Source organism: Vicugna pacos, chromosome 35, assembly GCF_048564905.1.
Source record: "Vicugna pacos chromosome 35, VicPac4, whole genome shotgun sequence".
NCBI lineage: Eukaryota > Metazoa > Chordata > Mammalia > Artiodactyla > Camelidae > Vicugna > Vicugna pacos.
The window spans coordinates 10,172,864-10,242,952 of record NC_133021.1 but is presented as its reverse complement, the minus strand read 5'-3'; the positions used below and the strand labels follow the sequence as shown (position 1 = coordinate 10,242,952).

The window sequence follows — 70,089 nt, the reverse complement described above, 5'->3', positions numbered from 1 at the left end:
GGGGAGCAAGAAAATTTAGATTTTTTTTCTTTCTTTTTTTTCTTCATTATTCTTAGGATGTGTTGGAGCCTACGTGATTATCAGTCTAAAGGAAATAGATATAGTAATGGGTTGATATAGTTGAAAAATAAGGTAACCACAAATCAAAAGCATACAACAGAGTCACAAAAAAACCAAAAAGAAACAAACTTGAAATGACTTAAAGACTTAAACATTAGACAAGACACTATAAACTTCTCACAAGAAAACATAGGCAAAACATTATTTGACATACATCTCAGCAATGTTTTCCTAGGGCAATCTAAGCAACCCAGACAACAGAAATAAAAGCCAAAATAAACAAATGAGACCTAATTAAACTTATAAACTTTTGCACAGCAATAGAAACCATAAGCAAAACAAAAAGACAATCTATGGAATGGGAGAAAATATTTCCAAAAGATGAGACTGACCATGGCTTAATTTCTAGACTATATAAATAGTTCATACAACTTAATAAGAAAAAAATAAGCAACCAAATCCAAAAATGGGCAGAACAACTAAACAAGCAGTTCTCCAATGAAGACACACAAATGGCCAATAGGCATATAAAAAAATGCTCAATATTGCTCCATTATCAGAGAAATGCAGCTCAAACCTACAATAAGTTATCATCTCACACCAGTCAGAATGGCCATCATTCAAAAGTCCACAAACCATAAATGCTGGAGAGGCTGTGGAGAAAAGGAAACCCTCCTACACTGTTGGTGAGAATGTAGTTTGGTGCAGCCACTGTGGAAAACAGTATGGAGATTCCTCAAAAGACAAAAACAAAACAAAACAAAACAAAACAAAACAAAACAAAACAAAACAAAACAAAACTTATCACCTGATCCAGCAATCCCACTCCTGGGCATATATCCAGAGGGAACCTTAATTCCAATAGATACCTGCACCCCAATGTTCACAGCAGCACTGTTTACAATGGCCAAGACAGACAGATGACTGGATACAGATGTGGTATTTAGATATAACAGAATATTACCCAGTCATAACAAAGAAGGATATAATGCCATTTACAGCAACATGGATGGACCTGGAGATGATCACACTAAGTGAAATAAGTCAGACAAAGACAAGTATCATATGATATCATTTATATGTGGAATTTTTAAAAATGATACAAATGAACTTATTTATAAAACAAAAACAGACTCACAGACTTTTAAAACAAAATTAGGAGTTTGGGATTAAAAGATACAAATTACTATATGTAAAACAGACAAACAAGGATTCACTGCAGAACACAGGGAACAATAGTCAGTATCTTGCAACCTATAATGGAAAAGAACCTGAAAAAGAATAGACTATGTATATGTACAACTGAATCACTATGCTGTATATCTGAAACTAACAAAACAGCTATATATCTGAAACTAACAAAACATTGTAAATCAACCACATTTCAATTAAAAAAAACAATAAGCTCTAAATAACTTTATTCAAAGAAAATCTTCAACCCTTCCCTCTTACAAAACTTAAAATGGGAAGATTGAGCAGGACCATATTATACTGGATGGGCAGTTACATATCTTCTCCAGCACGTGGCCCATGCTACACACACATCGCATTTTCCTACAGGTAAGAACAGCCCTGGCTGCACAGGGAGTGAGTCCCACTGGGGCAAGGCCTCTGTGGCAGTGGCCTCCTTGTCACTGCTCCATCTTACCAGGAGGCCAGGGTTTTCAGAGGTGAGGGGACATAGAGCTCATACACTTCAAATCGATTTCTTGAGAAAAACTATGGAAAGACCAAATTCACCTGCAGTGTGGGAAACATGAGCAGGGCCCTTAAGCAGATTGAGAAGCCCAAAGTAATATGGTCCGATGTTCAGATCAGAACCAGTACAAAGACCACCTGGCTCCAGTTAAATGACCACCACCTCACCTGCAATGAACTGCTCATACTCAATGTCAGGGATGTTTCTGTTGAGACATGGGAGATCAAAGAAGTCGGGCCAGAGAATCCAGACCTGGTTGATGTCAGGGCTCTGCCAGTGGTAGAGGTGGCCCCAAGGGGATAGCACCAGTACCGACTCCTCCATCTTCAGCAGGGTCTTCAGGAGGAAGGCAATGTGGATGCAGACATTCCTATAGAGGCTGAAGCCCTCTGGAGGGTTGACATCACTCAGAAGGTACCCGGCAGGGAGCAAAGGAGAGCGGGTCTTCAGGGCCAGGCCTCCGCATAGGAATCCCAGCTTAGATATAACAGATAGAACAGGAATCCCTGCACAGCCCATGGCCTAGACTCCAGACACATTCAGCAGCTTCTGGTTTGTAAAGTGGAGGCACTGCCCACCCATCTCCATGTGGCCAATTACTTCAAGTCCAGGAGCAGTTGCGGAAGACATCTTGGCATCCATCTAACACCGCTAAGCACCTGATTAGCACCAGAGAACCCGTTCTCCAGGGGCTCTCAAACTTCTTGGTCTACAGAACCCTATACACTCTTAACAATTACTGAGAACTCCAAAAGGCTGCTATTTATGTGAGTTAAATCTATCAATAGGTCCTGTGTTAGAAGTTAAATAAGAACTTAGAAAAAGTGTATGAATTCACTTAAAAATATTAACAAGCTACTATATGTTACCATTAATACTCTTAAACAAAATATGTCTGTTTTTCAAAACAAAAATCATTAGTGAGAAAATAGCAGTGATTTTAATTTCTGCAAATCTCTTGGACTGGTGAGAGCTGAATTCTCCTACCTGCCTCTGCATTCCTTGTTTTGTGATAACACAGGCCAGGTTTTCCCTGGAAAACCCCACAGGAACTCGGGAGAGCAAGAGTGTGCAAAAGGCAGGTGACATACCAGCGTTTCTATGAAAATGGTCTTACACTTCAGGGGCCTTGGATACACTTTGATAACTGGTGCCCTATCCTAGGCGAGACTGTCCTTCACAAGAGCTCAGCAAGGGTCCTGGATTCTGTAATGAGTTACCACCACCACACCCCTCCCTTCTCTGTGTGTTTCTCACAACCTCCTTTACTGCAGATGAGGATATAATCCTCAAATGGGGACTCTAATCCCAGAAGACTGCTAACTCCAAGAGGGAGGGTCTCATCTACAATCCCTACACCCCGCACAGTCTATTTTGTTTCAAGCCCTAGATAACTGCTAAACGGCACTGACCCTTGTGTCTTATCCCTGAGGTTGACTGAAGGAATCAACATCTGGATGGAACTGAAATTTCCTTGTAGATAAACAAGGCTGATAAACCACCCCATTCCAACATCTGACTCTGGGGCTCTTCAAAACCCAGGTAAGGCTCTTCTCCATCTAAGAGGGCTCCTCTGCCTGCCCTTCCCGGGGGGTTCTGGGAGGCTGCGGCCACCCAGGGTGACCCAGACTCATGGCCCCAGTGCCAGGGCCTGAGGGGGAGGAAAGCCTGAGGCTGTGCCCCAGCTCTGTCCCCCCCACCCCAACCTGCTCCCTGGCACCATAGCCCCAACCCGGCCACCACCCCAACCCCTATCCCACCCCGGCTCATGTCCACCAGCACCACCGAAGGTGCCGACGTACATTTACCATCTGTGGGACGCCGTCCCAGACAGGATGTCAGCCGCCGACTGACCAGGCCAGAACTAGTCACCCGGCCGAGCAAGCCGCCATCCCCAGCAGCAAGCACTGCCATGGTCCCTGGCAGCTACACACTTCTGGAGCCCGATACCTGCCCCAGAAGTGCACGCTGACCCACGTGGAGCGCAGCGCCTGTAGCCATGTCTATGCCGCGGGGCCCTCCCTTAACGCTTGCGTCGTGCGTCCTCCCGGGGCTAGATGTGTGAGGGCAGAACTTGTGGAGCCAATGGGAGCCAGGGCGCAGCTAGGATGGGGGTGGGGGAGGCTTATTGGAGAGCTGGGGGGCCGGGGAGGGCAGGGCTGTGCAGAAGTCCTGACCTGCAGGTGGCACCGGCCGGAGGCTGGGGCGATGCTGCCACCAGTGGTCGGGGCAGCGGGGCGGTGGGGCAGTGGGGCAGCAGGGCAGTGGGGCAGCGGGGCAGGGGCACCTTCACCTGTCCATGTGCGGGGCTCAACCTGGGCTCCGCGGCCTCCACTTGCACTGGACGTGGACCCAGGCTACTGGTGGGCAAGGTAGAGGACTGAGCCCAGGCATGCATGGCTGGCCATGTATGGCACCTGAAGTGCAGATCTGCCAGGCCCACTGCCGGCCTTGATTCGCACTGCTGGGCAGTTTCAAAGAAGATGGGATCTCTCCCAAGAGGGGAGGTAGGGCTGGGGTGCCAGGTGCCAGGTTGGATGCCGTCTCACAGGAGAGCCACGGTGAGAGAGCTCAGAGTGGCCCCTGTGTTGGCGGGGCTAGGAATTTGGGGTATAGGGTGGGGATGGTGTTTGCCTTGCTCTGTGGTCTCCCCAAGAACCCTCACTCCAGAGCTCCCCCCACCCTTCACTGCACACCCTGTCTTCTGCAGCACCACTGCCCATGCCCTCAGAGTGTCCCATGACCTTTCCCCACACCAGGCACATCTCTGTTAGAGGTACTGAGATCCCGGTGGCTCCAGCCCGAGGGTGAGGGTCTGTATCTGACCAGTTAGGACACCTGGATCCTTTATATGAAACCTCAGACCATAATGCAGGCGTGCACAGAGGCACCTCAAACAGGATTCCCTGCATGGTCCGCCCCACCACGCACCCACAGCACAGCTGCCATACTGGGCCAAGCCTGCCAGAGGACCGCTGGCCCCTCTCCTCCTGTCCCTGATCAAGAGTGCACTGCCCACACTGCTGGGTATTTAGGGGACCTTAGAAGAGCAGCTGACATTTTCATGGGCAAATACTTGCTCTTTGGGGAAGATTTGAGTACAAAGGGATGTAGGGCATGCGTTTTCTGTTGCCCTGGAACTGGTGACTGGGCTACAAATGTAAGTCAAAGCAGTTTTTATAGAGAGTCGCCAAACATGTCACAACCAAAGATCACTGTTTCCCAACAAAGGCAACACCACCTGGCATGTGGGGGCCTGGCCTCTCTTTCTGGAGGTTGAGGATTGCACCCTCCAGCTGGGACAGAGCCCAAAACAGCTCTGAACACGCTGGGAGTTGCTTCTCACAAGACCTGTGGTCTCCACTGCAGGTCCAGCTCCAGAGCCCAGAGCCAGCATGGAGACTCTGCTCCCACTGTCCATTCTGGGAGGTCTAGGTGTCCTCCACAGCCCTTCCACCATTGTTTCTTTCGGAAACACCCCCTGGATGAAATGGGTCTGAGAACAGGAGAGCTGGATGCCAGCAGCCACTGCCTAGTGTGCGGCCCCAGGGAGGGGCATCTCCTTTCCATGGGCTCTGATCTCCCCTCTTCTCTCCCCATATCCTCACCTCTCTCCTCCTTCATTCCTTGATTGATCCCTGGATAATGGTCCTTACCAGGAATGACCTGGGAGAAGTTTTATGAGTCCTTAAGAAAAAAAAAAAGAAATCTATAGACATATTTCTGAAAGTAACTTCTGTCTTTCCCAGGAAAGTCCTCTTTCCAATGTTTAAGGCTAGTTGATGGGGTGCCAAGTTGCCTAAACACTCACATCTGACCAAGTGCTAACTCTCCATCCAGCTGCCCACAGCATCCACCTGTGGCAACTTAGCCATGAGAGGGCAATGAAGCTCTTTCCCCACACCAGCACTAGCGTAGCTATGGAGGCAGTGGAGGCAGAAAGGGCCACACTCTGAGGCTTGGGGGGTCTCCAGCCACAGCCAGAGGAACTGGGGGTTTTCAGAGCTGGCCCAGCAGGGAAACCAGGCAAGGCCGTCTGACCCAAGTCTTCCCTGCCCAGAGAGCCCCATGAACTGCTCTGGGCCCCACTCCCCAGTCGGGCTCCCTGCAAAAAGTTACCACGGGATCCACACCTGAGAAGGGAGGAGGAAGGCCCTTTGGCCTGGGGTCCCAGCAGATGTGTCCTGTGAGACCTGTGGCCACATATCTTCCTTGTCTCCCCAGGTATCTGAAGGGTCCATGCTGGGCATTCTGGTGGTCAGGGACACTGGAACAACTCTAAACTCTGAAGAAGGACAGAGAGACCCTTCTGGAAGCAAGGATTCCAGGGAGATGCCTTGCCAGAACTGGGGGACTGTGTCTAAGTAGAACCCTGGGAGGCAGTGTGGGGCTGTGGGGTCCTCTTCAGAGAAGGGAGCAGGTGTGATTCCCGGCAGGGGGTCCTGCTTTGTTCAGTCATGTCCTTGTATGAGACTCACTTACAAACACCTTCCAGTCCATCTAGGGGTGGTCCCAGGGGTGGGGGCAGAGGAGGAGTGTGAAGGGGCAGCCTTAGGGCCCCTGACCCACACAGGGAGACAAGGGTCAGTGGGAACATCTTGGGAGTCGGGTGCAGGAGAGGAGGACAGGCACTAAGAACATGCCAAGTCATGCAATAAAGCACCCCTTGACCACAAGACACAGGCAGCCTTCCACCAAAGCAGGGAGAAATTTAGACCCAGGCTCTGAGAACCTTGAGAGGGGCTGGAGGGTCCCAGGAGCCCTGAGGAGCAGCTCTCCTAGGGGCACAGATATCTCAATACACACATTTCTCATGGATGCAGAGTGAGTTACCAGGATCCTGAACTTAGTATGAAATCCCACCCCCTTGTTCATCACGGTTCCTGGCAATAAAGTTCTGTCATTTGTCCCTGGGCATGCACAGGGGAGCTGACTGCTGTGGGGGTCACTGCAGGACTGGAAGCTTCTGGTGTGGGCTCTGTGACCACAGAAACCCAGGGGGATTTCTTAACAGGAGCAGCTGGAGACCATGGCTGCCAGGACCACCCTCATGGGATGGCAAATGACCCCATGGTACCCAGGCCACCAAGTGACCAAGTTGGGAGGCTGCCTGGGGCTTCCTGGGGGTGTGTAGATTCCTGTGGTCAGCACTTGGGCCCAGGACAGCAAGATGGTCTTCCCAAAGAGGGGCTTGCCCTCCTGATGATGGCTCCTAACACCTGCAGGGAAACTGCTCCCAGGGCTCCTGGAGGTCCATAGTGAGATTGTCCTGCCAGCCATGTGGGGTCACCTCTCCCTGATGCTGAGGCAAACCTCTACTCCTTGAGACAACTGGCTCAGGTACCACCTGTGTGCCCTGGACATGCAGAGCCCCAGAGCTCTGGCACAGCCGGGGTGTGGTCATGTCAGGGCAGGGAAGGCCCAGGGAAGGGGCTCATTCAGGGGCCGGGGCCACTCTGCAGGGATGCTGGAACTGGCAGTGATGTGGTACTTCAGAACTCCTGTGGGCTGGGTTTCCAAGCTGTGGGATGGAAGGGCCTCTCCATCCTGGGGTGCAGTTGGGGGAACTAGATCCATCATGAATGTCAGCCCTGAAAATGGAAGCTCCTCCAGGGCCCCTCCAGCCCAGGTGACTCAGAAAGTCATTCAGCAATGTTTGGGGTCCCCAGTTTAGGCTTTGAATTAGAGCTGAGTGGCTCAGGAGGCCAGATCCCTGTCCATGGCTCCAGGAGTAGGCTTTCTGCTGGGGGACAGGATCCTCACAAACACCTGTGTCTTTGTGGGACACTCCCCTCTGACCAGCTGAGAGGCAGGGTGCAGTTGTGGGAAATCGTGTTTCCATGAGGAGAGGGCCACCAAGTGGTGGGGGCACAGGAGACAGTGAGAATGAGTCCTGCAGCCTTTCTGGAATCAAAAAACTGGCAAATGTGAAAAAGTGCATAATTTGTTTTATTGAACAGGCTGCTTATGTACGTTTGGAGGGCCAGGTTCAAGGACTCTGTATTCCTCCAGGAAAATAGCCTCAAGAGAAGAACAGACAGAGCAGGAGGAGATCTGGGGTTTCCCCCAGGAATGAGGCAGAACAGGGATTTCTGCAGATTTGCAAGGAGACCCTGACCACTAAGGACAGGATTACAACCCCATGTGACCCCAGTCGTGTTTGGCTTGGGCTCTGGGTCTGGTCTGCTCATGTATTCTTCCAGCTGAGTTCCAGAAACTCAGAGGGTGGACTTAGAGAGGCTGCATTTGGAACTCGGTGAGGAGGTGGAGGGTCCTTTATCCTGAGTCCCCTCAGCCTAATCACTCTAGCTGAGGCTCAACACCCCCCAGGCCTCCAGGGTGGCTGTGGAGGGACAGCAAGCCTGGCAGGTGACCCAGGGGTCCCACTGCTGTGCCCTTCCCTTGTCTTTGTTCCCTTTCACCCCGGAAAGTGTGATTGTCTAATGTCAAGGTTACAAGCCATCTCTCTTCTCTGTCAGGTGGGGTCCCCACCCCCGCTCAGCCTTCTCTTTGCATGGATGCTGAAGGACCAGGCTCACTTGAAGTTCTGAGCTTGAGCAGTAAGGTGGAAACAAAGAAACCAATGGAAACAAAGAAACAAGTCATTGTGGCAGAGCTCCCCACCACAGAGAAGCTGTTCTGAGTGGAAGGGAGGGTGTGGGCATGCCCATTTTTTTCCTGTCTCCCAGTGCTCTTAGCTTTCTTATTGTAGACCTGCATGATTACAACAAAATGATCTGCAAAACTGAAAATATTTACTCTCTGGCTTTTATGGAAAAGGCTGACAAGCCTCTGGTTCCCATACCGGTCAAGTGATTGGAATACCTTTCCAGTTTGGAAACATCTGAGCAGGCCCAGGTTTGCAAAATTCTTTAAGAGTAGTTACAGAGTTTTGCTTCTAAAAATTTTTACAGCTGTATACTTCTGAGCTGAGGTTGTGCTGTGTAATTCTGAGCAGGGATTTTCTCAAACTGTTTCTCATTTCTTATAGCGAACATCCCTAAATTCCAAGGGGAATGGGATGTTAAGGAAGCCATGGAGTTTAGGAAAAGCATACAGATCTCATTTCCTTTTAAGCATCGATGTACCTCTATCCTAGGCAGTATCGGTTCTGTGGTATTGATAGGGGAACTAAATAGCAACCAAATTTATAGAAAATAGTGGGTCTTTGGGTACACAAGTTCATCTTTTCCACATTTTTTGTAATGTTTGCAGTTTAAGATGACTATTCCTGAGAAAAAGGCAGCCTCTTAGAATGAAATAGCATTTTCCCTGAACCATATTTAATTTTTATTTCGTAGACAGCAGGAAGGGCAATCACACATCACACACTTGGGGACCTCAAAGATAAAGTGTAACTTTCTGAGTGTATCTCATGGGCTGGGCATTGTCCTATTTGTACTGTGTGTTCCTTATTTGAGACAGTGAGCTCATTTAATCTCAATAGACTTTTAAAAAATTACACTTTTTATTTTGAGATGTAATGTAGATTCCTATGTAGTTATAAGAGATAATATGGAGAGGGCCTATGGACTCTTTGCCCAATTTTCCTTAATGGTTCCATCTTGCAAAGTTGGGGTACAATTCATTACTGACACACTAACCCTTTGAGGTTTGTGTTGTTGCCCTCATTTCTATTCATGATTAAACTGGGACTTAGAGAAGCACACAGGCCTGCCCAGGTCACCCACATGGTTAGTGTAGAGTTGGGTAAAACATGGGCTTGGGATTTCCAGGCAGTACCATTACGATGGTCTGTGGCAGGGAGCAACATTCACTTTGCTTGTTTATTCATTCATTCAACAAACATGTATTGAGTAACCACTGTGTGTCAGATGCTTTCATAGGGTTATTTGATTCTTAAGCAGTACTGAGAATCAGATAATATTTTCTTTTTTTAATCTGAGAAAATTAGCTCTGAGAGGTTATAACCCCTCCAAAGGAAATATAGCTCATACAGGAGGGATAGTAAATTTGTACAGTCCCCCCTTTTTATGCAGGTTGTACCGTAGGGATTTTACATTTGCAAACTTCCGTAATCCAGATATATTCTTGTAAGGCAAGGATTTTTTTTTAATTGAAGTATAGTTAAGTTTACATTGTTGTGTCAGTTGCAAGGTGTTTTTTGAATTTTGGATTAAAAAATATTTTTTGAGGAGGGTAATTAAGTTTATTTATTTGTTTCATTTTTTTAAATGAGGTACTCGGGATTGAACCCAGGACCTCGTACATGCTAAGCACGTGCTCTACTACTGAACTGTACCCTCCTCCCCAAGGCAAGTTTTCTTATCCATTATTCTGCAGCTTAGGAGTTCAAACAAATTGGAGTTGAAATCCAGATCTTTTGATCACACTGTGGTTCTTTTCTTTATATTCTGCTGAAAGGGGGTGGGGAAAGCAGTTCCTTTGATCATTTCTTTCTTCAGCAGTTTTGAGCACTGACTTTGCATCAGGGTCTGGCTAGGTGTTTGGAAACAGAAAACAAGAAATGACCCTTTTCTGCAGGATCAGAAAGCCTAGACCAACAGCTGGGTAATGTGATCTGAGCTACGGTAGCCATGTGCAGACTCTGAGGACAAACTGTACCCCCAGCTTTGCTTCGGCTTCCCTTGCTTTCTGGCTGGTACACACCAGGTCAACGCAACCCAGAGGGGCCCGCAGTCCACAGCACAGTATGTACCTCTATCTCCTCTCCCCTCTCAGCAAAGCCTGCAACATGAGCATCCCTGACTAGGTGAAGTGTGCTGAGGACTACGAGACTCTCCCCATGGTGGTCCAACCTGTGGGGATCATCTCAGAGGAGAATTTCTTTTGCATCTATAAGCAAATCACCTTGGTGAGACAGATCAGCCCGTGCAGCTCCCAGTGGGCACTCTGTATCCACTACAGGCACCACTATGTGCCCGAGAATGGGTGGAGCAACTTCCAGACCCACTGCAAGGTCGTGGGCCTTTTCACCATTACCGACTGTCTCTCAGCCAAGGCCTTCGAGAAGCTCCATGTGCAGAGGAGCTGTATGGCACCACTCTTAATGACTCTCAGCTCTATGTCTTTGTGCTGCATGGGGAGGTAGCCGAGCAGCCGCGCACCAACGTGGCCTTCAATCTACGAGGACTGCAGGGTGGTGGAGAAGAGGATCAAGGACTTCACTGAGTCACCCTTCATCTTGCTCAAGTCCAAGTGGCTGGATGGGGCCCCCGACAAGTCTGGGGACAAGATCCCCCTCCTCTGCATCCTGTTTGAAAAGGAGGACTTCATGGGACTGGACACAGACAGCAGGTAAGTCTACCTGGAGGCCTGGCCGCCCTGGCTGTGTGCTGGGTTCTTCCCTACATCCATAAGGGGATCAGCAAGGAAGAGGGCTGCCTTGTAGCCAAGGATGGAGGGAGGTGCAGCCCACCAGTTTACAGACATTTAAAAGTGAATTCGCCTTTGTTTCAGAGAGATCCTTTTAGGGATAGTGTGGACACTTACTCCTGCTTTTCAACCAGGACCCCTGGTGGGAACCCTAGAGTTGCTGTCCAATAGAGTAGCCACAGCCACTGATACTAAGAGTGCTGGGGAGGAGGCTGGTCTGAGCTGAGATGTGCAATAGGTCAAATGCATATCAGATGCTGAGACTTGCCTAGTAAAAAGAATGTAAACTATCTTGTTACTTTCTATATTGATTACATGTCAAAATGATAGTATTTTACATACAGTAGATTAAGTAAGATCTGTTCTTAAAATCAGTTTCTAGTTTTTTGTTTGTTTGTTTGTTTGTTTCTTTGTTTAATGTTTTAAATGTGGCAACTGGGAAACTTTCTTTACATGGCTCTCATTTCATTTCTATTGGGCAGCCTGTCCTGGGACAGTCTCATTCCTTTGCTTATAGATGAGATGCTGAATCCTGAGACATAGAACAAGGTGCTGGTTGACCTGGGGGTGGAGCCGGTGTCTCCTGCATTCCAGGCTCAGCACCTGCATGGCTCAGGCCCTCTCTTCCTACCCAACAACCACCATGCCAGGTTAGGACATCAGAAACACCACCAGGGACTTCTGAATGAACTCCTTATGCAGGGAAAGACATGTCATGGAGTATGGGACAGAGCAGAGAAAGGTTCATCCTCATTTCATCCCTGTGATTAGGTCAACGGCCCCACTTTGCCTCGGAAGTGCAGACGAGCTCTTCTGGGCTGCCTGCTCCCCCCATCTTCTGCTCTGTTTCCCTGTGTATCTATCGTGCTATCCCTCGGGCAGAAGAGGGTGAAATGCCTTTGCCGAGAGGTGGTCCCCCTTTGCTGGGGAGAGTGAGGGAAGCTGTGTCCCCCTGGCCTATGGCCTCGGTCCTTGAGTCTGGAGAATGCTCATGGCAGTCTCACAGGTGAAGGTCGGAGGACCTGACATGTGCTGTCGGGCCCGCTGTGGAGGCAGTGCTCTGTGATTCCTGAACTTAGCTAAGATCAGATCCTACTTTCTGGTTGTTGGTAAGTTGGAGGAGAAGATGCCAGAGAATTGATAAAAAGAGTCTAGACCAGCCCTGTGAGTGAGAGGCACAGAGGACCTGAGTCCCACCTGCGTGTGGAGTCTGGTGGGCTCTGGATGAATTTTCAATTCCTCTCCAGACATGCCTCTATGGCTAAAGGAAGGGGCAATGCATGGCATGGCCATGATCTGTACTTGTCCTCACATGGCCCTGTGATCTACATGCCCACACTCCCCTTCTGCTCTTTGGAGATGAGGTGGCAGGTTTAGGAGCCTGGGCACTGCTGAGGGCACAGCTGTCAGCACCAGGCCACTCCCAGGCTGGCTCGGTTCACCTCACCTGTCACCTCCTGCTGAGCCCCCAGGCGTTAGTCAAGGTAGGTGCATTGGTACAACGTAAGCAGGGACCACCTTCTCCCCCTGGACAGACTGGTGGGTGAGCAGTGGAACCCTGGAGCACTGCCCCAGGCCCCTGGCTAGTGCCTCCTCTTTTGTCATGGGAGGCACTGGTGACATTTTTGCTCAGCAACTGCTTGGCTCTGTGTCTGTAGACCCACCAGAGAATGCCAGATTGTTTCTGCCTTTTGAAGTCTGTCCTTGGGATTTGTTGGAGTAGCTGGATGTGTGCTTAGCCCATAGTGGTTGACACTGTCACCATTGTTTACCCAGAACCTCGTGTACCAGGCATGGCTCTCAGCATCAAAATACAGGAGTGCATTAGACCTCCCTCCTGGTGGGTCTGTCTGTTTTGGTACCATAAGCTCTCAGCCAGCATCTGAACATCAGTGAGATAACGCGGCCAGTGAGCTCGAGTCAAGCATGTTCTCATCCAGTCACTTTTACTTCATTGTTGTTTTTACTATTCCACAGTCATTAATTTTTAAAACAATGCTTTGGTGCAGGAGCAGAGCCTAATTCTCTCCTGCTACTCTTGGTGGGAATGAGTAAAACTGTCCAGCCTGAAATGCAATCACATTTTGTAACTCAAAAGCTGTCTAGACGCATGTAGGTGGAGTTTTGGTTTGGGGCTTTGACCAACTTGGGGTCCCCTCAGGCCCCTGCCTTACCTGGAGCAGGAGGTGAGGTTGGGTCTCACCGTCCCCTGTCCCTGGCCTCACACACTCAATTAAATTCTTGTACATGCTGTCAAAGTCATTTTTGTTCTTGTGTGTTTCTAATTTTCGCTTGTTCCTCTTTTCCTTTTTCTTTTTTCGTTTTTCTCTTGTACTGCCCTATGAGCATGTTGTTGCGTCTGAAAAGGTGGGCTGTACACACCCTGCATTGGAAATAGCTAGATTGCCCTCTGTGCTGTCTCCATTGCTTAGAAAGCAAAAACTTAACAGCCGCTTTGATCCATGTATTATCCTAGTCATCTTTTTATTTTGTATTTTTTTGGAATATTTGCTTTGTTAGCACATCACCCACTGGTGTTTGATACCTGTTAAAATCCTTGCTTTGAGGAACCTGTTTGGTCCTTCTTATGTTTGGTGACAAATGCACCCTTATTAAATTTGTTTGTTTGTTTTGAAGAAGTGAGATGCGAATTGATTTAGGCAGCTGCTGAGGGGTTCTTTTCACGGAGTATTTAAACTTGTAAAGACAAAGTCTGCAGCATCTTGCTCGATTCCTGCTTTTACACAAACGTGCTCAGCATACAGTTCCTAGCTGTCGCTGTGTGACGTGTGATGGTGCTTCCTGGCTGGTGGTCACTGGTGAGGAAGTGGCAGGCTCAGTGGTGAGCAGCTGCAGGGGATGCTGTTGGAGGAAGCAGTCACCTTTTTTTTTTTCTGCATTCAACTTCCCCATGTCATTTACTTTACATTGCCTTCATAAAGGGGCAGAAGTGGGTCTAAAATCCATGCCACTCTTTTGTTCCCCTTATGAGGCTGGTTTTTCTGAGTATCAAGACAACATGGACTTCTCCTAGGTAGCTGGCTCACCTGGATCTGGTGGACACAGGGACCGCTAAAGGGGACCGTAGCTTCCTCTCTGCTTCAGCCAGTGGGCATTCAAAGCCACGTCTGTGGTTTGGCTCAGCAGCCATGTAGGCTTCCCTGCACCGGCCTTTACTTTTAACCCATGTTGGCAGTAAATAAATGACTTTGTGTCTGTTGTAGCTGACATCTACCACTGACGGCCGTGTTGTTAGTTTGCAGTAGTGAGACCCCAAGACCCCAGTCATCCATGAAGGAAGATGCTTTGGCCGACCTAAGACCTTGCATTCTCATCCCCACTCTGGTTCATCTCACCCGGAGGAAGGGTTTGGCCACCACCATCATGCTGACTATGAGGCCTTGTTTCTCCTTTCATGCTGTGGTCCAAATGTGGACACTTCATTATTCACTGACTTGGTCTCGCTTGAGACAGGCCAGACTTTCTGAAAGAATCCATCACATTCTGGGTGGGGAAGAGAACAGAAGTAAATGTCGCAAGTAGAAGGAGTCTAGGCTGTCCGGGTTGGCAAATGCAGGCTGAGATCTGTGAAGGCTGGGCTGTGCCCTGGACACAGGCCTTTCCCATGGCTCCCGAGAGCCCAGGGGTTAGAGTGAGAACAGCCTTGCCTGGGTTCCTCCATCCTCATCTGCTCACTGGAAGGTGTGTCTGCTAACTAGGAGCTCCCCCAGACCTCGGGTCCTTCAAAGCTCAGACCACAGGAGAACCTTGAGCCCCTTCTCCTGGTCCTCCTTTGAGAGAATCCAGTGCCTTTTGAGGTGACCGGCGGCAGGAGATGCCTCCTCCTCCAGGGAGTACCCTTCGGAGGACTGTGACTTACTGCACCTTGCTGTGAGCTTGTGGGATTCCAGTTGTGGTCCCTGTAGAACCAGACTTGAGATGGGCTTAGCGATGGAAATGACAGGACTGATCCCAGGGCAGGGGTGGTGGGAGGGAACAGGGAAAATTGAATGTGACCTCAAACAACTAGGTGGGTGCTGAGGCTGTTAGTAAAATGGGGAGCCTGGGAGGTAACTGCCAGGAATCGAATTCCAGAGTAAATGGTGGACATGAGGCATTTTTAAGATGTCATTTTTCATCCAAGTTAGGACTTCAAAGAGGCACTCGGGTCTATGAGCCTGGGGCTCAGGTGAAGGAGCCAGACTAGAGACACACGTTGGGATTCATCATTCTTAGCTGGTGTTCACAGCCTTGCATGTGGATTAGCTCATCTCAAGAGGTGCAGACTGAGGCTGAGGAAGGGCAGGGCTGTGTATGAAAGCCCAGACCATGCAGCTTTGGTGTGTCAGTCAGTGGCGTTTGGGATTTTCAGAGCAATGTCATTTATCCTTAAGGGGCTAGGAGGTGGGCAGGGCCAGCCAGGAAGAAATCTGATGGGAGGGTCTTAGCCACTTGTGCATCTTGGGAAGATGCAGAGGCTGCAGGGTCCAGGAAGGAACACTCCTCAGAAGTTGGAGTTGGAGTGGAGAGTGGGGAGAAGGTAGTCACACTCACCTGTGAGGGAGGGAGGTAGGCCTAGGGAGTCCCCACCCTACTGGACTCTCTTTCCCATGAACAGAAGACAGACAGAGGATCTGAGGTGAGAAGGGATGGGCGCTGGGAGGGGAGCCAGCTTGGAGAATGGTGCTTGGACAGTTCTCCCTGCAAAATAGAGTTAAGAAAACCCAGACTCTTAAGAATATTGATAGTGACTGGGGAGGAGGCAGTTCTTTTTCTGGCCTCCTAAGGGTAAGGCATGTATCCGGGGATACACAGAAGAATTGGGCAGTCTGTTCTGGGGGCTTGATCCTTACCAGGGGAACAGTGCAAGTTTAAAGGGGGAGAAGGGAAGTAGAGGGATACTAGCCAGACCCCGTGTCAGGTACCAGTCTGCCGCCCTACTTGTGTGTTGCATTCACATCCATGCCTCCCAGGTGGGCAATGGCAGCCCCCTTTTGCACATTGGCAAGCCTTCTCAGAGGGGTTAAGGAATTGGTCCGTTTGGCGGCTAGTAAATGCTGTAGCAGGATTCAAGCAGGGCCTTGTCAGACTTCAAGGGCATGTTTTCAGTACTAATTCTGGTACCTCCCTGTTGTACGTGGAATGGTGAAGTGGGTCAGTTTTGGAGCCTTTCAAAAAAAGTACGATTTAAGTGCCTCAGGACTGTTTCACAAAGCTCAGTGTTCTTAGATGGTTCGGAAGCACCACAGTGCTTTACCCCCCACAAAGGTCTTACTCCTTTGATTATGACGTGGTTGCAAATGATGTACAGGTGCAAAACCAGACTTAGCAGCTTCTGAAGGGAAACTCTCCAGTTCTCCCTTGATCAGCTTTCTTCCACGGGATGTAACTCTGCTGCAGCATAGGGCTGAGATTTCCATATGGAGTGAGGGTTTGATATCCAATGTCAGCATAAAATTATCAGATGGAGAAAATCGATGTTGGGAATTTATTTTTGGGTTTCATTAGACAAGATGCACTATCGGTTAATGGCCCATATAAAGTATGAAATTGAGTACAGAACATTGCATTTCTTACTTTCTACTTAGAACTGTCTTCCAACGTAAGGTTGTCTGCTTTGGAAATTCAGCTCAGCCACTAGGGCGCCTGTCAGTGTGTTGGTGTGATTGCATTTACACAGTGCATGTAATCTGGGCTTCCTCAGCCCCAAACATTCCAGTGCAGAATCATGGGCTGTAGCCATCACTTAGTTATACAAATACTTCTGAAACTATAATACCAGAGAGGGGGGAAAAAAAGAGAGGGAGAGATTGCCTTTATCAAAGTTCCTTTGGATTCTAACAGCAAACTGTTGCTGAGCAGCTCTGGTTTCCTTTGGATATGAATATATACATTTCTTTGCATGTAACTTGGTTTTTGGACTAGAACACCAAGCTCTTGCTTTCCATGAGCCACAAAAATCGTAGCCAAATGACACACGTATGAAATATTTTATTCTTTTTTTCTGAGAAAGGATCCTTAAATATTGGACTTGGGCTGTGATTTTGTTTTTTCCTCTTCCCACCCCTCTTGTCATCTCACTCATTTATCCCATGTGGCCTCCAAGAGGTCATGGTCTCAAAGGAGTGGGTGGACAAACACCAGTTGGTCACCATGCAGTGCAGCTGTAGAGGGAGCCCAGCCTAGAGCTAAAGGACATTATCAGAGAGGACTTCATGGAAGTAATGGGCTCTACATTCAGTTCTGAGGGCAGAGTAAGAGTCAGCCAGGAGAAGGAGTCAAGAGGGTGGCTCAGGTGACAGGTGCAGCCCGGGCAGGGGCATGGAGGCTTGGGGGTGAGGACTAGGGGAGAATGCCTTCTGTGGTCCAGGGTGGAGGGTGCCCCTGCTCGGGAGGACACTGGAGAGGGCCTGGGGTGGAGGTCTTTGGAGCAGCTTGGGTTTAACTAGAACTGACAGAGGAGGCAGTGAAAGGTGTCAGCAGGAAGTGACCCTCAGGAAAGGTACTTCTGGTTTTGCTTCTGATATACTACAGAAAGAAGGGTCAGGATGGGCGAGAGCAGGTCTGTCTGTCCCTTTGAGACCCTCCCCATCATTCATTTATTCATAACACGTCACTTCTGAGTGTCTAGGGGAGAGGGGGTGGACCCACAGTAGTAAGCAAAATGTATTTGCTTCTTGTGAGCTTAGCAGTGTCAGAAGTTGACTTAGCCTAGAATGTGTTAGGAACAGAGGAACAAAGTGCGGAGGTTGGAGGGAGGGAAGGCTTCCTTGAGAATCAGTCAAAATGAGCCTGGAGGCAAGTGGGAAGTAGGAGCAGGTCAGGGGGCCCCTGAGGTCACTGGGGACTTGGGTACTGAGGTGAGGCTGGGCGAGCAGGGTCAGGGTCAGGGGTGGGGCTAGAACTCTACAAGGGAGCCTCTGAAGGGTTTTAAGTGGGGGCGATGTAATCAAATTTGTGCTTTGGGAAGGCTGCCCTGGCTCTGTGTGTGTTTGTGTTTGTGTGTAGCAGGGAAGAGGGGGAGGGTGCCACCAACTGTGGGGGTCATTAGAAGATCATTCACAGGCTGGGAGGTGACCAGTGGGAGAGAGGCGTTGGGGCTGCTTGGGGACGGCAGGGGCAGTGTGGATGCCGGGTTTCCTAATGGGGAGGGCTTGTTAGTGGGGCCGCCCTAGCGGCACCTTGTGGCTGGAAGAAAATGGATGGAGGCAGCCAGGTGGACTTTCCTCTTCTCTCCTTCTCTGCCTTGTGTGATGATCTTAGCTCAGCCAACATTTGGAACAGAAGAGCTAAGTTCCAGGGTAGCCCAGGACTTTGTTGAGCTCGTTCGAGTGAGATCTGATAGGATTTAGGTTTGTGTTGAAATCTGCATGTTCACTTAGCTAGAAACGTCCTGTGTTTTGGATTTCCATAGGGGTTTTTATTCTTGATAAAGATTGCTTTCTTGGTGAGAGGAAATTTAATACAGCCATTGTCTTTCTCAAAAAAATTCATATCTTTTAAGAAATTTAATATTCCAAAGAATAGGAATATTTAAAAATGTTAAAGTAAGTCTTTGGTGTAGTTTCTTTGGTTTCTGAGTTAATGTGGAGTTAGAGCCTTTGCATTAGTTAATAGCACATCCTTGTCAATATTTAAAGAGCTGTTAGTGAGTGCCCCAGGCCCCACCTCTCAAAGCATCATTAAAGTTTTCTCTGAAATAGTGAAATCATAAAGGTCTTGTTTGCAGAAGCCAAACAGTTGGTTTATAATATGCAGCATAGCTCCTTTTATAAAATAATAATAGGTTCAAAATTAAGAAAATGGAAGATAATTGATTTTTTTAAAGCTGAAACAGAAACTTTCATGTGCTAATGTTCAACTGGAAAATTTGAAAAGAAAAATCCTACTGTAGTATCATCTACATGGAATACATATATGCCTTTCACGTTTGAAAAGTAACTGTGAAGTTGTTTTTGAATTCAGGAGCATTCCAGCTCAGATACTGGCAGTGATCATTGCTAGTTTTCAATGGAAGAGCCTAAATTTGCCTTCTTAGATTTTTTTTTTGTAGTGACAGGGTTGAGTCGTGCTTTTCCAGCATGATTTTGGGGCAATTTGGGGGCAGATGTCGTGCATCAGCAGTGAGAAATTTCCATGCATTTTACTTTCTGGACATCATCAGGGCACATGTGGGGTTTGTGCCTGCAGGCTGGGATGCTGCAGGATTCCCTGGACCATCACCATTATGTCCTGGAGCTGCTCCGGTCAGTGAATGACTTTCTGTGGCTTGGAGGTAAGGTGATCTGATGCAGATGATCAGATGTGCAGTTAAAGTTCTATTACTTGAAATAAGAGAAACCTAGAAACATGGCTCTAAAAATACAGGATGAGGGAGGAGAATTGGCTGAGCTGCTTGCAGTGGGGAGACTTCTCAGGTGACTCCCTTACCGTGATTCCTGTCAATATCCACCCCAGCCCTGCATTACCGTCCTGCCGAAGCAAGCATGCACTTTGCTCAGAAACGCAATGAATTTCCTTGTGCCTCTGTTTGTTGGCTTTTGTTTTTTAAGCACATCTTGCCCTTTGCTTAAATGCCATCCCTGCTAGTCACCTCTTACACTCATTCTTCTGGACTTCGTCCATACATAGCTGCTGAATGGATGAACAGAATGTAGTATCTCCATGTAGTGGAACATTATTCAGACATAAGAGTGAATAAAAAAGAAAAAAAAGTAAAGGTAAAGATGAAAAAGGCCACCTGCTCTGGGAAGTCCACCCTGACTGCTCAACCTTCCTTTTTCCCTTTGAAACCCTATCCCTTATACTGCACTCTACTCTTTTTGATAGTACTTACCACCTTCTAATAAACTTCAACATTTTCAAAAAAAAAAAAAAGAGAGAGAGAGATGCTGATACCACTTCAACATGGACGAGCCTTGATAAAAGCACGTTAAGTGAAAGGAACCAGACACAAACGGCCACATATTGTTGATTTCAGTGATCTGAAATGCACAGAATAGGCACAAGCAGAGTCAGAGAGCAGGTGATGGTTGCCAGGGGCTGGGTAGATGTGGGTTAAGGAGTGACTGCTAGTGACAGGGGGCTTCTTCTGGGGTGATGAATTGTTCTGGAAATAGACGGTGGTGAGGGCTGCACAATCGTGAGTGTGCAGAAGACTGCTGAGTGCTGTCTCTGGGAGTGCCTGTTGTTGGGGCGGCTTTATTTTGTTCTTATCCTGCAATGTGAAGAGTCACCTTGTGCTGTGGCCGTTCTACTCCTGTGAGTGGTGAGGCTCAGAGACTTTGCAGAGTCATGTTTCTTTTTCCCCCTTGCTAAGTGTAGGCAAAAAAGGTTTAAGCCTGGGAAAGTGCTCCATCTGCAGAAATGTCTTTCAGTTTTGCATGGTGTAAAAATCTTGACAGCTTTTTAATCATTGAGGACAGTCTGTGGGGGGAAATAGCCCGTGATGCCTGGGTGAGACCTGGAAGAGATGCGCTTCCCTCCCTGACACAGGTGGGGATTTCACCCCTGTTCAGGCAGTGAAGGGCCCAGACCCGTGAACAGAGTTGACAATCGTGAATATTTACGTGTATCCACTGCTTCATCTTGGATATTAATTTCAAGCTGAGTCAGTTTGTGGCAGCAGCCTCATCCTACATCAGGAATTTATAGTATCTGCTCTTTGAGGTGAAGACCAGACAGACTTGATTATTTAACAGTCTCTCTTGAATTGATATCTCAGATTCTTTTGTCAAAAGCAAAACAGCAGAAATACAGATGTCCTTTAATGCCAATGTGACCTGGAATGGTTTTAGTTTCTGTGCCTCTGTGGCCGTATCTGCAGGTGGGAAAGATGATAACAATGCTTTCCTTAGAGGGGCTGGTGAGGGGGGAGTGAGAAGCACAAATGGAGGACTTACATGAGATGCTCATGAATGACCAAATTTAGTACTCTCAGCCTGGTGAGGCCTCAGGGAGAGAGATGTCAGAACAGAGCAGTCCTAGCTGGAGCTCGATCCGTGTTGGTGGCTGTTATGATCAGTATCACCACTGTGGGTTATCAGGTAGTTTTAAGACTTGGTAATATGAATTCATGAATAATGTTAAAAGATTAGACATCTCAGATCCAGTTTATATAGTTCTCAAGATTTCCTCTGAGAAATGGATGTTTTTTTCCCCATCTTAAATCTGAGTTGAGTCTCTAAAAAATTTCTGTATTCCTCCATCTTTTTGCTTTAATTCTCCATTTCTTTAAAAAAAAGTTTTTAAATGGAGTTACTGGGGACTGAACTGAGTGCCTCATGCATGCTAAGCACATGCGCTGCCAAATGAGGTATAATCTCCCCCCTGATTTTTTTTAAACTTTACTTTCTTAGTATTCTGAAGTTAGAGGCCTCTAATTCTTTTTCTGGAGACTTGTCCATGAACCTGTAAATCTATAATTAATTAACAAACTTGGTTTATTAAAAAAATCAATAGAATATTCTGCAATCCATCCAAAAGGAAATGCTTATTGACTTAAAATGTTTCTCCTTTATGGTGATTTCTACTTTTTGGTCTAGCTTAATTTATTAACAGCCATCCTCATCATCATAATGACCAAACTCGCTCTGAGTGGACACCTACCAAAGGCTAAAATGCTTTCCTCATGTTTTACTTCATAGCAGGTGTTTGAGGGTAGGTATCAATGTCTCCATTTTTGCAGCTGAGGGATTGAGAGATGGGGCAGCTTGTCCCAAATCACACGCAGCTGTCGGTGGCTAGCTCGGTGCTGGAACCCAGGCTGCACAGGATGCATTCTTGATTGCTCCTCTAATCAGCCTCTCATTGAGTGGTTTCCCGAACTCCTGTGAGTTCATAAATTATCAGTTTTACTGATCTCAGCCTGATGAGGCCTTCAAAGGAGAGATATCAGTAAGAATGTGAGACAGAGTGGCATAAATTAAAATTGTCTGTTTTCACAAATGTTTTATTCTCAGGTAATGACTTAAAAAGTTATTTTTTTTTTATTTTAGTGCTCTGTAAGCACTGAAAAAAAATTAAAAATTGTAGTGCAAAAGAGAAGTGGGCTTTGAAATTCCAACCATTGCTAATGATGTTACTTGTTTTTCTCTTGTGGCACTTATTTACAAAGACTGAATTGGTTTTATGTAGTCTTAGTATGGAAGAAAAGATTGTCAGTGAGTATTGTAAGTAAAATCTTTACTCTTTTCTTTCCTGATGATAAATATGTTAGTTGTTTTCATGGCTTAATTACATTTCCTCACTTGTGAAAGTTGAGTAATATCATTTACCTTTTCTGACTGTGAGAGTTAGACGCCTTGTATACAAAGCACCGAAGAGGTGCTTAATAAAAATGTGCTGTCACAATGACAGATAGTTTAGAAGGATCAACTCTGAATACTAATTAGGGTGGCTTATTTCTGATGCATATTGAATATGTATATATATTATATATATGAATATGGCTTAAAGTAACAAGGATTCAGTTTTTTTTTTAGCGCAGTATGAAGTTTTAATGAAATCTGTATCATTCTAGTGAGACAGGGACTAGTTAAATTGCCTTAAGCACATGAACTTGAAGATTATTTACACAGAATGTGTATTGTTACAACTCAGAATTCATGTTGCCGTGTAATCATCCACTCAGACTTTTAAATTCGTGAGATTTTGACCAGAACCATTAAGTTTAGAGAAATCCACATTGATCATTTTCTGGGAATATGCTTCTCTCTTTTCTGATTAAAGAAAATTTTGATTTTTTTCTGCACTCTTAACAGGTTTTAAAATATCAAAACATTGATTTGACATGTGACTTTTTTAACAGAGAGAATAAAGTTCATGCTGCTTTAATATGTAAATAAATGTTTTTGTATTTCAACAAACTTGTATGATTTCCTGGCTCTTTGAGAAGTATTTTGCAAGATACTTAGATTACCTACTGTAGGAAAAATACAGATGTGACTTTCATGAATATAGGCCCAGTACAGATCTGTTGGTTTTTGCTACAGTGCAACACATGAGGCCTAGGAGAGCTTTTCTGCTGATTGCCAGGAGGACAGATCCCAGGTCTCAGTCACCCATCCTGTAAAGTGAAGTGGCTGGACTGGATTCTTTCATCTTCTAAGATGAGTTTCCATGAGCCTATATCTTTTGTTTATATTCAGGAGTATTAGCAATATCAGATTAAATACTGAATACCCCTCCCTTCCTCCAAAGCAAAGTGCAGTATGTGGTACATAAGCTTTTAGTTATCTGATTCTTGTTTCTGATCCTACAGGCAATTTTTGTGTTGCATGTTTCCCAGCAACCTGGAAGGTCTTTTTAGCCATTGGCAGCACGGTTGCACATTCTTACAGTCTTAAAATTCCTGTTTGTAAAAGAAGGCTTAAACAACGTGATTTTATTTTGATTTCTTTGCTTAATGCTTCAGAATAGCACAATGTCCATTATGTCTGTCTACCTGGAAAAATTATTCTGCTTACATATTAGTTTTATTCTGTCATCTCGCTGTGAACATTTCAGACTTGCTGTGCAAACAATGGCAAAATCAGACTTTTCTTCCAGTGTTAGAAACCAGTGAGCCAGGATTTTATAAAACAGCTAGAAGCAGCCTCTGGAGCACCTTAAAGCTAAAAAGTGTATTGAGTTCCCTGAGTATTGACCCCGCTGCTATGTGTTAATTGGTGGGAAGTGATTTGGTACATATAGGAAGGGGTGTAGTTTTTTGACTTGGGTTTACGTGCACGTGCTGCCACTGAGCCACATCAGTCTGAGTCAGTTTGTTCTGAGTTTTTCCCTCATCTGTGAGATGGGGATGCTCATATCTGCTTTGTAGAATTTTGAGAATTAGAAAGTATGTAAAGTGTTTACCACAGTGGGTATGTCAAGAGGGCTCATAAACTTTACCTGCTGTTTTGTGTGAAACCATCATTTTATAGTCTTTGGCAATTACTAAAAAACAGGAAAATAAGAAAAGCTGGTTTTATGATGAAAGATATTTGAGGAGGTTCCATAGTTCCTATACCCATAATTTAGCATCAGCAGAGTCAGAACTGTTACATAGTTGCCCCGAACCAATGTTAATGCACAGAATTTTTTGTTACATCATATATGTTGGGGCTTAAGGGGACCCAATACTTAGACACATGTTGTCTCCAGCAGCCAACTGAGAGATGACACAAAAGAGTAGGCAGGCAATAAATGTCTTCTTTGTTACTGATGAAGCCACATTCTCCATGAACTTCAGGGCTGTGGGAAAATGCGTGTCATGATACTGTGTCCCAGAAGTAGAGACTCACCCTGTCCCAGGTAGCTCTGGGCCATAGCGAGCCTTCCCTTGAGAGGATCTGCCCCATCATGAACAGGGCTGTCCTGCCATGGAGCTGAGCATCCCAGGTGCTTCCCAAGAGTGGCCAACACTGGAGGGAAAGGAAGGGTTTTACATGCCCTACTTGTCTCCCCAGACTCACACCTCACTCTGTTAGTGTGAGGAGGGCTAGCTGTGGGCCAGGGGTCAGGGGTGTGAAGGGAGAAGCACTCTCCATGGCCCAGAGGAGTGGGGAGAAGGTGTCCCGTCCCTCAGTTTAGACAGGTGGTGGGATGGAACAGAAGGGTTCTACCCAAGAGTTTATAAAAGGAGATATAAGGATTTCCTTTGAGACTTAGTCTAGCCAGGAAACACAGAAGATGATTAGAAAGGAGACTTGTAAATCACTTTAATATTAAGTTGACATTTGTTGAGCACCAAAAATGTGCTACATTCTTTTCTGAGCGTTTTACAGAAATGAATCCTTCAATCTTCTCAACAAGCGAGTAAGGAAGGTTTGATTGTTATCCCAGTTTTACAGTGTGGAAATTGAGGCACACAGAGGATAAGTAAGTTGGTCAAGGTCACAGAGCTAGTAAGTGGCAGAGCTGGTATTTAAACCCTGGCTGTCTGGTTTTGCGGCTCCCAGAGATGGGCTTTGGGTGTTTAGAGGTATCTGCATCCCTGGATCTCTGTACCTCTGTGTATAAATTAGCCCAGAAAGGACAGGGAAAGGAGAGTTATGCAGGTGCTCACAGTCATGTCTCAGCCACTGTCCATGAAGAGTGTGACATGATTGGTGTTAATTGTTTTCCAGGCAGTAGATCTGTTCATAGAAGAGAAATTTAGTCCATTGAGTTAATCTAGAATCCCTTCCTGCTCTGCTTCTGTCCATGCTTGCCATGTGACTGCCTGCCCGTGATTGGGCTGTTGAGGAGAAAATGTACTCATGGATGAACTCTGATATTTCAGTCTGGTTCATAGATTTACGTCTTCTGTTACATTAATAAGTTAAATTTCTGGTTTTCTTGCCACAGTGTCTCTTGAGTTTGGTTAATGTGAAACCAGTCCATGGGAGCCCAGGGGTGCTGACAGTATAGTTTCTGAGCACGTTGTGGCACTTCTACCCATGCAGACCCGACTGGAGAATGTCTGCCTTCCTCACTGATTTCTCCCAACAGTAGGGTCCTCTCCCACCCCCAGATGTGAGACTGGTAGCTCTCTGAGTAGGCCAGTCAGAGGCCACATCCACAAATCAGAAAATGATGAAGTACCTGGAAGTGGGTTTAATAGAAGAAAAGGGCTTCCAAGTAGTCCGTTGGGCTGTTCAAGTCCATTTGGTGAAAAGATGTCCACTGTCTGTGGTTGAGCTTCTTCCTTGCTGTTGAAAAGTCTGGATTAGATGAAGGGATTTTAAAAAGCAGAAAGGAGTGATTTCAGGTGGTACATCCACACCAGTGAGAAGTGATGGATGACCGCCTGTGTGAGGCATAGACAGAGTCTTACAAACTTCATAAAACAGCTTTAAAAGCTCTGCCGACTCAGTGCACTTCATAAGGGGTCCAGATCATCACTGGTCGCACTGAGAGGGCAAATAATTGATGATGGCAGAAAGGACACTGAGGCATCAAAAAGGTCTCAGTCATGTTCCCTGTTTAAAGGATGTGGCACAGTGTAATATATTTGAGCTGGTTTTTCACTGAACAATTTTTAGTGTTTTCTGGGACTCCCCAGTCCCTCAAGGTTCCATGTAGCTGCATGTCCCTTCAGTGCAGCTCTGTCAGCGCTTGGCCTGGGCTGAAGTGGTGTCACAGGGAGCAGGACGGTCAGCATCCCTGGCTCCTCCAAGCTCCATCTCCACATCCACAGTGCTGGGTTTCTCATCCGTGTCTACTTAGTAGGGTTGCTGAGAATCAAACGTGATGGTTGTCAGGTGTGATTTGTTGTTGTCTCTGTGATTGGCATATAGTCAGTATTTGATGGAAACACTTGTTTTTTTTTATTATAATTGTGGCTCCTAGATTGCAGGGGTTTTTAGTCTGCATTTTTTTTTATAACTTTATTCTTCTTATTTTTAAATATACACTTATTTTTATTTATTTTTTTTGGAGGTACTGGGGACTGAAGCCAGGACATTGTGCATGCTAAGTAGGTGCTCTACAACTGAGTAATACCAACCTTCCTTGTCTGCACTTAAAAGTAAATATTGCAATACACAAAATAGCTCTTAAATACCATCATGGGATCTAGTCTCTGTATAGACAATAGAACACATATGCTATTTCAATAAGAACAAATATTGTTGGGACATACTTTTCTGAATCTGTTAATGTGCTTAAAGACAATCATAACTGTGATAAACACGAGTCTTGGATCCAGTACTTCTTAGGGTCTGTTTTGCCATCATGGGAAATTACATTCTACAGAGAAGGCTAATTGGGTCTCGTTGATATTTGGATGGTTTAGCAGATGATCAAGGCTTTCAAAAGCTGACAGTTTTGTGTTTTAAACTAACTACAAAGTTACCTTCTAGAAGTTGGAAGTCCTAAGCTTATGAAGTGCCCAGTAATTCAGGGGGTATGTGTCTGTGTCTGTGTGAACATTTGTGTGTGTGATTTCAGGAAGAAAGAAATAAGTTCCATATAGCCTTCTGATACCTTTCTCCTCCAGTTCAGGGTGTAGGCATATATTTACACAAATAAATTGATATTCTTTTGTCATTTGGCATATTGGTGGGAATAAGTGGTTCTCATACTTGTTTCAGAAGGGTTGGGGAGCATGAGCTTAGAAAATGGGAGGAGAAAGAGGCAGGGAGGCACTCCACACTTTGTGCAGGATATGAGAAACAGTGGCTTTTCTTTTCTCTTTTCTTCTAAAGCAAACTGGCACTGAATTGTAACATACTATTACTCAAAATTGCTTTTCTGATCAGATACAAGTTCCTCAGATTTTTTCAAGGCAACATGAATGATGAAATGTGTTTCAGCAGTTATATTTAAAAGTAGTTTTATCTTTCAAGTAAAAGGCTATAGCTTGTTCTTTCTTCCAGCGGTACAAGAAGTTCTCATTGATCTATGTACATGATCAATGTGCTTAGTTTGTTTGGGTTTTTTTTTTTTAAGTGCTTGTTTCATTGTGGTGTGAATGAATGTTTAAAATTTCTAGATTTTGATCTTTAGAACATGCTGATTTGTCAGAACTGTTAAAAATCTGATTGTTCTTTGGTCCTTGTTTGGTGGGGCACCCTATTGATTTCTGTTGTCTGCTAAAGAGGGAAATTCTTCCTCTAGCCTGCAGATCATTAAGTGAATGGTTTGCAGCATGCCTTTAAAATTCTTTGAATGCATTGAGCATGTATGTCCAGTGAATTTTGAATTGACTCATAGTAATGACTTTGCTTTGATTCTATGGCTTTTGCTCCTCTCCACAAGAATTTGAATTCTCTGTTGCATTTTGTATATGTGTTCTTAACAGGGGAAGAAATTTTGTATTTTTTACAGAGGTGGTTTTCCTATCCCCTCTGAATGCCTTCTGTAATTGATACAACAAAAATCTGTTATTGCAGTGCTTAATTATTTCATATACTATTTTTTGGCTTAAAAACGATCAGAAACAATGACAAAGAGTGATAATAAAAAATATGAAAACCTTCCTTCCTTTGAAGAATAGAAATCAGGTGATCAGGCTCACGCATGCTTTGTGCCTGACACACTTACTCTCATTTCATTGTGTATCATGATTCGGAGATGGAGTTGCTTCAGGTTTATAGATTTTTGTTTTAACATTTGTGTTGAATTCTTTCTCCAGGCTGAAGTTGTGAAAGAAAAACTGGGCTGGTCTAACAATATAACCCACAAGTCTAGGAATGTGAAGGAGAGTCTGGGCTGCTCTAAAAAGATAACTCACAAATCTAAGTATTGGAATACTGATCTGAGTTCTGCTAGACTAATTTGTAAATCTAGGTTAATTAGTGTTGGTTTGCTGTTCATGTTTTTTGCTAGCCAGTTGGGTTTCCAAAGATACATATCTGGCTTTGGAGTGTTGGTTTGCTGCCTCCTCACCTCCACTTTTGTGATGATAATGCTGCTAAAGCTGTTCCATACCTATTGGCCTAAAACCCCAAGCTTGCACTTTACCCTACAAAACCACATGCGCACATCTTGGAGGTGCTCAGAGCTTCGGAACAGAAGCCCCTCTGAGCCCACAAGTGTAATACATCTAAGTACTCCAACCCTCCGAGTGGTGCTTGTTTCTTGACTAGCCTGTCGTTTCCGTAACAATGTTTCCTGTTAGGTTTGTGGAAAGGGTAGAAGGGAAAGAAATGTTTTGTTTTGTTTTCAGGAGGCCTGAGATGCTGATGAGAAAAGAGTTGAGGGTGGGCTGAGGAACAGAGTGACACTCCCTCTCCTCATGGCTGAAATTGATGAACACTGAAATCAATTAAGTGTATTGGTATTTTACCAAAGGAAGTTAGTGATCCAAACTGGCTGGTTATGCCAATGGAAAGTACTGAATTCACCTGCAGAATTAGGTGCTTTACCAAGTAGAAGCAGCTTAAAGTAATCAAAAAATCAGTCCTATGCTGAGATATAAAAAGAATATATTATCTTTTATTTCTGAAACTTTTCTACTTCAAGTTGTGTAGAGCTAAAAGTAAGTTTCAAGGACCAGGATTTAAGAGTGTGGCTGGTTCTGTGGGATTGTTATTCAGGGATGTGTGTAGACTCTGCTAGAAGCTGGCAGGAAAAGACCCAGAGCCAAGATTTGTCATCCTAGGGTGTCCTCCTTAATGGTTATATGTGGGAGCCGATGATTGGGTTAACAAATTGTAACAGACCCCAGCCGCCTGTCAACTTTAAGAAGAAAAAAATGTGCTTAGTAACTGCTTTGCAAGCAGGCACCTGTGCATCCTCACTCCTGTCTCCTTGCCTTAAAAAGCAGAGACAATTCTTTGCTTGCATAGTTGAGGTTTTAGATAGCACTCTGCTCATTGCAAAGGACCTAGGCCCTCAGCTATAAAAGCTGGGCTTGTGTGCTGTTAGATAGCCTATTATCCCCAAAACAAGGACCTGTATGGTCTGGTGGTCTGCTTTGTAATTAACATATCTAAAGAATGTATCTTGTTCCCCTCACACCATGACTTCCCTAAAGATACACTAAGCCTTTATACTCATTGTGGACTCTACATTCTCTGTCTCATCCAGTCTTTCCCCAAGTTCCTGCTTACTATCACACAACTATTAATGACTTTTCCCTTTGATTATACACAATAAATATGGGAGCATTTGAGAGGCTCTTGGAGTTGGCTCCCTACTCCCTCTCACTTTCTTGACTTTTTCCACAGAGTCTTGAGTAATTCATTCCATGTCAGTAAGACTTCTGCCAGCCAGAGCCCACAGTTCCAGGTCAGAAGGATGCAGGCTTTATCTCTCCTACCTGAGGGAGAGAGAGAAGAGAATTGAGATCTGCTCCCCCATGGTCCCTTCCTGCCCCAGGGTCACTCCAGTTCACCTGCAGCCTTCTGGCCTCTGCTCACAGGGCCTCTGTCCCAGGACTGACCACAGCCTTTTCTTCCCTTGTCAACATTTCCTGTGTCTTTCAGAAGTTTGTCTCTTCTCTGCAATTCAATCCTGGCAGATATGATGGTGGTCAGTGTGCTGGTGGGAAGTCACTTGGGGACTCCCAGGAGCCATGCTGATTCTCCTGATTATCTCAATTGGGCTTACAGAACTGTCAAGCACTGGAGGAAGCCCATTCATGTGAGGTCAACACAGAATTGCATCACTTTCATTTTATTTCTGAATTTTCAGTGGAGAAATTATTTGTAGCAAACTCTTCCAGATTTTCAGCCACCTTCTTTCCTCACCACCATTTCCTTGTTGGCTCTGGTGCTTGTTTTAAGAACCAGGTTTCTTCTCTGGTCATTTCTAGCAGCTGGGCTTGCCAAATCCTTGATCTGCATTTGAAGCAGAATACTTCTTCGTGATGTCAAACTGATTTCCCTTGTCATTTCTGAATATTTCGTGTACACTCAGCAACTGTTTCAAGTGAAATGCTCTTGTCGAATTTCAGTTAACTCACATTTGCTGATCTCCTGCTTTCATGCTGAGGGCAGTTTCTTCTTCCTTTAATAAAAGTTAGCAATTTGCATTTACTATGGGAAGGTACTGGCCCGAAGTGCTTTTGTTCTTAACAGTTTTAATACAATTGACCCATTAAAATGTACAGTGGTTTTTACTCTATGCCCAGAATTGTGCATCCCACTCAATCTTAGAACATTTTCATCCCCCCAACAGGAAGCCTCTTATGCATAAGCAGTCATTCCCATCTTCCCCATCCTTCCCCAGCCCCAGGGAGCCACTCTTCTCTCTCTGTGGATTTGCCTGTGGTGGACATTTCATGTAAATTGAGTCACTTCCTGTAAATGGAACCATCTATTGTGACTTCTTTCAGACTGAGTAACGTTTTCAGTGTTTGTCCATGTTGTGGCCTGGGTCAGTACTCTATGCTTTGCTATTGCTGAATAATATTCCACTGTATGGCTGGGTCCCTCTGTTTACCCATTCTTCAGGTGATAGGCATTAGGGTTGTTTCTGCTTTTTGGCTGTGATGAGTAATGGTGCCTTGAAAATTCCTGTAGGAGTTTTTATGTGGACATTTGTTTTTAGTTCTCTTACGTGTGTGCCCTGAGAGCAGAATTGCTGGGTCATTCAGAAACCAAATGTTCAACTCTCTGAGGACCTGCCAGGCTGTTTTCCAAAGTGGCCATGCTGTGTTACGTGCTCACCAGCAAGGGCTGCGCACTCCGCTTCCTCTGTGTCCTCATTAGTGCTTGTTATGCTTTTTTAGATCATAACCTATTGTAGTGAGTGTGAAGCGGTTTCTCCTAATGGTTTTGACTTGATTTCCCTTACAGCTAATGATATTGAACATCGTTTCATTGTTCTCATTGGCCATTTGTATATTTTCCTTGAAAAATACCTTTTCAGATCCTTTATTCACTTTTTAATTGAGTTGCCTTTTTATTGTTGAGTTGTAGGAGTTGTTTTTAATTGGAGATACAAATTCCTAATCAGATAAATGATTTGATAAAATTTTCTCCTGTGTGTTGTTTTTTCACTTTCTGGATGGTGTCCTTTGAAGCAAAGTTTTAAATTTTGATTAACTCCAATTTATCTGTGTTTTCTTTGTTCCTTGTGTTTTTAGGATAATATTTAAAATCTGAGGTATTTTATTTAAACTTTGATATATAAAATGACTTAATTCTTAGGACCATTCTAGGAGATGGGTGCTGTTGTTGTCCCCAGTCTATGGATAAGAGACTGAGATGCAGAAAATTTCACTGACATATCAGTGTCACAGCTACTAAGTGCTGTGGGAGTTCAGACCCTCATGTTTGTCCCCAGCATATGTGCTCTTCACCACCATGCTCCACTCCTTCCTGGAATCATTAATGAAAGTCTTTCCTTCTTTGATTTCTTGTTAGTTAGTTTTCTCATTGGGGACCTCATCTCCTCATTTTCCTTGCAGCGCTCAGTGTAGATTTATTTAGGTCTCATGTAGGCAGAAGCATTGCTATCAGTTAACTCCTTTTTTACTCACTCTCCAGTGATGATTGTTGCTAGTTGACCTAATCAAGTCATGCTTAAGTCTTTCCTGCTCATGACACTAAAAACAGAGTCATGACTTACAGAATGCTCAAAGAAGAATGTACTTGATTGGTTTTATTTTGCTAAACCATCAAACCAATCAAATAAAAACCCCAGTGTTGACACAGATTATAAGCCCTCCAGAATAGTGTCACTGTCTTCCTTGTGTTTCATTTGTTTGGTCACAGTGTCTGGATAGTGCCTTGCTGTCCAGTAGTTTTGTTAGGATATGGTGCTCGTGAATCATTGTAAGGACAGAATTTTGACAACAGACTGTGTTGTTCATTTCATGAGGGATAAGATAATATAGAAATACTGCTCAGATCTTTTTTAAAATTAAGCTTGGAATTTTGAAAAGAGTTCAAGAAACCATACTAATTTTAGATCTATGTTAGACACATTTTGGTTACATATTATGGTTATCAACTAGATTTGACAAGAGGAGTGTATTATTGATTGTTTGTTTTAGTTGAAATATTCTACCTGGGATAAAGTAATCAGTGCCCATAAATGAACAAATATGTTTGTATTTCTATGCAACATGGGAGCAGACTTCATATGTTTCTATAGAATATATATGACTGTGTGTTTTCATCTGTCAGTGATTTTATAGTTTTTCAGCAATGTTGTAACTTTAGAAATCTTCTAAGAAAATTACCCCCGATTCTAGTGCAGTTTGTACTGTGTATACTATCTTATGCACAGGATTCCACTGTCCCCTCAGTGAGGAATTTCCTCTCCTATTGAGTTAATAGCATAGTTAAAGGAACTGTGATTTTGAGGCCTTTGCTCTCCATGTGTTTACAGTTGGGTCTCAATCACGATTTTCCCTTTCTTGGGTTTTCATTGTTAAATTAGAATCTTTGAAAATAACTATTAATATGTTGCTTTGGTCTCACTAGAAACTTGTTGTATTTGTGCTTTTCAGTTTTCAATTTATGAAAAGTGTAAATGCACTCTTGTTTTTAAGTAGTCCTTTTTCACTAGATATTTGTTTACCTCTTTAGAGTTAAAATTTTTTTCCCAATGAATGAATCAGTGTGTATATTTTGAAAGATACCTTACTTTTTATTTTTCTTATTGTAACAGTTATATTCATTGTAGAGAATTTAGAAAATAAGGATAAACACAGTAATAACTTAAAAATAGCCTCTAATCTCACCAGGAGATACAGTTGTAAGGTTTGAAATTGAGAATTACAACTCCTCTCACATTGTTCTTCTTTTTCAAGATCGTTTTGGTTACTGAGACCCTCAAATTCCCATATGAATTGTAGCAGCAGCTAGTCAGTTTCTGCAGAGGAGCCTGCTGGGATTGTGATCGAGACCACGTTGAATGCACGGATCACTCTGGGGAGCACTACCATTCAAGAGCGCTGTCTTCTGATCCACGAATATGCGTGGTGTGTCTGTTTGGGTATTTAGGTCTTTAATTTTTTTCAACAATGCTTTGAGTTTACAGAGTATTATTTTACTTGTTTTTCTTTGCCTTTATACTGAGGACAAGTGTGCAAGGTACCAGGATCACAAGTGTATTTGAGTCCCGCCACTTGCTGCCACGATAGTCGCTGCACTCTTGCTTGCCCTCTGTAAAATCTTGCACAAAATTGGACCTCAGTAACTCTCTCTTGAATGAATGATTATATGATTGTTGGAGGATGCTTGAGAGTCCTTGTGATGATTTTTTTCCCCAGCCTTTCTTAACTATGCCCTTTCTCTTCCTAAACCCCAGCTTGGGTTTCAGCCTGCCTGTGGCATTGATTTTTCCTGTCTATGTACTCTTCCTTTCATTGGTTCACAAATAATGTTACATGTGGGCTCTGGAAACTTGCTAGATGTCAAGAAAGAACAAATCCATTGCATGCTAGTATTTTTAGAGTGTGTTATTCTTTTATTGATTGAAATTAAATCAGGCTGACCCCCTGAGCCCTCCTATGAGCTCTTTCCGCCTCCCTACAGGTGATACTGCTCTGGTTGCTGCATATGTCCTTCCCCCAGCCTTGGTTTTGGAGTTGAGTAAGTCACCATCAGTGGCTCCTCTCTTTAAAAGATGAAGAGAACGTTTGCTCCTTCTCCCTGGTTGAGGACTTGGATGAGATGAGGTACCAGATAAAGAATGCAGCCCCACCTCATTCTGACCCCTGCTCTTTCCATTCCTTTCTCCAGGGGAAAAGAGTACAATTTAACAATATAAAGATTGATTGTGAGCTAATGAGATAGACAAGACATTCGATCATTTATTAAATATCCTTTCATGCCAGAAACAAATGTATTATACACACAAAAAGCACATAAAGCACGGTAATACCATGGTTACAAACGTGGGTCCGAGTTTGGGTCCTGCTCTGGAGTGACCAGTCCTGTAAGATGGAGAACTGGTAGGTCAGCTTAGCCTCTCCTGGACTTGTTTTCTGTCCTGCAGAGACGGGGCTCGCTAGGCGTCCCTCCCCCATAGAGGTGCTGTGGGGTGTAAATGACACATGTGGGCAACCTGAGCACAGCTGCTCGTTCCTCGTAAGTGCAGGATAGCATAGCTTTTGCGGTGATGGCTTTATGACCACCCTGTGTAGACTCTCAGTGCTCCAAAAGGATGCCTTGTGGTTTGGAGATGGGATTCTCACTTCTATAAATACCCAAGTATTGTGTTATTGGGCCCTTCTGATTTGAATGTATTCTTTGAAAGTAAATAGTGTAGATATATTTTTCAAATATGCATGATTTTTTCTTTTATTATTTATAGTTCTACCCTCTCATCTCGGTGTGACTTTTCATGGAATCCAGGAAATATTCCTAAGCTACCTGCTTCTTCACACTTCTCCATGGTGGTTTTCTTCCCTGACTAGAAGAGAGTTTTGCATAGGAAATTTTCTTTGTTCCCCTTTTCTTGGAGTCTCTCTGTCTGTCCATCTCTCACCTGTCCATTTGTCCATTTCTCTACCCACTCATTCTTCTGACTTGTTCCAAGAAGCATTTCAGGCAGCTTACAGAAGAACAGATACCAAATAATCAGGTGAGAAAATGGGGCCAAGTTCAGACAGTGAGGCTAGGAGGCAAGCCTGTGTGAGGGTTGCAGGCGTGAGACACACACCTCTGCCCTGTGACTTATAAGATCAATAGCAAGAGTTTGCCTGAGGCTCCCAGCAGACACAGGGAAACAGGGTTTGTGGGAGATGCTCACTGGCTGTGAAATAAATAATTGGCTTAGGAGAAGCCCAGCCTTTCCAGCTACTAAGGCTTAGGAGAATATTTTGAGTGTCTTCCAAAATCAGAGTATTTCATCTTTTCTTTTGTCAGAGTTCTACGTATAGTTAGTTACATTCTATATCTGGAAATTACTCCAAAACTGCTTCCCACATGAGTCCCATGGCTTGGGAAAGGGATCATTCTGCTCATTGATGGGGGTTGGCCAGAAACAGAAAATGACAGCCTCTAAGGAGCCTGGGATTTCTCAGTTATGTTTTGTCAGTGCTATAGATTTCAGAAAATGCTTCCACAGTTTCTCTCCATCTGAGTCGGCAGCGTGCTCTCTTACAAGCATCAGGAGCTCAGGGCCATGGGATGGTGCAGGCTGACTGCACTGCCATCAAGATAGCTGAGCTAGTCATTGCAGGTGTGGTGCTTTTATGTAGTGCATTTCATGCTCTTTAATAGGTTTCAACAGGGAGTTAATTAACTGAGTTAATTAACATTTAATAAATATGATGTTTTGTTGAAAAGACAGTTATAGGCAGAATATAAGATATGAAGTCTTTAAAAATGGTTACATTACTGAAATTTCAGTAGAGAAGATACACAGTTTATCTTATTTATGCCTCTCTTTTAAAGTAACAAAGACACAAGACACAAAAGGCAGAGGATGATTTCTGTTCTTCCTCTCGGCTTGCAGGTGCCCTCACCTCCAGTGGCATCCATCCAGACAACAGCACTGACACTGGCCGTGCTCAGAACTGCCTCAGCCCTGAAGACACAACTGACAAATAGAAGGGGGCCACGCCCTGTTACGGCAGGTGCTCTCACTTTGTGGGTCCTTATGTAACATGCGGTGTTATTCAGGACTGCTCGTTCTACATAGTGTGACGCTGCTGCAGTGTCTCCTAGTTATTTGTTTCTGTAAGTACTCGTATTTTCTCCAATGTGTGGTACTAGACATCTAAAAATGTTTTTTTCAGATGAAAAATAATGTGTATTTAATATAATAAGTCCGAAAAAAGGGGCAAAAGAGGCTATCCTGGTCCCACTACTCAGAGATAATAATTAACACTTTAACATCTATTTTCTGTTCTTTTCATCAGTGTGTATCACCTCTGTCATAAAAAACAGTGAGCACTCTGTGCCTGTTTACTGTGTGGAGACCTCCATTTTCCATTCGGCTTATTACATGTTTTTCTATAATATTCTATCTCCCCTGGCATGATTTTTAATGACCAGTATAGCCTTCTGTCTTGTGGAGGCATCGTCCTTTTTACTTCGGACTTAAATAAACTTTTAAATTCCAAGTATACTTAACTGAAATACTGAAAAGAGAACTGTGGTGGTACAGAAAGGCCCCTACATCCCTTCCCCTTATTTCCTGAGAGTAAAGGCTGTTGACAATGTGGTGTATATATTTCATGACTTTTATGCGTATGACATATATATATACACATACATACATACACGTATGTGAGAAATCTATGTGTATGTGTGTGTATATATGCTTTATTGAAAAATAAGGCCACACTATATGTTTTCTGCAGATCAGTTTATTCACTCAGGGTTATATCATAGACGTCTTACCACTCCAGACTCACCCAGTCCTTTCAGATAGAGTAGAGGGATCTCCTGATATGCAGGTGTGGTCTCTTGTGCAAGGACACTTTTGGTGGGAGAGTGCTGTGGACAAGGCCCTGGACCATGCCAAAATGCCAGCCCCCTCAGAGCCCACAGCTCGCCGTGATTTACCACATCATTGTCTTGATGGTGGACACTTAAGTTTTCTCCATTTTCCACTGTCAGAAAGGATGTTTGACTGGCATCCTTCTTTTACAGACATTCCTGTGATCTTGTATGAGTATTCCTTAAGTCAAGGCTTCTGGAAATTTAGTCCCTGGATGTGACATTTACATTCATCACAGGCTCCTTTGAAGTGACTCTAGAAATTTCTTCTCCAGTGGGGAATGAAAAGATGTAGAATTACTTATGTAACCAATTCTCTATCGCTGGATATGATTTCACTTCAGCTTTTCTTCACACCATTGTAAACAGTGCTGTGAAAATGCCCTGATGAGTACATCTTTTTGAACTGATTTTTTTTCTAAATGAAACGATTCCTATAGGTGGAGTTGAGTCAGTGTGTAGACACGTTTTACAGAGTTTACATATCCATTGACATGTCATCCTCCAAAAAGGTCGCTCACAATTTGTTCTCCCACAGATGGACACTAGCTAGAATATCTTTTAAAAATATTTGCCAATAGGATGAGCAAACGTGTTTTTTCATTCTTTTAGTTTGCATTTGACGACCAGTGATGTAGTGAGCATTTTTCACTCATTAGCCATCTGACTTTTTAAAAGTGAATGATCCCTTTTGTCCTTTGCACACATTTAAGTGAGGGAGACTCTTGTTGCTTTGTGACAGCTCTTTGTATGTTATGAACATTAACCCCTTGTCTTCATCAACATGTATCACAGAGCTTTTCCTTGTCATTTCTTGCCTTTCATTTTGTTCAGTAGGTTTATTTTTGTTGTGGCCCAAAATATTCTTAAGATACTAAATGTCTTCATTTTGGGTTTTGTCTTTGGTATTATTCTTAGAAATACTTTCTTATAATTGTACAAATCTCTTCTGTAGGTTTTTTTTTAATCTCTAAGATGGAGATGATAATAGTACTTGTTATAGTGAGGGAAAGTTGAATTAATATGAGCAAAGAGTTGTATTTGCTGTTATTAGTACTTTTTAATATTTACATCACTATCTGTAATTTTTCTTGTGGTCATTATGACAGGAATAGAATTTGTTCTTTCCAGGTGATTCTCTGATTGTCCCAGGACAATTATTGAATTCATACCTTGCTCTTTGATTTGAAATCCCACCTGTACAAAATACTTATGTACACTAGAGTCTCTTTTTGAGCTCATGGTTTATTTCTGTCACTCTTACTTTCTTACTCCAGCTCTATACCTTACATATTGTAAAAATGTATTTAATATCTGACAGTGTGATTTTTTTGATTCTTTTCTCCCATCCCAAATTTTCTTGGCCAGTATTATGACTTTATTTTTCCTGAAGAACTCTAAAATATTTTGTTCAAGTTAAAAAAAATTAGATAAGAGTTTTCATGGGATTTTTTAGTAAGTTTTGAATCATTTTTAGGAGAATTTCCATCTTTACAAAACTACTTTTCTCCATGTGATATATTGATGTATCTACATTCACACCTCTTACTTTACCCCTAAGTACAGTCCTGTAGTTTTCTCCATGTAGAACATGGGAATTATTTTTGAGTTTATTCCAGATTACTGTTGATGTTTTTGTTAATTTTGTAAGTGAGAATTTTTTACTATTATACTTTTTAACTGTTTAAACCTACACCTAGGAAGGCAGATTCAGTTTGTAAATACTCACTTTGTAACTTGTCATTTAAAATTGTACTAAGTACTTGTTCCAGAATCCTTTCTTTTCTGTTTTTAAAAATTTGTTTCCAAGATTATCAAAATGGTCATAGCTAAGTAGTATAGGTGGGGAGACAGATGGAGAGAGGTAGTGTGGCTCATGTACAAACTGTGAGCAGTTTCATGCCTGCCTTTAGGCTGGAGAAGCCCCAGAAGAGCCCAGGTTGGACCAGGGGTGGCTTTGTATACACTTGAAAGCCAGCTTTTCTGCCTTTATGGTGAAGCCTGGTGGGCGTGGCAGGTAGATGATCAAGGTCCAATGGAGCTCCTTGGCTGCACAGAGCGCTGTGTCTGTGAGAACTGTAGACCAGTGCCATGGGAAGGGCTTGGTGACAGAAACACTGCAAGGGAGCTAGGGAGCCTGTGTGTTAAATGATTTTCCAGTCCTGGGAGTGGGAAGATCAGACTCTGCACTCAGATATGAGTTTGAATTCATCCTCTCTTGTTTACTGGCCCTCTGACTTTTGTCAATTTATATACTCTCTTTGAACTCCTGTTTTCTTGTCTCTCAAAATAGGAGAATTATGGCCTGCTGCTAGAGTGTTTGATCAGGGTAAATGATTTGTGTCTATAAGATGCCATGTACAGTCACAAGCTCAGTGAGAATTGGGCTGTCGCCTCTTCTTCTGCAACTCAGTGCTCAACAAGACATCAGGGAAAACCCAGTCCCTAATTTGTGTGTGATGCAAGTAGGAACAAAATTAATGTTTTGCTCCTTTGCTTCATTTACTTCTTTCTTCCTTTCCTTTCCCCTTTCCCCTCCACCACCAAAAGAGCTTGAGACTCTCTCAGAACACTAGATTCAAATTACTTTAAAGGTTGGCTCATCCTCATGAAATGATAGTAATATAAAAAAAATCTGTACACATCCCAGACTTGATTGTATTTGATTTACACACATGTATGCACACACACACACACACAAACAGGCTACCTCCCACTTGCTGAGGGAGAAGGACTACTTTTGCTGAGTTTTCTTTCACTGAGCATGAGAGCAAAATCTCTTATGCAGACTTTCACCTGGCTTCATGCATGGTGTTTTAAAATGGATTTCTGCTTTGTGGTCATAGAAATATTCTCCTAGTAGAAGAGACCTAGACATTCTGCTGAGATATTGGTGTCATCATATTTGAGTTGGAAAGGACTTAAGACAACACAGAGTCATAACATTTTATGGGTGAGAATCCATGATGTTGTAATTTGGACAAGAACCTGGGTCTTCTGTCATTGTGTCCATGTGGATGAAGAGGCATCTGGGTGGGGGATGGCAGGGATCCTTCTTGCTTGAGTTCCAGGTTCTTGCTAGTTTTAATTGCTCAGCTGTCTTTAGTTTATGTCCATGTGGCCTCTCATGGGAAGGTCACTCTGTCCTGATAGACTGAATTTCTAATCAGCAAAAAGCTCTGAACCCACTCATATTTCCCAGAGTTTTTCTGCTGACCTGCTGAGACTTTATATAAATGAGAGCAAAGAAACTACTGGATATAAAATCCTATTGTTATCATTTGCCCTTGAGTTCCATAGCAATGGGGTGCTGTCTCAGGCTGTCTAAGGCTAGATCTGAACAAAATAGGGTAATAGGCTGTGCTGCTGGACCCTCCACAGTCAAATGGGATTTCCACCTTAGTTTTTAGAATCAGGAAGATGAGTTCAAATCTTCCCTTTACCAGTAATTAGCTTCTTGACCTTGGGGAAGAAACTGAACTTTTTTGTGTCCAATTATCTTAATCTGTAAATAAGTTTAGTAGTTATTTTAAGGTTTTTGTTTTAGAATTGAATGAGCTAATTCCTTCATTTATACCTAAAATACTGATCGTGTGTTTGTATGCTGGTGCCTTGGTAGTTGATTACTAAGGGACTCAGCAGTGAGAATGTGGGTGGGGGACCCCTGGATCATAGAGCTTATATTCCAGGATATGCTTGTAAAAGACTGGAAGTGAAGTGGATTTTTAGTAAATATCCATTCCTTTCCTAATTCACATTGATTGTGTATATATACTAATATATGAACAATTTTTTATTGCTATTTAAATCTCTTTGTAGTATTTAAAATATGTAGCTATAACAAAAATACATGAAACAAAATGATTTGACTTTTATTTTCTTTTCAATAAGCAAAACAAAATAAAATAGGAAAGAAAAAAAAAGAGTAGTAATAATTTTATTTCCGTGGAATCAATTCCCTTGTTAGGTTTTTTGGTTGTGTTGTTAAACAGCATATAAAATTGATAGGTTGTGACTTCAGTGTTGATAGCTAGGTGAGTATACTTTCTTTTTGTGGTTGTTTTTGATGAATTATTTGCACTAGATCATAAATGATGTGCATGTTACATATTGGAAACAAGGAAACAGTGGAGACATACTACCTCCAATGCAATCATTTTGTTATCAAGTCCAAACTCGTTCTGCTTGCTGCATGACAGGCCAATAAATTGGGAGATGAGGTGTTGGAGGAAGGAATAGTGACTTTATTTGAAAAGCTGGCAGACCCAGAAGATAGCAGACTGATATCCTGGAGAACCCCCTTCCCCAAGTCAGATTTCAGTCTCCTTTTATAGTAAAATGGGGCAGGGGTGTGGTTGGTTGTTGCAAACTTCTTGCTTTATGAATTGTTTGTCCTTGGAATCCTTTGTTCTTGCAGCTGTCCATGTGGGTCAAATCATGGTGCCCCTGTAAAACCTCCATAAAAAAACCAAAGGATATTCTCTATTTTGCAACTTGCCATCTCTACACAAGTGCAGAAGAGCTAACATCCTTAAAGATCAGAGCCCAGAGAATAGGCTCTCCTGGATATTTCAGGCTAAAAGCAACTTTCTTTTACAAAAGGTGCAGACATAGCAAGTGTGAGCCTAGAAAACAGGGCACAGGTTTAAAGCCAAAGGAACAGATCTAACATGGAGTCAAATTTGTTCTTTTCTATTACAATTTCTTTTTCCACCTCATAAATAATTATAGTAAGAAACATGAGGAATTTTTTAATTTTTGCTTCTTGATTACGGATAATTTGTCCAACTACATTTTTGTGAGCAGGGCTGCTGTGCAGGCCTTGAGTCACAGCAAACTCTTGTTGGGAGTGGTCAACCCTGCAACATGTCTGATGTCCCGTGAGCATTGGTGAGAGTCCCCCTAACCAGGGGCTCTCTTCAGGAACCAGCATAAGGGCATTTACCTCTGGAGACCTCTTTTTCAGATGCAGGAAATTTTTTCAGATACTGTGATTGAAAAATCACTCCAGCTGGGGATAGTTAGGGAATAAAGGAAGAGGAAAAGGGTTTGGAGTAGAGTAGAAGAGAAGGACAGAATATCAGGGAGCCTAAGGGCTTGGCAACAGGGCGTCGGGAGAGAGAAGAGCAGAGGTGGGGAGGGGTCCGGCTCCGGTACCAGCTCCTACACCTGTCCCCGTGCCCAAGCCACACAGCTTTTAATTGGCCCAGGATGCTCTCCTGTCTGGATGTCACCCTGGGCAGAACCTTGAGAATTGAAGGTAAGTGGTGGGCAGCACTCACCCAGGGGGTGACTGAGGAATTTGGTCAAGTCCACAGTGCCTTTTCTGGTCATGTGTCTTCACTTGTCCTTTATCTTAGGATCTGAGAAGCAGGAGCCAGGAACTCAGGGAGAGATCCATGAAGACATCTGACTGTGTTAAGAGATGACAGTTACAGTGCCACGGGGAGCGAGGACACTTGCAGCAAAGTAAAATAACTGCACAACTATTGCATCAGAGCTGCAGGTGTGAGAGAGCCTAAGCCTGTCTCAGAGTGCAGGGGAGAAGCGGAAAGGAATGGTAAAATTTCCACTGACAATTGAAATTTTGTTAAATAGCCTGCTACTGTTAATTGTACCACTTGAATGTATGCAGGTGTATTTCTGTGAGCATTTAAATGTTCACTCAACCACACCAGCCCCTCTTCCCCCATCGGGGATGGGCTTTCTTAAGCACAGTGCCCCTCCTGCTTGGGTGGGCCATGCTGCAGGTCCTCGCCTGGGGCTGGGCTGCTGCAGGGCTCTGAGTCCCCGAGGCATGGCCTGTGAGACATGACAGGAACATCTCTGCTCTTGACTGAGGGCCTCCTTTTCCCCCTGCAGTGTAAGAATGCCAGTGACTCCGTTAGAAGTATGCTTCAAAGCTGTCCGTTTCCTTGCTATCCAGAAGCGGAGCCTTGAAGCTTCCGAATTTCTCCAGAATGCAGTTTACATTCACCTTCGACAGGTGAGCGTATGTCCTTTTACAAGTGGAGGAATTACTGCAGTTTTCCTGGAAATTACTCACCACTAGTCCATCTGATTTTTCTGTGCTAGGATTCAGTATGGCATGTTAAAAATTCTGGAGTCAGATCCGGAAACCCTGATGAAGAGGATTATTTATTTTATTTCTTTATATGATAGTATTTTACTTTCAAAATTCAGAGTTTACGGTTTTTACAGGAATTTTTTGGGGGGTTGGAGAAACAACTTTGCTCTTACCATCTTTGTGACCTGTTGCTATATGCCTCTCACCTGTCTTCTGTCACTTGTGAGGTGGTTCCATTTGTGACCCTGTCTGGGTTGTTCATGTTATAAAACATAAATTCTGTAAAAGTACAGTCCCTTTCACTCCGAAGACATTCCACAAATACTACTTAAATCTGGGTGTGGTTTTTAGAAGACAGAATCATTAGAACATGTATATGCAGGTTGCTAGTGCAAAATCCCCAAATCAATAGTCTAGCTCAACATCTAAAATCTTTCTTATCTATCTTGGATTTGTATGGATAAGTGAAGCAGTTTGCTAAGAACTCAAGACCAGGGTTAGAATACAGGCTGATGTAGCTCAGCAGGTCCTCCAGAGCTGACTCTGTAACAGAGGGCAGGTACCGAGGGGAGAGGGCAGGTCCTACCCTCCCTGAGCTGACAGTTTCATGGCAAAGACCTTCACTAGGTGAAGAACTTGGAGTTTCTTCTAAGAACAGTGGGTTTGAAAAGAGTCCTAAAAGCACGGGAGTGACACAATTCCATTTGTCTCAAGTAGGGGAGAGTGGCTGTGGGGCCACTTGTGAGACTCGTGAGTCCAGGTGGGCAGTGTTGGTGGCTTCCACTTGAGTGGTGGGACGGTCAGTGGGTAAAAGTGAACAGATTGAAGGCATGTTTGGATGGTAAAAAGGAAAGGATTAATGCTGTCTATGAAGGTAGGATGGAGTAAGGCCCAGGTTTCTGGGTGGATTAATGAGGTAAATGATGGTCCTGCTGTGCTCTGAGGAGGGAAATCTGCAGAGGGAGTTCTGGGGGAAAACTGATTAGTTCGGCGATGGGTAAAGTGAAAGGCTGTTCGATGTGTGGTCTGGGAGCTCAGGTGAGTGCCAGTAGTGAGTAGGGGGAGGGGAGAGAGAATTTCAAATAATTTTGTCTTGTGAACATACAAATAAGTATGAGTAATGATACACTAAACACTTCTATATTCTGGATTTAAAACCCAGTAACATTTTGCTAAAGTGACTGTAGAGGTTCTTAATTTTTTTAATAGAAATAAAAGAAAAATAGAAACAAAATAGTGGAGTTAATGAATATCTTCGAGTTGATGTGTGTCCTTGTATGTATTTTGATACCTCATCTGTTTATAAACATAATCTACAAAAAGTTAACTTGCTTAGCATAAGAGTTAAACAGAGGGACGTGTCACACACTGTTGGGGGTTGAAGCTGATCTTGGGCAGATTATGTAGCCTCTCTGTGCCTTAGTTCCATCTTCTGTGACTGCCCCCAGACTCCTCATCACAGCTGATTTCCTAGACTAGATGTTGGGAGGGAGGCTGCTGAGGGGAGTAAGAAGTGGAAACTGCTAGGAATACTGAAGAGAGAGACAAAAACAGATTAATGCCGATAAACTGAGTACAAACAACCTCAAAAGAGAAAGAATCCTGCAGAGTTTTCTGCCATTTATCGTAAGGGAAACAAAATCATGTGAACTCAAAGCTCTTGAGCATGTGAGTATTGTTTGTGGGAAGGTGTCATCAGAAAAGGGTTGAGAAAAGGCCTTTTGGTTTCCCTTAATGTTTCCAGTAAGGATGGGGAGCAGAAGCGAAAACCCTCCTGCTTCACAGTGGAAGCTGCTGTTTTGTGTGAAACTGACCAAAGGTTGGAAACCATTCATCAGTGATGCTGCCAAATGAAGAGACTTCTGGATTGGGTGGAGCACTTGCTGTGACTTCCAGGTGACCTGCTGGCTGGGGGCTGTGAGGCGGGCAGTAGGTTTGCAGGGTGACCTGGGAATAACCCCTGTCTCTGAGGCTGCTGGTCTGACTAGCAGACCTGGGCACACGCAATCCTAGTGGGGCAGCTCAGGATGTGACCTGGGACACCTGCCATGCTGAAGACGAGAAGAGGGCTCCCCTGAAGGGGTATCCCTGCAGAGAGTGGAAACGTCCTCCTGCAAGGGAGGAGGAGCCTCTGAGCAGGGGGCCTGATGCACAGGTAAGACCAGCCTGAGCATGGAGGATTGAGGGAACCGGAAGTCATACAGTGGCCGGAGCAGCCTTGTTTCTGAGAAACTGGAGGGAAAAGATGCTGAAAAGACAGGCTAATGTCAGACCCTGTTGTGGATCATGAGTAACAGGAAAGGACTGGTCAGGCAGGCACGAGAGAACCCTGTGGGCATCCCAGCTGGGGCATCACACTGGAAGGAGGAGCAGAGTTATAGACTTTGCCACTTATTAGCTGTGTGACTTTGAGCAATATCACCCCACCTCTCTCTATATATATCTTCATCTGTAAAGTGACAGAGTGACAAGCTCGTGTCATCAGAAGGCTTAGGTTTAGCTCTGATCCTCTTTGTCCAGTCCTGTCAGTGCTGCCCTGCAAGGTTCTGCAGCGGCTGCTCTTACCCTGAGATGGGAGGGCGTAGAGGGACATTGTAGCGCCCGAGGGCAGGAAGGGGTTGCTTTAAAAACAGACATGTAGCTGCCTGCAGCTCCAGACCTGCAGGCAGTTTCTTTGACGGTCGTGGAGAGGAATTTGGAGGCCTTAGTATCGTCTTAAGGCTTGCTTTCCCTTGGGGAAAGGAATTGCCTTTGCAGATTAATGTTGAAGATTTGGGCTTCTGGCAAAGCTGTTTTCAGAGATGGGTATATACGTAATATATGGGATAAAATAAAACGCTTTTATTTAATGTGTGGGACGTTGCAGCTTTTGGGAACCTCTCTGTTGGCCTGGTCTCCACGGAGGACATTAGGGGTCAGCAGAGCATGCAGGAGGGCAGGCAGCCTGCCGTGCTGCTGAGGGGGGTTTTCCCATGCATGGTGCTCTGCTGAGTTGACTCTTCTCTGAGTTTGGTTGCCAGATGAGCAGACAGCAAAATAATGAGTTCTGGTGGGATTGTATAATGACAGGAAGAAAGAGGGACCCGTAGTTTTTCAGGACTAAAACACACTTTTGGTTCCTGATCCAGTGTGTTCCATTACATAATTGATGAGTTGTGTCTATTCTGGGACTTGATTGAAATAAACTTTCAGCCTAAATGTTGAGTTATGTTTTATTTGGTGAGAGGACTTGAGCCAGGATGACAGCCTCTCAGATCACTCTGAGGGACTGCTCCCAAGAGGTAGGGGAGGAGCTAGGATACACAGGAGCTTTACAACAAAGACCAGGTAGTTGGAACAATAAAAGATTCTTGTTATCTGCAGAAAGCCAGGTATCTCAAGTTCAAGAATTTAGTGATTTTCTATGTATGGGATGAAGCAAACATTTGGGTCATTGAAATTCATTCCTTTGACAAGCACCTAGCTATCTAGGGCCAGTATCCTGTCATTTCTTATTCTGAGTCTGCTCAGAGGGCACCACTGTGAGTGGCTGAGAGGCTGGGCTGCAGGCATATATTCGCTGGGGAATGGCAGCAGCAGCTGATGACTTGGTTTCAGTATTCTTTCTTTACTGACATGGTTGCAGTATTCTCATTCACAGTGCTCCCTCTTGGTCCTAAATTCAACCAATATTTTGAGAGACATTTCATGACCAATTTTGTCCCAAGGTGCTAGGATGGCTTATTTCTAGTTCAGGTGAAGAATCTTCTGAGCTGCCATTCAAGGTGTTAGGTTTTTTATCAGGCCCTGTTGATACTAAAAGTTCTCTGGATCATCTATCTTACTAGTCTATTATGATCCAGGAAATGTTTACCCTTCATTGCTCATTCCCATACGTATAATCACACTATTACAATTATTTTATGCAGGGTTATAAGTTTTATCTATTTCTTCAAGATGTTTAGCCATCATCAATCTTGTAGGCCTAGTTACACATTGGGAATTGTAACAGACAACAATTTTATAAAATAGACAGTCTATAAGTAATACAGCTAGTAATGTTAATAAAGTCACGAGTAAGAATTTAATAGTCAAGAAGTTATATTTTTGTGTTAAAATTTTGCTTGTGTTTGTGATTGAGTTTGAGTGATCTTATGAGTAATTTCATATTTACAGTCAGGGTCAGAGCAGTTATTAATTGGCCAGGTGAGATTTCCTACCTTGTAAGATCAACAATGGCCTAAACAGAACTATAATTTCTTTTTAGAATAACGTTTCTGAGGGCTATCTTGTTAGAGCCTTGGAGTAGGGAAACCCACCAAGGTAACACAGAAGTTCTAGACCTAGGTAATTTACTATAAACTTAACAATTGGAGTAGTTCATAAACAAAGGTAGGAGAAATTATCAAAATAATTGGTATACAGGCCTGGTCCAGTGTCTTGGGTCAGCTGTCTACCTCAGATGTCGTCTTCTTCTCATCCTGGCCTGTTAGCTTTTTCTCCATTTGGGCATTGTTTTAAGGTGAGCAGTGCTCTATAGGCCAGTGCACAGCAGGGGCTGTTTCTGATAGGAAATGAATCTGAAAGTCCATTTCTTTCAGCTTTGCTCTGTGTGGTCTATTTAAGAGTACCTGATAAAGGGTCCTTCCATTCAGATTGGAGACAGTTCTTTAAGTCATGCCTGTTCCAGTATGTATAATCCCCCAGTTGCAGGTCATGGGGCATTTGAACTTTACCCAAGGATCAATTACTGAGCTTCAGAAGCAAACCTAGGGTATCCTTTTAATGATTCAAATAAACATTACAGCAATGTGACATAACAGCAAGGAATGATCTGGGAAGTGTCTTAGTAAATAAAGACCTCAATTAACAAAACTAGAATTTAATATCCACTAAAATATAATCTCTTTCTCTCTAAAGTTATCCTCATTTTTCTCAAATATAGCCAAATCAATATTAATTTGTTTACAAGTTAAGTCTGATTATTTGATCATATAGGCTTTTTTAAATTGGCTGTTGAAACTTTTAATAAGGAGTCTCATGGTAGAATGTTAATAAGGTTTTCTAAAGCCAGGACAGCCACGTCAATGGCTTCTCATGGATTTCTGCCTTACAGATTTAGGTAAATTCTTTTCTCTTTAAAATCCTTAAAATACCTTGAGATTCCTATATCTGTTAGGAGATGATCTTCCTAATTTGTCTGATAGAGCCATTGGGGACCTAAGAGTTTTTAGTCTCTTGTGGGATTGGATAGAGAGAAAAATAACTGTTCCAAGTCTGCATACATAGGTATAATTTATCAAATTGCTGTGAATCATAACTAGGTTAAGGAGAAGAGTTTCTTTATGTCTGGGAAACAGGTTAAAAGCCAGTAGTATTTCAGACAAAATCAAAGATTATAACCATACTCATTAGTTTACTCAGTCCCATGTAACTAATTCTTTTAATCAGTTTTCATTAGACTTTTGAAACTACTTACCCAGTTTAGTTCAGTGCTATAGTTTGAAATTTATTAGAAACCAGTAAATCTCTTTGAAGAGAAAGAATTTTGAAAAATCATCAGAAGAAAACAATTAACTGTCTATAAATGACAAAAGATTTAAAAGCATGGTTAAACACCGTTACACTATAATTGATAAAGAAACCTGGTCACAATAACCAGAATTATGACTGGTAACATTTCAGGTATACCAGAATTTTAGGGAGTCCATATAATTTCTAGAATATCTATATTAATAATATTTTCTCATACAATATAACCTAGGAAGATTTATTATTCTTTTGACAATACCATGTTATTTAACATGCCAAATGAAACTTACTAGTTTAAAATCTCTCTTTGGGATGTTTCAGGGGCCCTCTGTAGCATCCCAATGTTAACTGGAGATTAAAAGAACTTTAATTAGAAATTGATATTTGGGGAGATTGTTAAAAGATTTCAAAACACTTGGTCAGATAAACATATAGATCACTGTAAAGTAGTACTTATTCATTAACAAGAAAATACATGAAAGGTAAAGGCAGAACAGATCAGTTAAGTGGTATATGAAGTTTTACAATTTGTTACTGAAGGTGGATTAACATTTTAAGAAAATTTTGTCCTCTTAATAGAGAGAAAACCAAATATAGTCTTGTACCAGCTTACTTCTAAGATTCATTTACTTTGCCCAAGTTGATTCTAAACTTAGCCAATTCTGACCATGTACCAAACTTTCCTCAGTGTTACTCTTCTACAAGCCTTCCACAGCTTTCTATACTCATAGTAGTTTGTCCCTTATTTTCTCTTCCATTCAGAAGTAACCAGCTTCAGGACAAAGTGACTATTTTTCATTAACAAAATATAATTCCATTCCTTATATCTTCCTTTACACATTTATCTTACTTTCCTAGGATACTGAGATCTTTCTCTTAATAATTGAGACTATTTCAGGGTGGAACCAACCATTTGTTAATATTTCTAAACACCTTTAGTTTCTCTGTAAGAGGAAGTAAATGTTAAGTAATTCATATTTCAAACTTATTTTATCTGAAAATGGCATAGCTATATAATAAAATCCTATCATTTAACTTAATTAAGCACAACTCTAGAATTTAAAGATACCAAACATTTAGAGATTATCTTAAGCATACATTTTAAAAATATATTTTAAAGAATTTACCCAAAGCTCTCATCTCATATGCATTTTATTTACTTAAAATTTTACCACACCACATTACTATTATTTTTTTTTTGACAAATCTGCAACAGATATAACAGGATCTTATTTGACTTTCATTAAACCTAGGTACAGTAAAGGTATTATAGTTAATATTGATGTCTTTAAAGATGTCTATATTAATTAGAACATACTTAAACTTAATATCAAATATTATCTTAATATTGAATATTTTCCAGTTCACGTGAACCTGAAGGTCAATTTGGTCAGTTTTTATTTTGAAAATACTTAATTTGTAAGCTCTTATTTTTTACGTCAATTAAGCAGAGCTCTTTGACTTTGATTTTTTTTTTTTTTTTTTAGCTGTAGAATTATCTCACATCTATAATGTTTATGCCGGCTTATAAACAAACAAAAGCTAGAGAGCTCATCGCTTCACTTTAAAACTTACTTATAAGATAGGTATGATAATAGTTGGAGTAAGCTGAATTTGCTTGCTCAAATCACTAAGGCTTACTATTTATGAAACAGACATTTAAGATTTCTTGACAAAGTCTGAAGGACTCTTCAGAGTTCTGAGTTCTAAAATGCCGAAAATTTCTTTGGCCTCAAGTTTTACCTCATTGAACTAATTAGGCTCAGTCCTTGGTCACTGTTTGCTGTATTTATATTTCTGATCTGCAAGACAAAGACACACGCTTCCAGTTCCCCAGAGAGCTGCTCTGTCACCCAGGCCCAATTTTATCTCCTTAATTTGCTTTTTCTTATCAGTGAGAAGAGCTGTAAACAAAGAATTCCATGTTTTAAAACTTTAAGGTTTACTTTATCTTGTCTTTCAAAGCTTGCATAAGGCATTTAGTAAAGTCTCTTTTCCTTGAGTTATAAGTTAAACCCAGGGTAAACCTCTTATTATATTTTTTATTAACCACTGAATATTAGATTTTAGTTTCATGTTAAATTGGACGGTTCATGTAACTCTATTGGTTTCCTTTACTTTCTTCAATTAATATTTTCTGAGGGACAGATATGTGCCCAGCCTTATAATACCAAGAAGGGGAAGCGTTTTTCCATTGAAACATATCTATCCCACAACATAATTAAGCAAAAGGTTTATATAAAGCTCATTTAAATATAGCAATTTTACAAACATTTATCTCAATTTTATTAAATCTTATACCTTTAATTTTAATATTTATTAGGTTTAATCAATAATTCTTATTTCTAGAAGGAGTGCCAGAAGCCTTTTTCTTTTTTTTTTTTTTTGTGCATTGTATCTAATTTTATAGAAAAGTCTCTGGTATCCTCAATTTTGAGCCAAAGAGCTTAGGCCCTTCTCAATTTTTAATTTGATTAATTGGTCTGTTGTCCCAATCATTGATCAAGTATTTTAGTCTATATATAGGTCTCTCTCTCTCTCTATCTATATATATATATATTTTTTTGCCCTATAAATACATTTACTTTAAACTGTGGTAAATAAGACAGACTTGTTTCAACTTTAATGTTGGGGACAGTATGTGATCTCTTTGGCCCTTTTTTTTTAACTTTACATAGTTTAGTATCAAAACCTTGTATCTAAATCCAAAAATGTCCATTTTATTTATCTGATTCAAAATAACCATGTAAAACTACTTATCCATTTCGGATAAGCCCCTTATCTTTTTTTTAATGACATTTTTACAGTCCTTTTTTCCAGTTATTAAACTTAATTAACATTAAATATTCTAAGTTTTTATTAGCATCTCTAAAACCATTAATGGGAAAGGAAAAACACAAATGTAGCTTTTCAAACCAGTTTTTTTTTAACTAAGCTCTTAGGTTAACCATTAGATATATTTTCCTACCTTTAAAGATGATTGTAATAGGTACCAATAAAACAGCTATTTATAATGAGAGCTCTTTCAACTTTCACCAATTTAAGAGTTTTTCAAATTAAAGGATCCATCATATGGCCATCAACTAAAATATATATATATATATATATATATATATATATATATATATATATATATATATATATATAGTGATTTTAAACCAATAAGATGAAGAGGGTTTTCCACATGAGAGTGGGTGTGTTACCTAAATAAAATTCATAAGTTTACTCTCCAAAAGCTAAAGGCCTTTGTGGTCCAGGCTGATGCAACAAAGGTTAAGACAGCAAAATGCCTGAAAATTGGTACAAAGGATTGTTGAGAATCTCAATTTATTTGTGTGGCCAGCATATGTACACAATACTTGTACCTTTTGCATGGCAGAGTCCAAGTTTTCCTCTTAAAAAAAAAAGGAAACACATATATACATACATACACACACATAAAAAACCCAGAGAAAGATAAAATGTTTACATTTCAAGGACACAGGAAGAGAAATCCAAGTTCCCACTAAAGGGGTTTTTGTTTTTATAAGTTCAGAATTCCAAAAAAAAGTTTTTATCAGGCCTGGATACTTACTTTTGTGAAGGAAAACCTGGGCTGGGCTAACAAGATAACTCACAAGTCTAAGTATTGGAATATTTATCTGAGTTCTGCTGTACTAACTTGTAAATCTAAGTTAATTAGTGTTGGTTTGCTGTTCATGTATTTTTGCTAGCCAGCTGGATTTTCAAAGATACATATCTGACTTTAGAATGTTGGTTTGCTGCCTCCCCACCTCCACTTTTGTGATGATAATGCTGCTAAAACTGTTCCATGCCTATTGGCCGATTACCCCAAGCTTGTGCTTTACCCTATAAAACCTCATGTGCACGTCTTGGAGGTGCTCAGAGCTTCAGAGCAGAAGCCCCTCTGAGCCCACCAGCATAATACATCTGAGTACTCCAACCCTCCGAGTGGTGCTTGTTTCTTGACTGGACTGTTGTTTCTGTAACATTTCCAGAGTGAGATTTTTTTTTCTAATTCCCAATTAAAGTTGTAAGTTTTGTATGTATATAAACCTGGCTGGGGTATTAGTTGGAGGCTGGCAACCTGTCATTTCTTTTTCTTTTCTTTCCTTTTTTTTTTTTTTTTAAGTTCTATTCCCCATTCTAAGGTCGGGTTCTCAGAATAAAATTGCTGGTAAGTTTTCCACAGGGACAACTCTATTGCATGAAGTCTTTGCTTCTACCACTCCTGCAAGTTTCTCTGTCACATGAGAAAGCTGTTCCCAGTCAGGAGGAGAGTCCCATTTTGGAGTTGAAAGGTTCCTCATAAAAGTTTTACTTTTATCCTGAAAAATTAAATGGAGGTAACCAAATTGAAGAAAGCATTAGACCAGCCTCTTACCTAACCACTGAGTCCTGAACCCAGTGTCTTTCAACTTTAATGCACTTGGGACATCTCCACTGGGTGGGTATTTTCCTGGTATCTTTCCACCAGCCCCACCTCTTATGTCTCCTCAAGGTGGGTATTTCCTGTTTTCAACCAGGCCCCAACCAGTATGTCTCCACTGGGTGGGTAATTCCCCCCAGTCTCTTTCAACTGGAGGGCCAGGTACCTGGATACACTGCCAAATAAAACTCAGGATCATCAACCAACATGGAAGATCTGAAAACCAGGAGAGACTCACCCAAATTCATCTGGACTCCCCGAGGAGGTAGATGGGCACAAAGGGCCACTGCTGGTACCAAGGCTTTGGTTACTCGGAGTGTTCAGGTGGATAGAAATCTTCTCTGGGTCCCTACATGGTGTCCAAAACTGTTAACTGAAATACATGTGCAGCCAAAAAGTTAAGAGTTATGTTTTATTTGGCAGGAGGACTCGAGCTGGGATGTCAGCCTCTCAGATCGCTCTAAGGGACTGCTCCGAAGAGGTTGAGGAGGAGCTAGGATATATAGGAGCTTTACAACAAAGACCAAGTAGTTGGAACAATAAAAGATTGCTTGTTATTTAAAGAAAGCCAGGTATCTCAAGTTCAAGCATTTAGTGCTTTTCTATGTATGGGAGGAAGCAAAGATTTGGACTCACTGAATTCATTTTTTAGACAAGCACCTAGCTATCTAGGGCCAGTATCCTGTCCTTTCTTATTCTGAGTCTGCTCAGAGGGCACCATTGTGAGTGGCTGAGTGGCTGGGCTGCAGGCCTGTCCTTGCTGCGGGGTGGCGGCAGCCACTGATGACTTGGTTTCAGCATTCTTTGGTTACTGACATGGTTGCAGTATTTTCATTCTCATTGTAGTATTTTCATTCACAGACTTATAATGGATAATCTGGAACCTTGGAAAGCAACTGAGATGGAATTACTGCAAGTACCTTCTACTTTAATAAGCCGTGTGCAAACATAAACAAGGAGGAAGCATACAAAAGGATTTTGTGGTGTAGGGAAGGGTTTCTGCACATTACAGGAGAAGGCAAGGCAGAATTCCTCTTCTTTGTGGGCAGGAACGTGAGTCCACCTTTCTTTTCTGTAGCAGTTTCTGAGAACAGTTTATGGGCATTAAAGAACATTGACAAACGGTGGCACACATTGCATTTAAGAGCTGGCCGGCTGCAAACTTGTGTATTGGACAGGTGGATTTCATAGGCATGTGGTCAGGTGGATGGGAGAGAGAGATGGAGCCAAGGCCTGGGCCCAGATTCAGGTTTAAATCGCCATTTCCTCACCATAGGGCCTTGGAATAGAATGTAACCTCCCTTAATCTGTAGGTGAATCTGTGAAATGGGCTTAATAATATTAATTTCTTCCTGGGTTTGTTGTAAGTTGTAAACAGTATTATAGCACGCATGAAGCACTTAACACATTAACACTTAGCAGTGTTCACTGTGTGCGTCTGCCCTGCTTGGCATCTGTCAGAGCCGTAAAGGCAGCATGTGTCTGTTGAGGACACACTGGTAGCCCCTTGAATAGGTTGTGAATTTGGTGATTTCCTTGAATCCTTGTAACTCCGTGTGCCATGGGCAGTTATTTTCATGGACAGATGAGGAATCTCAGGGTAAAGAAGACTGTGTGATTTTCCCAAAGTCAGACCATAATTTTGGGTGCAGGGGCCTCGGTTCAGCATGGGTCCCTGGGCTTTCTGCCCTCTCCATTCAGCACCAGAGCCAGATGTGGGGTCGGCTGTCTCCCAGCCCAGAATATCCAGCAGGCAGCAAGACACTCCTGGCCCTGTGCTTCTTGAGCAAAACTCCAGATGGGAGGCAGTTACAAAAGGGATAAACATAAAAACAGATGACTGCAAACTGTGATCAGCTCTGAGAAGGAAAGGAACACATCTTGCTGTGCAGAGATGGGAGCTTTCCCGTCGGGGCTGCTCTGGGGGCATTCATCTCAGCTGAACAAACTCTGCTGCTGCACCAAGTCAGGAAGGCAGGGCGCATGTGACCAGGTAGACTGGGCCTCATTGATCATACTCATTCCCCATTAAGCAGCAGCTGTCATGGGCACTTACCTAGTAAATAGATGTCGGCCATAATCATCACGCACTTTACTCGGTAGTTTTATTGGCCCCACCTTTGAGATGAGGTAATTGAAGCTGGGGAGTTTGCTGCATGCCCGTGATTACCTTGGAAACACCCCCACTGGTCTTTCAACCTAGACTGGTGTGGCTGTCATGTCCCAGCCCTGTGAATGTCATCGTGTAGCTTCTCCCAACTGGCCCAAATGACTAATATTGATTTTCTTAATTCATAGGAAATGGTATGTGACAATAAGAGAAAAAGTTAGTAAGAAATTGTTTGGAAAACTAGAAAAAAATCCAATACTTCCCCAGCTGGCGAAGCGTACCCAGTGTCACTCACTCCACTCACTGCCTGGCACCTCCTCCCTGCCAACTCCGTGTTCAGAAGGCACTCTGAGCCTTTGAAGAACATTTTGCCTCATGACACTGTTGACTAGGACCTGTGAACTCTCAGTCCCTGGTTAACCCTCTCTTCAAAGCCATTTAAATTTTATGCAGGTTCCTCTGCTCAGATGTAAGAATAGCCTCTTTAAACTTCTTGATGCAGCTCCTTAATGAAGATCTTGTGAAGGAAACCTAGCGAAAACCTGGGATGTATGCACATAGTGACTGTAAACTCAGCACTTGTGAAGGACAGAATCAGAGCGGTGGGAGACTCAGGAAAGGCCTTTTTAAGGTAGCAAGGGGAAAGTGAAAGGACGCAGGCTGTGTGAGACTGAAGCATCTTGGTCCCAGCCAGCAAGGCACTTGCATTCAGGATGGTGTGTGGGGAGTGCAGAGTTCTCACAAAGAAAGAAGTGGTGGGTTGGGAGGGAGGGCAGTTAGGTTCTTTACTGGGGAAGGAAAAAGTGGGCTGAACTTTTCCTGGTTGAAGAGGACTGTGACATGATGTGCTTGTATTTTGGAGAGAAGGGTTTTGTGGGGACAGGCCTAGGGAGAACTCTCTCTGGCTGGGGAGTCAGCACAACAGGGAACCACAGAGAACTGGGCAGACCCCAGGGCTCCTGCTGGGGGAGGGGATGCCCGCCAATTCGAGCCCTAGGGGCTGCTTCTTTCCCTTAGCTGAGGCTTCAGAGCTCCCTTCAACCCAGTCCTGTTGATACAAGAAAAAAAATGGGCATGAGAAGGGCTGTGTCCCAGGCTTTGGTTGAGCCCCTGGGATGTGCCCCACCAGATATGGGTCCTTGGCTTTGTGCAGGAAAGAATTCAAAAGCAAGCCACTGTTGAGTAAAGGTAGATTTATTCAGAGAGATACATTGAAAGGGAAGAGAAAGATCATGATGTGTGGGGGTTGGATGCTCAGATTAAAAGTAGGTACACACTCCACAGACAGAATGTGGGCCTTCTCCAAAGAGGGATATAGAGGGGTGGCAGTGAGGCGGTGCTGTGTTGCTGGTTTTCATGGGCTTGGTGATTTCATATGCTAAAAGTAGAAGGACCAGCCTAAGGGCAAGGGACTGGGTTTCCCAAGGAGTTGGCCATTTCCCAGCCTTTGACCTTTTGTGATTAGCCTTGGGACGGCCATGGTGCCTGGGGGCATGTTATTCATCATGTTACTACTACAATGGGTGTATAATGAAGCTCAAGATCTGCTAGAAGTTAAATCTCTTCATCCTGAGCCTCAAGGCCTATTGGGGGTTGAATCCTTCACCATTTTGATGTTAATTGCTTTGGCCTTCCTTGAATGGCTGTGCTCTGCCACCTTCCATCCTGTCTCACTGTGATGACACAGAGAGCACAGGCCAGGCCCTGCCTGTGCTCCTGCATGTAACAGGGTGAGGAGTGGGGTGGGCTGAAGATGACTCTGAGTGGTGAGAAGGATGTTTCATATTTTCCCAAGTGGGCGATGGGGACCTGCCAACAGCCACTGCAGATTTATCTCATGGGCATTATGGCTTCTGTCACTCATCTTTTTCTATTTTTCTTTTTTTTCTAAGTATTTAATCTAAATTTAATATCAGGGTTTTTTTTAGGAAAGAAATTTCTTTTTCTTTTCTTTGGGGCTCTTTTGGGGGGGGTAGGTAATTAGGTGTATTTATCTGTTAGTGGAGACCCTTGGGCTTGAACCCAGGACTCCGTGCATGCTAAACACATGCTCTACCACTGAGCTCTACCACCCACCCCATCATCTTTTTCTTTTTGCTTTAGCTGCCAAGAATCTTACAGCTGAATTTCTAGTTGGCCTTTAACACTTACCCTGACTTTATGGCATCCATTTTTATGACTTTACCTCCCCCAAGTTTCATTTAAGTATTGAATCTCCATTTTCTCTTCACTCTCAATTTTGTCTTTTTGTTGTTACGGTTGTTAAGCTGTGTTTAAAGAATTGTTTAATTTCTCTTTTAGCAGGAGGCTGAAAGTAAATAAATATGTAAACAAACATCACACTTAAATGCTTTTATACATTCTAAGCTGTTTAGTAGTTACTTAAAAACCGAATTGAATACTAAAGTGATAACATTTTTAAATTATCTTTTATTTTTTTTAAAGGTATAGCTGATTTACAATATGATATAAGCTTCAGGTGTACAATAGATGCTCCATTTATAGTTATTGTAAAACATTGGCTGTATTTCCTGTGTAGTAAGATACATCACTCTAGCATGTTTATGTTACATGTAGAAGTTTGTATAAGAACATTGGGTAATGCAGAGTCTGGGGTGTGGCTGTGCCTGACCCAGGTTCACGGTCACCCTGCCTGTCAGAGCCCAGGCCCTCACTCCTGTCTGCAGGGGAGTGAGTGGAGGCAGCTCTCATCAGTGCTGGCACCACCCTCTGAGTGACAGTGACAGCAGTGACTGTGGACATGCAAAGTGTTGTTCCAGGAGCTTTACATGCCTTTCTGCATTTAATATTTAAAGCCCTCCTGTGAGGAATCATTTTAAGTTTTTAATGAATAATACACTTTGTTTTTACTTTGATAGACTTCAGATCTCCGGAAAATTTACAGGAGTAGGACAGTGAACACTTAGATACACTTCATCTAAAAGGGCAGTATTTGCCCTTTTGTATCTGGCTTATTTTAGCATACTGTTTCAAGGTTCATCCATGTTGTAGCCTGAATCAGTACTTTATACTTTTTGTTTAATAATATCTTTTTTTGTTTGTTTGTTTTTGGTCTATTTAAAAATAGTTTCATTGAAATCTAGTCAGTTAATAATGTTGTGTCGGTTTCTTGTTTACAGCAAAACACTTCAGTTATATAGGAACATACATGTATTCATTTTCATATTCTTTTTCAACATAAGTTACTATAAGATATTAAATGTATTTCCCTGTGCTATACAGTATAAACTTGCTGTTTATTCTATATATAGTCAGTATCTGCAAATCTGGAACTACCAATATTTCCCTTCCCACAGCCTCTCCCCTCTGGTAACCATAGTTTGCTTTCTATGTCTCTGTGTCTATTTCTGTTCTGTAGGTAAGTTTGTCTTGTTTTGTTTTGTTTTGTTTAGATTCCACATATGAGCAATCTCACATGGTATTTTTCTTTCTCTTTCTGGCTTACTTCTCTTAGAATGACATTCTCCAGATCCATTCATGTTGCTGCAAATGGCATTGTTTTATTATATTTTATGGCTGAGTAGTAGTCTATGGCATAAATATACTACAACCTCTTTATCCAGTCATCTTTCAGTGGACATTTAGGTTTTTCCATGTCTTGGCTATTGTAAATATTGCTGCTGTGAACATTGGCGGGCAGGTGTCTTTTTGAATTAGGTTTCCTTCTGGATATATGACCAGGAGTGGGATTGCTGGGTCATAAGGGAAGTCAATTTTTTGTCTTTTGGGGAATCTCCATACTGTTTTCCACAATGGCTCCACCAAACTGCATTCCCAACACAATGTAGGAGGGTTCCATTTTCTCCACAGCCTCTCCAGCATTTATTGTTTGTGAACTTCTGAATGATGGCTATTCTGACTGGTGTGAGGTGGTACTTGATTGTAGTTTTGATTTGCATTTCTCTGATAATGATATTGAGCATTTTTTCATGTGCCTATTGGCCATTTCTATGTTTTCTTTGGAGAAATGTTTGTTTAGGACTTCTGTCCATTTTTGGATTGAATTGTTTGTTTTTCTTTCTTATCAAGTGTAAAAGCTGTTTATATATTCTGGGAATTAAGCCCTTGTCAGTGTCATTTATTGCAAATATATTCTCCCATTCCATAGGTTGTCTTTTTGTTTTGCTTATTGTTTCCTTTGCTTTGCAGAAGTTTGTAAGTTTAATTAGATCCCACTTGTATATTTTTCCTTGTATATCTATTGCTTGAGTAGACTGCTCTAGGAGAACATTGCTGAGATGTATGTCAGATGTTTTGTCTATGTTTTCTTCTAAGAGGTTTGTAGTGTCCTGTCTTCATGTTTAAGTCTTTAAGCCATTTTGAATTTATTTTTGTGTATGCTGTGAGGGAGTACTCTAACTTCATTGATTTACATGCAGCTGTCCAGTTTTCCCTACACCTTTTGCTAAAAAGGCTGTCTTTGCTTCATTGTATGTTCTCAGCTCCTTTGTCAAAGATTCAATGACCAAAAGTTTGTGGGACTATTCTTGATAGTTTTGTTTATCCATTCGTTGATGGATGGATATTGTTTGTAACTTTTGGCTACTCTGATACTGCTATGAATATTGATGTGCAAGTTTTTGTAAGAATATGTTTTCATTCTGTTGGCTGTACAGTTGGCCTGCCATATCTGTAGTTACCACTTCATGGATGCAGATGGCTGATTGTAAAGGGACTCAAACATCCTTGGATTATGGTATCCAGGGTTGGGGGTTCCTGAAACCAACCCCCTGAGGATACTGAGGGATGACTCTATATGTAGGAGTGGAACTGCTGAGCCATATAACTCTAACCTTTTGAGGAAACACCAGAATTTTCCAAAGAAGCTGCACCATTGTCCCTTTCCACCGGCTGCATATGAGGGTTCCCATTTCTTTGCCTCCTGATCGACACTTGTTATTGTCCATGTTTTAATTATAACAATCCTAGTGGATATAAAATGAGATTTCATTTTGATTTTGATTATGCTAGTGATGCTGAGCACCTTTTCATATGCTTATTGGCCATTTGTGTATTTATTTAAATCCTTGGCAAATTTAAAACTTGGGTTAATTTTCTTTGTATTGTTCAGTTGTAAGCATTTGCTATATATCCTGTATACTAGTCTGTTATTAGATACATGGTTTGCAAAATTTTTCTCCTATTCTGCAGGTTGTCATTTCACTTTATTTTTTTAAACATTAAAACAATTTCTTTATATGGGAGGTAATTAGATTTATTCACTTATTTTATTTTTATTTTTTGCCAAGCATGCACTCTATCACTTGAGCTACTCTCTTCCCTTTCATTTCACTTTCTTGATGATGTCCTTTGTAACAAAAAGGTTTTAATTTTGATGAAGTCCAGTTTATGTGTTTTTTTTTATCACTTGTGCTCTTGGTATTGTATCTAGGAAACCATAGCCTATCCTAGGACCACAAAGACTTATACTATGTCTTCTTTTAGAAAGTTTAAAGGTTTAGTTTTTACATTTCTGTCTGTGATCCATTTTAAATTAATTTTTATTTGTTATATACAATAGGGGGGTCCAGATTTCAGATTCATTCTTTTGCCTGCAGATACCCAGGTGTCCCTGCACCATTTGTTGAATAGACTATTCTTTCAATGGAGTGTTATTGGCACCCTGTGGAAAACTGACTATAAATGTAAGTTCCCCCCCTGGATTTTTCATTGTGTCTCATAGATTTATGTATCCAAACTTATGCCAGTACCACAATGACTTGAGTACTATAGATTTGTAGTAATCTTTAAAGTGAGTCCTCCAACTTTGCTCTTCTTTTTCAAGATTGTTTTGGATGTCCTGGATCCCTTGCACTTTCATATGAATTTTGTGACCAGTTTTACAATTTCTGCAAAGAAGTCAGCTAGAATTTTGATAGGGATTCCATTGAATTTGTAGATCACTTTGGGGAGTCTTAACATTTTTTAACAATTTTGTCTACCATTCCATGAACATGGGATGTCTTCCATATATGTAGATATTTCAAATTTTTTTCAGTGATACTTCAAAATGTTCAATGTACAAATCTTCTAGAGTTTTGTTAAATGTATCTCTCATTTTATTTTTAATGCTGTTGTAAATGGAAAGGCTGAGCTTCTTAAGGGTGGGACTATATATCAATTTGTTTATTTCTAGGATTCCTACACAGCAAATACACTGGGCTTATATTTGCTACATAAATCTATCCACAACTCTTCCCACCCTCATGTTATAAGAAACCAAGACCCAGGTTAAGTTACCTGAACACCAATGTGGAAGTGAGAAATGAGACCCTTGGGTGCAGCTTTGTGCAGATGATACTGGGAGCTTATTCAGGATGGCTTCATCTTAATTTCTTTTAAACAATCCTTTCAGTGTATATAGTCTGATACATTAAGAACATGTCCTTTTGATGTACAGAGGAGCTAAGACTATCATTTTCAAATAATTTCTAGTGAGAGTGTTGTACTTGAAACCTAATTTGCATCAGTCTTTGAAGATTTATGTTTCAGGAGCTTTGACTAAAGAACACCTGTCTTTATTCAATAATGACAACTAAATGCTCAAGCAACATGTAAGAGTTTGAGCAAACTGCCCCTGCCCCATAGTGCTAGTTGGCTGCAGCTGTAACTGGAGTCAGTGCTTACCTCTCCCAGTACGCTTGTGCTGATCTGCTCAAAGGGGTTCGTCCAACTGTTTGTCTGTAGTCTGTTGGACAAAGCCATAAAACATTGATTTAAGGTTGCTGGAATGGAATATATTCTTATTAATATTAAGTAAGCACATATTGAGTGCTTACTGTATGTTGGGAAGTGTCCCTTAGCCTTACATGAATATTATTTCTCTTAAAACCTCACATATTTCTTTGTTACTCCCACTTTACAGATAAGAAGACTGAGGATTAGGTCTTCTCTCTTTTGGGGAAACTCATTATCAATGACTGGAAGTTGTAAGGAAAAAGATATTGATTCATCCTGAGAAAACATTTTTCTGAGAGTCAGCATTGAAGAGGGTGACCACTGAAGAGGGTGATCATTGTTCAAGTGAGATGAGCCCCGGGTTGTACGGAGTCAGCATCCTTGTCCTGGACATGGCACGTGTACAGCTGAGTGGTGGGTGAGGCAGCACAGCCATGCAGGGAATGAGGATGCCGGGCCATTGGGCTGTGCTCAGGCCCGGTGGGGCTTTCTCTTAAGGGTAGTGGACTGTCACTGACTGATTTTAAGTAGGGGAGTGAGGTGCTCTCTTAGATCACTCTTGCGCTTGTAGAATACTTGGAAACATTTAGAAGGCTTGGCAGGGGGTGATATGATAAGTCAGAGTAGGGTGGCTGCGAGGTGTAGTAGTGTTCAATTTTCAAGTGGTTTTCAGTGCCAGATTTGTGGCTCAGTAGCCATGTCACTTTGGATGATGCACTCAAGGAAGTGAAACAATTTATCTAATCAATTGAAGCAGTGATGTACCCACTTCCCAGGACTGTTGTGGAGATCCAGTGAGATAATGTGCACACAGTGTACAGAGTGGTCCCCAGCACACAGTCAGTGCTGAGTGAGTGCCAGTGAGTACCTGGTAGGACAGCTGTGGGTGGTGGGACTTGGTGACTGAGGAAATCTGGGCCCTGAAGAGGGATCCAGACCTATCTGTGAGTGATGGGCCTGAGTTGGGAGAGGCAGGGAGACCTTGCCCCCTGATCAGGGGCCTTGGGCTGGACGGCTATGGGAGGAGCACCGTGAAGTCAGCTCTCTGTAGGTAGAGTTGGAGGTGCCCTTGAGACATCTAAGTGCAGTGTCACGAGCTCACAGAGGAGGTCTGGGCCTGGGCTGTGCATTTTCCTATAATCTCAATCCCTGAGGACCCCGATGTATTGATCACTGAACGTGAAGACATACTTTAAGGACAAGTGAATAGTAGTATCAACTCTGTCATCAAAGCTCACTTCTCTTTATTCATCACTCACTTTGCTAATTGGGTACTTACAGAGCTCACTTCACCACCCTCCCCTGGGCTCAGGCTCCACAGTAAAGAGATGGTGAGCCTCCCTCTTTTCCAGAAGAAGACACATTTAGCTTGTAGCCTTCTGTATCTCACCAGACTTAGAATTTTAGTTTGTTGTTTTAATTCTATTTTCTGTTGGCCATCTCCTGACAGGAGAGACATTTTACCTAATGATCATGTTTCAATTAGCTGCTACTGAGAATTGCTGATCTGATCCATAGTGTATGTATTTTATAACTTTGTAGAGTACTCATCATTTTTCTGCCTTTGCCCTTTAATTTTATATGCCCCTTCAAGGCTCTTTCCTATTTGGGGCCTTATTTTTTTTAAATAAAAAATGTCTGTTAGCAGTTAAGAAAACAAAAGAAAAGAAAAAATGCACATGATACCTAAATTTAGAAAATATCTAGTGTGTTTTCTGTCTCAGCAATGGAGGGTTCTAGAAACTAGTGAAAACCTTCATTACACAAGTTCCTTAAAATGCTGATTAAGAAATAAAACCTACCTTCCTCATCTTTCAAGCTGCACAGCTAATTGACAAGAAAGTGAGGGAAAATCCTCAGAAGCCACGACAAACCAGAAAGCAGGCATTCTGGGAGGTAAGCAAGCCTTAGAAGCCCTGGGGGGCCGGTTGGCTCCTGAGCTGAGTTTCAGTTGCCGTGACTGGGGGGCAGGAGGTGAGCCCCAGGCCTCTCACACTTGGAGTTGGATGGCTGATCATATGTAAGGCCAAGTATATCCTGAGAAGCCTGCTTTACTAAAGGGTGAATTAGAAGGAAAATAAAAACATTCCTCAAGGCAAGAAAGTAAGGAAAGTCAATTTTGTTGGAAGAGGGGAAAAATTACAATTCCAAAGTAAGGATTTAGTTTAAAGCTGTTCTGGCATGAGAGTGACCACAAACCCCTGGCAGAAAATCACAGCTCCTCCTGGAATGAGAAGTTGTGTTTTCAATGAATCAGTGAACATCCATTCCGAAAAAGGCCTCCAGAGGCATCTGGATCAAGATACTGGACCCAAACACCTCTCTTCCAAGGTCTCATTTAAATAACCAGAGAGGTTTTAAAGGAAAGAAGCCATAATCATAGTTCTATTTATTGATGTTACTATATGCTAGGAATTCAGAGGTGACTATGGAGTTGTGTCCTCTTTTATGGACCTTTCTTTCTTTTTGACATAGTTGGGGAGCTTGGTGGAGGGAGGTGTTAGTCTGTTGCAATTAGTCAGGAGAGGAGATTAAGAAAGCCATGAAGGGTGTGTGACATTTTTAGCTGTGGACACTCCTGTTCAGTTGGCTTTTAATTGCAGGCTCGATGAGTTGTCACTGGAGGGAATAGATCTTACGGAGGATGGACTTAGCTCAGGCCTCTTCAGAAAGGACAAGTGAACCTGGAGAAAGACAGTCAAATCTGTGAAGACATTAAAGTCCACGTGAAAGTGCTCTATCCCTTAGCCAAAGATAGGGCAATTAGGCAGCACTTCTTGAGGACAGAGGCGTGGTTTTTCAGGTTCTCCAAGAATGAATCCCAGGGAACCGGGATGACCAGTTGTCAAACTGTGAGTTTGCTCTTTGGATGGTATACCCACCAAGGGTATTGGCCATTTATAGGTTTTCATTTCTCTTTAATACATGTCAGGTGATGAGGACATGGGCACAAGCGTTTGACACCTTGTCGAGGTGACTTTGGGTACCTGCCTAGAAGTGCAGGCACAGCTAAGGCTACGTCATACATCTTGCCGCCCATCCTGTACCCTGGCTCTGTGATCATGGCAGAGTGATTCCTTTTTGACCTGTCCATCTTCTCTGTGACATCATAACCCATCAAAAGACCGGAGCATATTATCTTGGCTTTGTTCTTTTCCATCCTTCTCTTCAAATAATTCTGACTGATAGTGGACCCAGTTATGTTAGCAGATGTTTTACAAGTAGGGCTCTCAGTACAAACCTTGTAATCCCCACTTTGTGATCTAGAGAAGAAAGTTACATTCTTTCCAAATTGTTTTGATGCACTTATGTGGGAAATTGATGTAAGTTTGAATCTGAATTTCCTCTCTGAATCATCATGGCTAGAGATGAATATGGGTAGACATGGAATGTGTTTTCTGTACTTGAACTGTATGGTCCCCTAATTTCTCCCCAGCTTTTTAAAGTCATCACTGGAGTGCTACTTCCAGAGTGTCACAAAGCATCCACCACTGCCTGTTCTTCAGACACTGTGAGTTCCCATGTTGGAGAAGGCTGCTCTCTGTTGGGGTATTCTCTGGCACATCTCTGGCTGGCTGATGTGGGCTTAGCACCCAAGACTTGGCAGACAGTAACTAACCATGATCATGTCCATTTCTGGAACACTCAGAGGATTTTAGACCTATGCTAGTTGCATATGTTATTTCATTTAGTTTCCCAGCAATCATAATTAGATTTTGTCACCTGTATTAATAAGGAAACTGTCAAAGTGAGTGATGTGCAGACTTTGGACTGGAACATGGGTCTTTCTGATTCTGGTCTCTGTTCCCTCCCTGGCCTACCCTTCCAGATGGCCAGGAGACTTCCTCTGTCTTGAGTTTCCTGCTGAAACTGTTTTTGTTTCTAGGAGAGGAAAACAAGTCTAAACTTACTTTCCAGTTGGAAATGGAATGGAGAGTTAACATTGGAAGCCGGGAGAGTCTGTCCTGTGATGAAGTGGTCTCTGAGCCACTTCAACTGGGATGTCACATCACTGTCTGGGCCCCTTGCTCAGCCTGTGCACAGGTGACTATACAGATGTGCTGAGCAGTCCTCCCAGACAGGGCAGTGGGTTGGAAATGAGTTTGGGGATTTGGTTTCATTTCATAGATTCCTGAGGCTCCTGGCCTGGCACTTTGAGTGGGACCATTCCCTGTCCCACAGACTCATGCTCTGGGCCCATGCAGACCTGATGTGGCCTCAGCCTGAGGCTCAGGGCCCATTGTGATGAGGAACATTTTAGTCCAGGGTCTGCTGGAGACTCTGACACTTCTGGGCCGTGGGACTTTGTCCAGGATGATAATAATTTCTCCCTGAGTTTCAGATTTCCTTGCCTGTGAGCTGGAGTAGTAATAGTTTCTAAGATGATTGTAATGATTCAGTAAGGGGTGCAGCGTGTGCTGGCAGGTAGCTGGTGCTTAAGGAGCAGAAGTCACAGTCACTCTGTCAATCAGTCTCTCACTGTGTGCTCTGTGCTTTGAGAAGCTGTGTGTTTGGTGAAAGTCCTGTCCAAATCCTAGGGTCTAGATGAACTGTTGTTCCTTTACTTTCCCTTCCTTTTCCTCCTTCCCTTCTCTGTGTCTCATGTTTAGGTAGCAGATTCCTGTGTTTCAGGGAATATGGGCCTCTCTAGTAAAAAGACAGGCTGAAGGTGGAGAGGTGGGGCCCAGAGGGGGTCTGGAGCTTCTGCACAGTGCTGCTTCTCTGAGTTTCTGCATCCAGTCCCATCAGTGCACTAAGTCAACCTTCTTCTTCCTTCCTGTGTCATCGGGTCTTTGCTTTATGGGAAAATCTTTTTTACATATCTTTTTTCACTTACATGTTTCTTTCAGATGCTTGTTGCTTTTCTCCCTGTGCTTCAGCGTTCTGAGGAGAGAATTCAGCAGTGCAGCATCCTCTCCATGCTCTATGATTTGATTGGCTTCCACTGAAAGTCCACCTTCTTCAAGCAGGTGGCATCCATACAGTGCGCAGCCCCTGGCATCCTGGAGCCTGGCGGGAAGACCTGCTACCGACTTCTTCTGCAGATGCTTCCTCACTACAGTCTGTTGCTGGACCTGCAGGACTTCAGAAAAGGTGTTGGAACTAAAACATTGCTTCAGTCCCATTAACCATGCCTGGTTTGGGCCCTGCTGTCCTGTCTCATCAGGGTGAATTCTGATTCGTGTAGAACAGGGCTCAGCAGCCTTTTTCTGTCAAGGGCTTGGGAGTAAATATTTCAGGGTCTACAAGCCTCCTGATGTCTGGTGCAGCTGCTCAGCTCTGCTGTTCAGATGCCTGAGCAGCTGGACAATACACACACCCACAGAGCTTTATTCAGAGTGGTGGCTGGGGCTGGATTGGGTGTGTGAACTGCAGTTTTTCCCCACAGCCTCCTCACTATTGACACCTGCACCAGAGCATGCATTTGTGACAATGGGTGAACCTACACTGACACGTCATCATCACCCAGAGCCCATACTTGACACTAGGATTTACCCTTGGTGGTGTGCACTCTTTGGGTTTGGACAGATGTACAATGACACATATCCACCATCACAGCATCATACAGGCTAATCTGTCCTAGTGACCCTAAAAATGCTCCATGCTGCAACTCATTCATTGCTCCTTCCCCTCTAACCTCTCACAGACACTGATATTTCAGTCTCTGTGGTTTTGCCTTTCCCAGAACACCATACAGTTGGAATCAGACAGTTGCAGAACCTTCCCAGATTGGCTTCTTTCACTTAGTAATATGCATTTAAGTTTCCTGCATGTCTTTCCATGCCTTGATAACTCATTTGATTTTAGCACCAAATAGTAGTCCATTTTCTGGCTGGACCACAGTTTATTTATCCATTCACCTACTAAAGATCAGCTTAGTTGCTTCTGAGTTCTGGTGATTATGAATAAAGCTGTTAGTAACATCTGTATGCAGATTTTTGTGTGGACATAGTTTCCATTTCGTCGAGTAAACACCAAGGAGCACAGTTGCTGGATCGTATGTTAGGAGTACGTTTAGTTTTGTGAAAAATTGCCAGACAGTCTTCCAAAGTATCTGGGCCATTTTACATTCCCACCAAAAATGCATGAGAATTCCTGTCGCTCCACATCCTCACCAGCATTTGGTGCTGTCAGTGTTCTGCATTTTGGCAGTTCTGACAGGTGTGTAGTGGTACCTCGCTGTTTCAGTCTGCATCCCCTTGATGACAGATGCTGTGGAGCATCTTTCCATAGGCTTCTTTGGCATCTAGATTCCTTCTATGATGAGGTGTGTGTTCAGGCATTTTGCTCATTTTTTAATCAGGTTATTCATTCTTCTTGTTGAGTTTAAAGAGATTTTGGTATATTCTGGATATCAGCCCTTTATCAATGTGCCCCTGCCCTTCACTTGCAGCACTGGATTTGTCCTTTTGGTCTCAGTGGAGTGTCAGTTCTTCAAAGAGGTTCCCTGTGTTCCCTCAGCCTAAATACAGTCCTTGTATTTTTCACTTTCATTGATTCATTTTGTTCTTTTTAAATAGCATTTCCCATAATTTGTAAGTACATTAAAAAAAAAAGAGGGCAATGATTGAAAACCGCCTCCCCCACCAGGCTGCATGCCCTGTGAGAGCAGAGGCCCTGTCCCCACTCACCGTTTCCCATGACAGCACATGGCACATGTCCATGTAAGAGTGTGTAATGTGGAGCCAAACCTGATGAGCAGCTCTGACGACATGTGTTGGCTACCATTTATGGAATAGAGTTTGTTTCTTGATCTTAATTATTAAATCACATAAATGAAACATGTTTCTTTTGAAAAATAAAACAACAAAGCACACCTCCATGTGATTGGTACTTTTTACTTAGCCTTCTGATGCAGGAGAGGACGTTCACCATCATTTTGTGGAGGAGGTTGGGGAGGTAAAGTAAGAGAGTGAGATCAAATTAAGTAAAAATGATAACTATTAGCTGGCTTTATTTTAACTAAGACATAAAAGTTACTTTAAACCCTATCTCAGGTGTTATTCTGTTGTTTTAAACATTTCTCATAGAATTAAATGGAAGTCCACTAAACCCTGAAAGGGAAATTGTGTGCTCAGGTCCTGAAAAGTGTTTATGTCTATTTCTTGAAATGCACATTTTCCCTGCTGGTTACAGAAAGTCGAGGCACTGTGTGTGTATGCTGGCTTCATGGGCTGCTCACAGTCATTTTCATTTTCTTGTGTTGTAGTGTATGAAGGTTTTCCATCAGACCTATTGCTCAGCCTTTTCCTGGATAAGGGATTGAATTTTTCACAGGAAATCTTATGAAAGAGAGTGACAAGGAACATGGGTTTCCCAAAAAGTAATAGTTGATGAAATAAACTCTCACATTGGTGAACTTTTTTAATACAAGCGAGTTGAAAATTTTATCACTAGGTCATATGCCACAAATCTCTCTTAAGAATAAAGATTCAAATTTTATAGAAGAAGCAGTTTGAATCAAGTAGAAATTATGATTTGTACACTATTTGGTGTTAGAACTTATACTCAGTCTTATCATAATTGCCTGTGGTAGGAACCAGATCATTATTTATTAATTAAAAAAAAAATCCACTAGGTGCTATTTGCCCCATCCTTGATGCGGCACTGCTGAGTTTAGTTAAGTTGGGCCATTTAGAATTCTTAGCTAGGTTTTCAGGACATTGATTTCAGCCTCTTTATCTTTTTTACAATCTCTTCTTTTGTGTCAGTCTTTGGTCTTTTGACAACGTGGAAATACTGCACGGATCTGTCTTTCCCTTTTTTCCTGTCTTAGTGGGAAAAGATTTCTATAAGACAGACTACTAGGACATTAAAGTTTTTGTGTGGGGTAAATTTGGTCAGTTCTAAGGATTTCAATTAATAAATATTAATACTTGTTATTCAGCTAATGACAGTAAAATTAGAAAATAACTTAAGTATACATCAATAAGTATGGTACAATAAGCCCATCACCCAGATTAAGGAATTCACAAACTTTTCCATATTTCCTTTATTCAGACCTTTTTTCTTTTATTTGTCCTTTGTTGAAGTATTTGACAGCAAATCCAAGAAGACAAGTCATTTTACCCTTTGTACTCAAGTAGGCATGTCTGAAAAATGAGGGCCTTTTCTTTGATCAGGTTTTTCCATTTGACCAATGTGCTCATTAATTACCAGCTGTATCAGGCATCTCACTAGGCATTAGGGATCCTTGAAGCAGTGAGACAGTCCTGGCTCCCAAGGAAGTTAAGGGCTGATGGAAGAAACCAACACAGGAGCTTAGGTGACTCACCTAATGTGCCTGCTGGATGACACCATTTGGACAAAATTTGTGCACAATACAGTAGGATTCACAGAAGG

At 42.6% G+C, this 70,089-nt stretch overlaps 1 long non-coding RNA gene across 2 annotated transcripts; it reads left to right on the top strand.

The window, feature by feature from the left end:
• The first annotated feature begins 10,795 nt into the window (after positions 1-10,795).
• LOC140691512 (uncharacterized) lies at positions 10,796-36,166 on the top strand. Of its 2 annotated transcripts, none has more exons than XR_012067220.1 (3): positions 10,796-11,038; positions 33,288-33,455; positions 35,942-36,166. It is a non-coding gene; the product is annotated as an uncharacterized lncRNA (long non-coding RNA). The 2 variants fall into 2 exon arrangements; XR_012067219.1 differs by having other exon boundaries at positions 33,288-33,472; positions 35,942-36,097.
• Positions 36,167-70,089: the final 33,923 nt, after the last annotated feature.